The sequence below is a fragment of the Rhinolophus hipposideros genome, assembly GCF_964194185.1.
Source record: "Rhinolophus hipposideros genome assembly, chromosome: 9".
NCBI classification, from domain to species: domain Eukaryota; kingdom Metazoa; phylum Chordata; class Mammalia; order Chiroptera; family Rhinolophidae; genus Rhinolophus; species Rhinolophus hipposideros.
The window spans coordinates 75,850,968-75,923,056 of record NC_138055.1 but is presented as its reverse complement, the minus strand read 5'-3'; positions in this window follow the sequence as shown (position 1 = coordinate 75,923,056).

Below are 72,089 nucleotides of genomic sequence, written 5' to 3'. Positions count from 1 at the left end.
GTTTACTGAACAGGGTATTTTTAATTCTTATTCTATTTTATTTCCATATCATCATGGCAGGTAGTATTTAATATGCATTGATGTTTCTTGTAAAAGAAAAATGCAGATGATTTATTACATCCTTCTGGTTCCTTCATTTTTCCTCCTAAACTTTGGTTTTGGCAGATAGCATGAGGATTTAACAATTATTGAACAAAAACTTAAGTTCAGAAAGGAAATGAGTCCTTTGGTAATAAATAGTGAATGTTATATCTAATTTTACGTTTTTACTTATATTATAGAGTTACATACCATCTTAAACATTTCCTGAAAAGGCAAGACCCTGAGAACTGAAGCAACCTCAGGGTTACAACCTTGTAGGCATATAAAACTCATATCCAGAAACAATTTCATTATTTCCCATCACAAATTATATTTCCTTTTAGTTATTATTTTACCACCATGGGTGTCCTCTTGACCAATCATAACACATGGTGATTATTCTTGACTTTGCTCTCTCCTTCACTTCTTACATCCAAATCTTGTCCAATGTCTGTCTATTCTGTTGACTATCTCTTGAATCTTTTATTATTAACCTATTCCTACTGATAGCACTTTCCAACAACTTGCTCACTAATTTAATTTCTGTTTTTAATCTTGATTCTGTTTGCTGTTCTTCACATTGCAGAGCGATACTTCTAACATGAAAATCTGAGCGGGTTCTTCCTTTGCTCGATTCAATGGCTCTTAGTTGCTTTTATGATATAATCTAAAATTACATGATAAATACAACAGAACAGCTGCCGATACATTCAATTTTACTTTTCCTATCACCCAGATTCCCTGGTTTCTATTGGTTCTCTATGGTTTCAGAGATATTGATTTCATCTAGGCTCCAGGGATTGAGCAGGATACCTGGGCAAGACCAGTCCGTCTATTCCAATACCTAGCTGTCATGTGACCTAAATTGACCTGACCAAAATGAATCTCGTATTTTTCTGTAAGTAGGACTCACCTTCCTTTTTTATTTATTTTTTTAATTTTTTCCCCTCCTGTGCTGGGTATGTAGGGGAAACAATAAGTAGATTTGGTAACTGCTGATAGTCACTTTGAGAATATCAATGCAGGTATTGGGGTGCCAAGAATGAAATCAGTGATGAGGAATTGGACCTGAGAAAAAGAAAGAATAAACTGAGTCCTAGTCCAACTGTTTGTACATCCAGCTCAGGATTTAGAGGTGATTTTTTTCTGTTGTTTCGTGCTGAAAGCATCTGCTGAAGAAATGTTAACTGATACCTCTCCCGCTCAATTTAAACTCTATAATAGAATTTCTTTTGGATCATTCTTTCTCTCATCTCTGGACCAATGCACATACAGTTCTCCCATGTTGAATAGCTTTCTCTCTTTTCTGCCCATCTCTCAAAAACTTGGCTAATCTCCAAACATCATTTAGGTCTGAGTTTTGATTTCGGAAAGACTTCCCTCAATTTCAGTGTTGGTACGTCTGCTTTGTTCTCCTCTCTCACAGTATTTGTGATATTGGTTCCTGTAATTATCTGCTTATCTGTTCCTTCAGTAAAATATAAGTTCTGTTATGATAGGAAACATGCCTATATTGTGTATTACTGCATCTTCGGCACCTAGCTCAGTGCATGGCATGATAGCCATTCATTTACTCGGTAAATATTTATAAAGTACTTATATGGACCTGGGACTCTTCTAAGATCTTGGTGTTAAATAGTGTATACTACAGAGAGAGTCCTCCTCTTATGTAAGGCATATTCTAGTGGGTGGACATGGGCAATACAGCAGTAAAACAATAAATATGTAATGGGTTATGTGGTGATAACTACTATGAAGAGGAATAAATCAAGGGAAAAGCAGAGTAAATGAATGAATAAACTACAAGAAGTTGGGCTTTTGTTTTCTGTCTATAATGTTACAGACTTTGAGAAACTTAATCGTTCTCTGATTTAAATTGTTTCTAACAATCACTTTTCTAAAGAAAATGCTTTATCTTTTGAATTAAATGTCCAGCAGTTGGAAGAACATTGTTTAACCATCACCTGCCAACATTTCTCTTAAACCTCCCTCCACTCTATGTTTTTAATGCAATAATATTATAAAGTAATATTTCTAAGAATCTGTTAACCACCTTAGACTTTTATTCATTGCGTTTGAATAGTTCAGATTACTATTAAAGTATAGGTTATTATAACTTAAAATAATAAAGCCTAGAGAAAATTTATGAATATTTAAATTCCTCAATCATATCTTTGAACAAGTTGTCAGTTTAAAATTGCCTTTAAAATGATTTCTCAAAGTCAATTTTTCATTTTCTTTCCAGAATCATGAATTATAAATTATAGTATAGAAGTACCTGTGAGACAAGACTGTAAAAGAGGTAGTTCATAACATCTTTGAATTGGTTTTAAATTACCCTAATTTCAGTTTTTGTGTCCTGATATAATTTTCATTGAAACTAAGTAATATACTATAATAAAGGAAAGAGGTTTTTGTTGTTATTTTTGTGACTACTAACTGACCCTTTAAAAAGATACAAAAACATTCATTTCTTCTTCAAATTATAGTTATTTGGAAATATAAATTTCTAGTCTGGCAGCAACATTTTGCTTCTTGTATATGTGTGTCTTTTAAAATTGATACACATATTTATGAATTTTTTAGTTTTCTTTAGAAGGTCCACTTTCCTTTGCAATCCTAACAAAAGTATCTAACATAGGTGCCATAATTTCCTTTATCATTGTCATGCAGGGTGTCAGGTGGGGTCTCTGGTCCCGCTCCCCACATAAGAATGCAGGACATGGCGAGGCCAAAAAGGAACACCCATGGAGCCATAGATAGGGAAGTCATACCACTATAGTCTTGCTGGCGGCTGGGTTGGAGACACAGGAAGCAGGAGACACAGGAAGCAGGAGCCACACTATCTGCAACCTGCAGTCCACTTGTCTCTGCCAACAAACCTCACTTGCTAGCTGCAATCCGCTGTGCTAACTGCAATACACTCTTGCTAGCTCAGCCACCATCTTTTTGTTAGCCCCTATTTGCTGCTAGCATAGCCACGACAGTTATATTAGTGGCCAACGGCTCACTGGTTACAGCTGACGGCCACCTAGCCACAGCTGATGGCCATGCAATCACAGTTGATGGCCATTTACTATGCGAGTGAGCAACCTTCTACGTGAAGGCGAGAGCCTGGAAACTGTATTCCTGCCTCTGACCCCACAGTCATGTCACATAAAAAACAGTAGAACAAGTGTATTTAATTAATAAATATTTAGATGCCTATTATATGTCAGTCATTGTATACTCATTACTCTCAATTATTTGAACCAGAATATAAATATAACATTTGTGGGGACAGAGCCAGGAGCGCAGTTTCCAGGCTCTCGCCCTCACGTGGAAAGGTGCTCACTGGGGTAGTAAATGGCCATCACCTGTGATTGGATGGCCACCCTGTGTCTAGTTGGCCGTCAGCTGTAACCAGTGAGCCATTGGCCACTAATATAACTGCTGTTGTTACGCTAGCAGCAAATGGGGGCTAGCAAGAAGATGGTGGCTGAGCTAGCAAGCACGGATTGCAGAGAGGCGTGGAATATAGTGGTATGGCTTCCCTATCTTTGGCTCCGTGGGTGTTCCTTTTTGGCCTCATCATGTCCTGTGTTCTTATGTGGGGAGCGGGACCAGAGACCCCGCATGAGTCCCTGCATGATAACATCATGCAGCTAAAACATTTTATAACCAGAATTCAAGCATGGGTCTGCTTGACTCCAATGACTGATTTTATATTATACAAAGCTGCTAAATAAAAACATCAAAGACTTAAGTCCACATGTGGGGATGCTATTTTTGGAACTTCTTTTAAAATGTTTGGATAATCCATTCTAAAGGTAGAAAAATATCTGTATTGACAGATTTGTTGTAAGGATAAAATGAAAAAGCAAGTGCAAACAAAGCTTTCACACGCAGTATAAGACCTGGTATGATATTTATAGGTCTTGTGGTGGTTGCTCAGTATTTGTTCATAAATAAAGGTGCTGAACAGAAGTGGATTTTATCCTTTTATTTGCAAAATACACATTACTTTAATAATCTGCATGCTTCTATAAGACATCCTGGATTTAAAGCTTTTTTCTATACATCTATCTGACATGCACTTATATCTTGCTTTGAGAATCTATTCTAGAAAAATCTCTCTCTATATATATATACATATATACATATATATGTATATATGTATATATATATATATGTATGTATATATAAAATTTATGAGAGGAAAATAATCTTCAAGTTATACTGTGTAGGATGTTACCACTGCACATTGTCTAAAGTACAAGAATGTAGATAAAGCAGTTATAAATTGCTGGAAACATGTATGTTAATGTCAGTTTTGGTTATTTTATTTTATATGCTGATTTGTTTTAGAAGTGTATATCATCTTGTGACTGCTGAATGTTAGCTGAGGCATTACCAGTGTGCATTTTTAAGAGTGATTTGCTTCAATTAATACCAAAATGAATTTGCAGTTGGTTGCTTTCAACTGAATGTGTTTTTGGTGTACTTTTGTCCTATGGCTTTACTAATGCCAGTTCTCAAGGCAGCCATACCTACTGACAAAGCTTAGTAACTTATGTTTATAGCTAGCTAAGTAAGTGAACAACTGAATATTCTACATGACGATTGGTTTCTCACAGGGAAATGAGGAATCAAGTAAAAATCATGAAATTGTGTTTTGTCATTGGCCCTCAGTGCTCACTTGTATAATTTTGATGAGCCACAGTTTAGATCTTCAATATCCTTGTAGGTTATAGAAAAATGTTTTTAAAATTATGTTTGAAATTATTTTGAGTTCCATGATATAGAAGACCAGGAATTCATTTTACATTATTTTCTACACATAATGAGTTAAGACTAGATCCTGTGCAATGGGTTGATTAAAGGCTTATAACATGGGAGCCAGCTAATTCATAGAAAAATTAGCTGATGGCAAGGTTCACACTTGTGGCCATTCAAGAAATGGGGAAATGTGACAAAAAGGAAACTACATAGAGGTAGGATTGTGCTGGCTCTATATTTATTAGATCTTTAATAAATATATGATGAATCAATAAATAAGTTAAGGAATAAATAAATAAATTAATTAATTAATAAATTAATTAATGAGCTAAGGAAGCTGGAAAGGCAATTATGTACCAGTCATTCAGGTTGTGATAAAGGCTTTTGAATTTTAGCTTAACAGAGTTACAGAACAACTAAGAGGTCTTAAAGAGAATGAGATGAGATTTGGATTATAGAAAAACTATCTGACGGCAAATGGATTAAACTGGAGGCATGAAGACTGATCAGATGGATGATCTAGGCAAGAGATGCTGGTTTGATAATACAAATGTTAGAGTGGGAAGCACTTCTGAACAGCTGGCATATAAATTAGGAAGGCGTTTGTCTGCACGTAGTAGAAAACCCAATTTGCAGTGTAAATGCCTAGTTTATTTTTTTCACTAACACACTGTGGGGACAGAGCCAGGAGTGCAGTTCCCAGGCTCTCGGCCTCACATGGAAAGGTGCTGGCTCAGGTAGTAAATGGCCATCAACTTGATTGGATGGCCATCAGCTGTGGCTAGTTGGCCGTCAGCTGTCACCAGTGAGCCATTGGCCACTAATATAACTGCCATGGCTACGCTAGCAACAAATGGGGGCTAGCAAGAAGATGGTGCCTGAGCTAGCAAGAGCGGATTGCAACTAGCAAGTGAGGTTGGTTGGCAGAGAAGTGGACAGCAGGTTGCAGGTCATGTGCCTCCTGCTTCCTGTGTCTCCAACCCAGCCACCAGCAAGAATATAGTGGTATGACTCCTCTATCTATGGCTTCGTGGGTGTTCCTTTTTGGCCTCACCATGTCCTGTGTTCTTATGTGGGGAGTGGGAGCAGAGACCCGCGTGACTCCCTGCATGACAAGACTCCTGAAAGTAGATGATAGCTGGAGTTGGTTCAGGAACTCAGTGATGTAAGGCCCTGTGTCTCTGTAGTTTTTTGGGAAGTATCATTCTTGTTCTTTCTTAAACACAAAATGATGCAGGGTAATAAATGAAGGGAAAAGGGGAAAGGCTAGGTATATATGTCCTTTGTTTATCATGAAAGGAAAAGCTTCCCCAGAAACACCTTTAGTAGATTGTTTTCAGTCTTTTTGGCCAGAGCCAGATCCCATAGCATCTTCAGGGGAGATTGGGAAATCAGAAAAATATTGTCACGATTGATGAGCTGATGCATCACTAGGGTGCTAAATTGCTTCCATAAATAAAATCCTGATCAACTCCCCTGGTTCTCAAGCCGTCAGACTGACTGAATCAACACCACAGGCTTTCCTGGTCCTCCAGGTTGCAGATGGCAAATCGTGGGATTTCTTGGCCTTCACAATTATGACTTTGGATTCAGACTGGGACTCATACCATTGGTTCCTCTGGTTCTCGGCCCTTTGGGTTTGGACTAGAACCATACTACCAGCTTTCCTGGACCCTACAGCTTATAGACAGCAGATCATAGGATGTCTCAGCCTCCATAATCATGATGGTACCTTTAAGAACACACCATCCATGCTGAGAAAAAATCCTGAGCCATAGGAAGGTCATAGCAGCCACCGCAGTTGAGAGTCCTAGGTGAGCTCACAGTGTCAACTACCAGCCACTTGACGGAGCCATTCTGAATGTTTGCCAGAGTAAAGCCTTCATGTTACTACAGCCTCACCTGACATAGTGTTACAACTGCAGGAGACTCTCCAAGAGAGAATCATCCAGCTGATCCCTGTCAAAACACTGAACCATGACAGATAGTTATAACTTTTTGTTTTAATCTATTAAGTTTGGGGATATATTGTTATATAGCAACAGTTACTTAAATTAAAGATGTATCAGTCAGGGTCCAGCAGGACATGGAGACCACAATAGCAAGTTGAACAGAGAAAATATAATATAAATATCTTTAACTAATAAAAGGGATTAATTGCCAAAAAGTAAACATAAACTCAAAGGAAAAAAAAATAAAATCCTGATTCTGTTAGCAGTGGAGATGAGGAATAGTGGTGTCTGCAAAGAACTGACGGCGTCTTCTACAGTTACTCATTGTGACCCAAGTGGCACAGTGAAATAGGTAGTTGTGACTCTCTCTACTTAGGTGTAAATATGCTGCTTGATTTGGTGCATTCAAGTCTGCGATTGTCTATGATAGCCTTAATTAAGTGAATATGTAACATAAAGGTGTATGAAAATTCAATTAAAAAGCAAAGTTTCTCATACGATGTAATTTTCCTTATCTTCTATTTTTATTTATAACCTCCACAAATACAACCTTCACCAATCAGAGCATCTCTCCCTTTAGCCAGACTGCTATAGAGCTTTTTTTTTTTCCCCATGGTGATAAAATGTGTAATTTTCATTTCAGTGAGAAGAAATTGAAATACAGGCTTACTGACCTGCATTTAAAATTTTTCATTATCCAGACATTTCATTATTTTATACTTGTTTTCATTAGACAGTTGATTTTTTTCTTGTAGCAGTACTTCCTCAATAGCAATGAGATGATATGATTGTGCAGCCTTGCACAATCTGCTTCAGTTCTTTGGCAACTACTGCTGAAAAGGACATTAGCTCCAGGGAACCTTCATCAAGCCTGAGGAGCTGGGCCATCTGCATGTTACTCAACGATTTTTGTACAGTCAGTGAAAACAAAAGATCTCCTATGTATTTTTAATTCATTTAAGTTGAATACCATGTACATTTAAGTGTTATCAATTTAGCAATTGAATTACAGTAATCAAGCTCTTTGTCTGTTGATGTGAAGGTATTATGCTATTTGCTAAGATGTGTAGAAAACACCTTGCTTCCTGCTACTGTGCAATAAATACTACTTAATTTATCTTTAAGGGAAAATTGAATGTCTTAAGCAGTTTTGATATGCAGTAATTTCTTGGATGGAAACTACAAAATATGCATCTAAATATATGCACAAAATATGCACAAACTACAAAATATGCACAAAAGAAAAGCCAACTATTTTAGTTGAAGTGATTAAATTTATACCATGTTTTCTATTATGTTTTCTGTTTTCATATTTTATACTTAAATATACATTTTTACTGTTATGTACTATAAATATCTAAAATGTGAATAGTTATGTCCTATTCCTTAATGTGCTTACATGTTAACTTTAAAGGCTAAGTGAAAATATCCCACTCATTTGAACAACAAACAAAACAATTAACAATGTAATCTTAGGGGTGGCCAGTTGGCTCAGTTGGTTGAAGCCTGTTGTTGGTAGCACCAAAGTTGCCTGTCCTCCCCAACCCCCCCTCCCCCCCCACATGGGCCACTGTGAGCTGCGCCCTCCTTAAAAATAAAAACAAAACAAAAAAAAAACAATGTAATCTTAGGGTCATTGAAATTTAGATTACAGAGTTGGTTGGAGAGATGGACTTCTTAAACATACTCTTTGTGCAGATAAGGAAAAACTCAGCTCATTGAATTACCTGTTCAAGATATCGCAGCTTACTAGGGACAATTAGTACTAGGATCACAGGCTCCCAATAGTGTTTTCTAATGTTCCCAAATTTCTCTTCCTAAATATCCAGATATAGTCATTTCTCAAGCCAGGAAGTCCTTCTATGGTAACCAAACATTAGATCCATGAAATGGGTCTTTTATCTACCAAAGAGCCCCTTAGGTAGTTACTCTTTGAATCTCAGTTTGTAGAAGGATAGAATCTGTGGGAGGTTGGGAGCTAGTTGCCTGGAAGTCATTTCAAGTTTTTGTTTCATTCATGTAATAGATATATAGAGAGTATTTGTCAAGTGCCATGTACTATTTGAGGAACTGGGGACATAATATTATACAAAACAGAATTCTTGTTTTCATGGCACTTACATTTACAGAAGGCAAGTAAGGATTAAGCAGACAAAGGAATAAAGAAAAAATGTATTTACCTGAAAATGTCCATTCTCAGCACCTTGCTACAATGAAATTTTCTAGTTCTGAGAAATCCTACACATTCTTTGAAGTCGATGAAAAATCTCTTATAATTTAGCTTTTAAAATGTTTATAAAAATTTCTTTAGTGAGGGGATTATTTAGCCTTCTTCCAACATTGCACACTAGAAAATCATGTGCTTTGAAATAAAACACACCTGGGTTCCAATCTGCATTCAAGCGTTTATCATATTTGTAACTTAACTTCCATAAGCCTGCTTCCTCACCTGTAAAATAGACCTAACACTATGCCTAGCACAAAGATACTCAATAAATGCTTTTTTTCCTTTATTCCCATTGGGACAGGTTAGTTAGCATGCTGTTAGGTAAAGAGGGAGGGCCCTGGTGAAATAAAGAAAAGGCAGCCATACCCTGAAACTCCAGGTTCTGGAATGTCTCCTTCACTCCAGGAAAAGATATGAGAATGCACCTTGAGGTTAATAAATTATCTCATAAATCTCTTTTGGCTGGACAAAGGAGTAGATCTGATAGATAGGGATCGGGTTCGTTCATACCTTTAGGGTGGGCAAATAGGACAAACCTGATAGACGAATTCCATTAGAAGGAACCATCCTCCTTTCCCAAGCAGGCAAGGTAAGGTATACAAGTAAGAACTTTTGCCTCAATCACTGGTCGGGACCCCCACTTGTTCTGAGAGCTGCGACTATTTACTCTTTACTTTTAATAAACTGTCCTCTTTTACAACTCCTTGCCTCTCCTTGGTCTGTGTTTCCATTCTTTGGTTTCATGAGTCATGATCCGGGCACAAAGAAAATATTCTACATCACTGTCATTCTTAGGGTTAGATCTACATGGGGAAGATAGATGTGGTCTGGGAGAGGCCTGAATAAGTCTTCTAAGGAATCTCTATCCAGAATCTAATTCTGTTTGAAGTATAAAGTGAGTAGTTACTAAGAGTTAGTATGATAGCAGTATCTTGATATTTAGTCCTCTAACTGGGGACCAAACTGCGTCTTCAGTAGTCCCTGCCACCATTTTTATGGGTGATAAGACCAGTAAGTCCATGAGCATTCAACCCTTTGTTTGTGTCTTTTGCCATTTGTCTGATGGTTAAAAGTAGTGCTGTGTGGGACAAAATGCTGATGCATTAGGCATTTATTAAGTCTACAGGTGGTTTTGATAGTAGCACGATGAGTAAGGAAAGTGAATTCAAAAGCAGAATGAGTTTCTATTTCCATGAGGATATTTTACTGCCTTGTTCATGATGGAAGAGATCCAATGTAGTCAATATGCCATCATCTAGCTGGCTAGATGGATTTCCTTGAAGCATGGTAATATAGTAGAGTTAGTGACCACCTCTGAACAATGGGGTGACAGTGGTGGTGAATAAATTAATGTTTATGAAGACAATGCCCATGCATATTAGGTGTCCATGCCACCTTGGTCACTCACCTTGTTTATGAGCCCATTGAGTGAATACTAGGTTGCTGGGAAGGAGGTTCACCTCAATCCACATTGGGTAAACACGTACGTCAGGTTATTAATGCTCTACTTCACGGTAGAAGTGTTTTGTTGAGTATTTCTTCCCTAATGTTCTTAGTCACAAGTCTTTAATCTTGATTCTTACAAGTCCCTGATCATTAGCCAGTATTCATTAGCCGCAGCCCAATAATTGGTACAGCTCTTTACTTCAGGCCATATATAAAGTATGAGATATACGGTTAACGTTCTGCCTGCTGAAAGGATTGCCTTTAGTCCCTGTCCTTCAGAATCGTTCAGAACGTGGTGAACCTAGTCCACTTTTGGACCTGTGTCTGGGATTTAGACTACTCCATCTCTCTAGTTGTCTCTGTTGTACGGTTTTGGTTATATTTTCTTTATGGCAAATTTTAGTAGCTAATAGTATATGATTCCTCTCAGCGTTTTTCTTTAAAAATAGTACTGCCAATCTTTGCATATTTCTTCTTCTATGTGAACTTTTACATTAATTTAGGCAAACTGGATCATTTTATTCTGTAACTCATCAGTTACTCAAAGTATATTTTAAAACTTTTAATAAGATTGTGTATATATTTGGCCTGGTTTTTGAGATCCACCATAATAGGACTTCACGCCAACTGTTTAACTTGGCCTCAATGATCTGTCAGATTCTTTTCCTTAGAGTCACCCACACAGCCATTTTTATGAATAACAGCAATAAAATACTGTAGTCTTGCTATGTGTTAGTTGCCAAGTAGTTAACAGAATTGGTCAAAATATACTTCCCTTTTTTTGTAGACATTTGCAATATAATGCACAAATAACAAAGGTACAAGCTAGTCTGTAATAGATGCTGCATCATAAAGGTGTCAATGAAGTGTAAATGCAGCCTTCCCATTCTGTATCTATCACTTTCCCAATGTTTACTCATCTTCAAAGCCCAGATCAAAGTCATTTTCTACAAGAGATCTTCTCTCATGACCATAATTCTTGGTCATCTCATGTACTCCACTATTCCATAATATTAACTATATTACTCAGACTGAATGAATTTCTACTTTGCGCTAGATATTGTAGTATGTGCTTCAAAAAATTTATTCCCCAAATTTTACATAGGAAGGTATATTACTATTATTCTCATTTTTATTGCTGAGGGAAGAAAGGGTCAAAGAATTTCCTTCCTCCAAAATTATGTAATTAGTAAAAGGTGGAATTAAAATATGATCCTAGATTTGTTTGATTTCAAACTTTTCCATCATATTTCCTCTTCACTCAGATTAATACTAATTTATATGCCATATTTTTAAGCTTCTCATTCAGGCATTATATTATTTCCTCAATGACCATTTGACACTAAAATTCTGTCAACCTGTTGATGCATATATTCAGCATCTTAAACAATATTTTTTTTACATATTTAACAAATTTCGTGGTCCATTTCTTTCTTAAAACAAAATCTTCCCTTTTACCTGGAGAATTTGCCAGTATATACTTTTTTATTTTATCACTAGCAGATCCCATAAAGTAGTAACTTTAGGAAGTGATTCATAGATGTTCTAGCTTAAAATGTACCAATAATCACATTTTGACTGGCTATATATAACACTTAATCGTATCTAAAATACCAATTTTCTTCATTGTTTATTTAGTGTCTATTTCTTTACTGCATATTTTTCAGTCTCTCTGTTAGAATGGAGGTACTGTAATAAAAAAGTGGGGGAGAGATGGGGGCACACAGGCAGGAAACCTATTATAGCTTTCGGTATTCCTGGAGAATGTGACACCTAAACAGAGATCTCATGGGTGAGGATTAATTAAACAAAACGGGAAGAGTATTTCAAACAATAAAAAAAAATAGTGTTAGAAGCTCAGGGATTTAGAAGAACATGGAGAATTACTGAACCATAGAATACATGTGCTGGTATAAAGTGGGACTTGGGAGTGTGTGATAGGAAATGGAGAGAGAAAAGATCTGAGTTATGTGTAGAGGAATGGTTATACAGCTTTTGAAAAGTTCAGGGTCTGTCTTGAAGTCAGTAGGCAACCATGAGGAGACTTCAAATTAGAGTGTAGTGCTCAGAATTGGATAGTAGAAAGATTATTTTATGCTAGCGGCACATTGGAGAATGCATTGTGCTGGAGAAGGTGATGAGATTAGAACCAGAGAAATCAGTTAAGCGGTCAAATAGGTACAAGAGGTGGAACTGGGAAGACTTGGTGATTGATGAATGCAGAGATTCAGGAGGGCAGCAGATTAAAAACAGTGGACCAGCCATGTACAATCTGAAGCTACAATTTTTTGAAGAAAATATTAAAGCATAATGGATGCAAAGATGATTATAATTGTAGGTGTTATTTCTTGATAAGTTATAATAGAAATTATATATTTTATAAACAGTTTAAAAATAATTTCAAGGACAGCACATCAAATGTTAAAGTGGCCTTCAGATATGATCGACATATCAAACAGCCATAGGCTGTTCTGAAGTGGTACAATTTGTTCCATTCCTAGGAACTAATTTACAAACGATGTTTACAAACAATATTTAGCCAAAAATTATCAGGAAAATGGGGTCCTTCATTACACACAGTGGGCTGGCTAGTTCAAACCTAATTAACTATTTATGTTAACATTTACTTGACAGCGTATAATGTGATATTTTTAATATACATGCATTTCACTGCTATTATATTTTTCTTACTGCTATAAACATTAGTACTACCAAGAAATCCCTTTATGTTATTATTATTCATTTCCTTATTGCTACCAAACCTTGAATCATTCCAAATTATCGCATTAACATTTCCCCTCAGATTCTTCTGTATCCCTATAAATGAAATGTGCAAGATGAAAATTAAACTAAAATTAGACATAATCAAAACATGATTTCACCATAACTCACTACATATTCTCTAATGAGTGGAAATCTTTTGTCTTGTTATACACTAATGTCCTAAGAAGGAAAGTAAATTGCACAGAAAAATTGCCAATAAAAAAGAGGAAATAAATGAACTAATTGCAATAGGAGGAGAAATGATTACTCTATGAATATTTCTATGTGGCTTAATTGCAGTGCACTCTTATGATACCAATATTATTCAGTTATTTAGTCCAAGTTACTGTCATTTGAAGTAATGCTTATTCTACGGAATAATTGAAGGCAAACACCAGTGGTAGATAACACTAATTAGATTTTTTGTATCATATTGGTGGAATAAATTTGGTTTTGGTGTATTTATATTCTACCTATGTTCAAGTGTATGTGGATGTTTCATTTTATAAAACACTTTCATATTCTTCATCTTTCTCGATCCTCCCAATAATTCTGTTAGAGAGTCATTTTAATCCACTTTTTATATAAGAGAAAATTGAGACATAATGAGGTTAAGTGACTTTTGTGACAACACCACATTGGTAAATATTTGAGCTGGCACTCAAACTTCAATGTTCTGAATCTAAATCGTGTCCTTTTTCCTGTATCACAGGATCATGCTAGAAAAAAACCATGATGAGTTTTAGCGTCTCATTTTCAATTTCACTAACATTTATTGTGTGTTAATTAAGTGATTCACGCTAATTGATCAAAGTGCTGAAGCTGATAAGCAGGATCTCTTCTTAGGTATAGGAACTTCAAACTGGTGGAATATTCCAACTATTACATTTAAAGTTACCTCTTGTTAAATGAAGAGGACATATCTTTTTAGGTGGTTTGAGAGAGGAACTACAAGTAGTTTTTCACAAATAAGGAGAAATAAATCCATATTTTTAACTGGCTTCTATGTAATAGTTAGGGGAAAGGCTTATTTTTGAAGTAGAAGTGGAACTTACTTTTTTTTTTGTCCTCCATACACAATCTTAAAAGAAGTAATGATTTCAGAACTACTTTTTTTTTATTTATTTTATTTTTTTTTATTGGAGGTCAATGTTAAATCTAAATTTCTTACATTAAAATTTTTTCACCTTTATATATGTTTGAGGCTTGGGTGAGTTTAGGTAATCTTTTCAATGATAGGAAATGATTTATTAGGGATTCATTAGGAATGAAGTGATTGTCAATAGAGCAAATAATGCTCTCAGCTTGTGGCAAGTTGATTATTATGTTAATAAACTATAAGTAAAAATCCTCAGTGGTAAGTGGTCAAATACAAATTATAATGCTGTGAATGAAATTATCTTGAGGAATGTGAATATTTTAATATGCTTGAAATTTTTATTCATAGCATTTTTTCCCTGGTTACTTCTGTTCATAGCCAGAGAGAGACAGAGAGAGAGAGAGAGAGGAAGGGAGAGAGAGTTCTAGTAGCTTCCTGATCTTTGGGAGATTAGTTTTTAGTTATTGTTATTGCTACAGAGATTCTGCTAGAACTGATTAAAGCTTAAGGGATACTGAAGACCTTACTTTCTGTAGAAATAAGCATGAGGTCCCTGAAGCATAAAGAAGCTGTAAGAAACTACCATATAAATTCCAAATTATTGAACTAAGGCAGGAAACTGTTATTTTATATGCTGAGTAGATCCACTGTATGTAATAAGGAATTTTTAAAGAATGCATCCTGTAAGTTTCATATTTCCCCGAAAATAAGACCTAACCAGAAAATAAGCCCTAGCATGATTTTTCAGGATGACATTCCCTGAACATAAGCTGTGGGGACAGAGCCCCAGAGAGCAGTTTCCAGGCTCTTGGCCTCACATGGAGGGGTGCTGGCTCCGGTAGTAAAAGGCCATCAACATCAGCTGTGGCTAGTTGGCCGTCAGCTGTAACCAGTGAGCCATTGGCCACTAATGTAACTGCCTTGGCTACGCTAGCAAAAGATGAGGGGCTAGCAAGAAGATGGTGGCTGAGCTAGCAAGCGGCGGAGTATGGATTGCAGATTGCAGAGAAGCAGATTGCTAGCAAGTGAGATTGTTTGGCAGAGACAAATGGATGGCGGGTTGCGGGTAGTGTGGCTCCTGCTTCCTGTGTCTCCAACCAAGCCGCCAGCAAGACTATAGTGGTATGACTCTATACCTGGGTATTCCTTTTTTGGCCTCACCATATCCTGTGTTCTTATGTGGGGAGTGGGACTAGAGAACCTGCCTGACACCTTGCATGACATAAGCCCTAATGAGTCTTTTGGAGCAAACCTTAATATATGACCTGGTCTTATTTGGAGGGAAACGTGGTACCAGTGTGTGTAGTCACCTTTAAATACCCACACATGGCCTGTGTTAGGCTGATAGAAGATTTGGAAGCATTACAAATGGGGAAAAAGTGATCTTGTGTTGCTGATGGTAGCTGAGTATAGTGCCTGAGTTTGGGCACTAAGGGGACTATGTTTGAGGGGATAGTGATAGATTAATCTTAATTATCTTTATTACTTTTGTAAAAAATAATCCACAGAAGTAGAGGGACTTTTGATCCAAGGTTCATAGTGCAATTTTGTTGTGAATACTGTACAATTGAACAATTATGTCAAGTTACAGAATTTAGAGACTTCAGAGGTCCCTAGTCTCAAGGAAGACGTCAGAAAAATGGCTAAAAAGTCCTTTCCATTGCGTTTATGAGTTACCTCTATCCTAAGCAAATGTGAGGAAAACTAAGGTTTTGTGTCGACTAACTAACAGAACATTTACTGGAAATATGGTTTTAAACTTACGTGAGAGACGTATTGAGGTCAAGTTTATGTTCCACTGTTTCATGACTCTGATGAAAAACAACTTTCTGTTATCTTTGCATTTTTATATAAATAATAAAATATAATGCTGATTATTAGACCTGAAAATAAATTAATATATTTATACTAATACTCTAAAAAAAAGTGTTCTAATGCAACTGTTATATTGATTAATTAAAGCTACAAAAGTATAGCTACAAAAATATATGGTTTTCAAATGAACATAATTTATAAAATTATCAAGCACTCTAGCATACCTAAAATTGATTTTAAGTAATTTTAAGTGAGGAATGCATGGGTTTTAGAATTAGATAGCTCTGTTTTTAATTGTACATCTCTTGCTTAAGAGAGTTATGACATCGAGCAATAAGAACTCCCAAGCAAGAGATGCCAGAGGGTGAGAGAGTCCAGAGTATTTTCGTAGGATTCTATTAGCTTGGTGCAAAAGTAATTGCGTTGTTTGCAATTATTTTTAACCTTTTAATCCACAATTACTTTTGCGCCAGCCTAGTAAGATATTATGAAATGAGCAGAGAACCCCAAACTTACAAACTGAATTTTATAGCCTGATTACAAAATTGTAGTGTATTTTACGTGCATATTTTTAAACAAATAATATAGGGAAAATTAAGTACGGATTTTCTGAAGCATAAACTGTAAGAAACTACATACAAGAATTATGATTCTATTTATAATCTCATATGGAGGTACTCTCAGAATTCTAATTTTGAGACCCTTTGTCAGTATGAGTTCCTGGCTAAGGAGATCCTCTTGTTCCTTCTGACTATTCTATTTCCTTCAATACCTAAATGATATTAGAGTAGCTGTGAGGACTAAATACAATTTTTCAAAAATAGATACTAAATGCTTATTATTTTGTTTTTTTTTCCTTTTCTCTGCTTCTGAGGGAAAGCATCTGTAATTTTTGGATAAAATGCAATTATGGGATCATGGAATTCAAGATGGATTACCTCCTCACCCCTATTTTTAGAGACTCAAGTTACCACTTCTGTGCTGCTTGAGTAAAAGAACACACTAAGGGCTTCCAATCTTTTTTGATAGTGACTCACTTGGTCAAATACACACACACACACACACACACACACACACACACACAAACACAAACACACACACACCACACACACGGATTACATGTATCTCTTATTACCAGAATCTAGTCCATTTCTGAAAACATGTTTAATATAAAATTTTTAATATAACAAGAACCTTAGTGTTTATTATTTTTAAAAGTATTATGATTTCTCAATCAATATAAAAATCTCCCCCCATTTTGTCAAATGTTAAAACAAGTAACTCAAATGAATATAAAAAAACTCTACTAAGTGTTTATGTATAATATAAAATATTTGAAAGTCCAATTAAGTAATTATTTAACATGTAATGACCTTATCTATAGGTATATTCTGGGGGAAAGCTCAGTAATACTATGTAGTATTAGTATTATGTAGTATTAGGTACAAATTACATTATCCTCTTTTACCGCAAGGGATATGCCACGTAAGGTGATGAAATGAACAATTCATGATGTAGTATTTTGAAGATTCATAATGAAGACAAATACATTTAGCAAAATAAAAATTTTAAAAGACTATTTTAAAATGCTAGGTACTTGTCAATTGAAGGAAGGTAGGATTTGGTGGTTAGAGTGTGAAGACACTGTTCCTGCTGAGGGATGAGCAAGGGTGAGGTAGTGACGGAGCGAGTAAAAGAGTAAATGCCCTAGTTTCATCTCCGACCAAATTTGAAGATCTGGTGGTCCTTTTTTCATCGTGCGTCTCAACATTGTTTAAGAAAAATGACTGCCTACACATCATCCATCATCTGAAGCCTGAGACAAAGCAATGTGATGGAAAAAAAAAATCTTTGTGAGACCCTTTGCTTGCTCAATACAGGTCCCGATAAACTGAGACTATATTTATAATTCCATTTTTGAAAATAAGCTTTCAATTTCTGTCATGGTCGTTCTCACTTGCAATGAAAATGACTATTTTTATAACATACATATATACGTGTATATATATACACATATATACATGTATATATATGCATATATGTATATATACACACACACACATTCAGTAAATCTCAAAGGAGAAAAAAATATATATATTTTTCTCCTTTGAGATTTACTGAATCTTATTTAGATCCACAGGAAAATTGAGTTGACTGAATGCCTGAGTACCAAGCATGAAAATTTGCTTTGCCATGTTATCATCTTATGAAAGGTTTACTACAAATCCATTGGGACAAATTCCTCCTGTCAAATTACATGAGAGACACTTCACATATAACCTTCAAATTATACAGATTTGAACATTTGTTAAGTCATTTGATCCATCCAGTATTTCCTTTGAAACATAACTCTATCATTTCACCAAATCAATTCGCTCTTCTATTTCCCCCTTCCTCAGATTTTTAATATTAATATGTTCAACACGTTCGGTTGTATGAACATGATGCTCAGTGGCATTATATGTTAATTGTGGCCATTTTCCCACTGCACACGATGTTCTCTAGTTATTGCAAAAAGATTATATTGTACTCTGGTAACGTGGTAAATCTTTCTAGAACCAAACACGTTTCCAAAATTTTTGTTTATTTTCTTATTTCTAGGTATGTCCAAGTTTACAGCTTTTATGTGCTTTCCTCTATCTCTTGGTTTACAACTTTTAACTTTTCATCTAACACATGAGCTTCTCTGTGGCTTTTAATTTAATTATGTTATTCAAAACCATTTACCTTTTTTTTTAATTTTTTTTATTTATTTACCATTTACCATTTTTGAAGATATCTTTTACTTAATAATTTAGGAAAGATTATAGTGATAAAACACAGTATATTTAAATGACAGAAGTACAAAACATGATCTGTTTAGAAAAAATGGTGAGATATGATGCCAAGTTCATTTTACATTTTCTCCTCAGACTCACAGGCAATTGATGTTTTGGTTAGCACATGCATGTAGATTAATTATAGTGCCTTTTGCTTTGGATCCAGAATTTTGCATACACATTATTGCACTCCATTGAAGCATATATTCAGATAAAGAAACTTCAGCTAGAGAGAATGCAGCCAACTGGATTATTGTTTCAACTCTTCACTCACTTTCCAGTAATTAGATTACACATTCCTACCTTTTACTATGTAACTTTGCAGTGCTGAAAAGACTGTCCTTTCCCATCCCTTGGCTCTGGGTTCAGCAAGTGACTTGCTTTGGCCAGATATTAGGAGATATAATGTAATTAGAAGCATGAAAAATATATGTGCGATTACACCTCCTCTCCTGTGCCTCAAACGCGGTCCAGGGAAGAATGTGCCAAGCCAGCACTCTGGTCCCAGCGGGAGGGTGACAGATACATGGAGCAGAGGCAACTGAGCCAGACTGACCCCAGATCAGCCAATCCCCACCCTTTCCAATGAATGAACCTCGTTGAGACCAGTGGAGGCATTCAGTGAAGCCTAGACTAAACTAGACAAATTCCAGCCAACCCACCAACTTGTGAGCTAAATGATTTTTTCTTTTTTTATTGAGTAATACTTGATATGTACAGTACATTAGTTTCAAGTGTACAACATAATAGTTCAGTATTTGTATATATTGCAAAATGGTCATCACCACAATAAATCTAGTTAACAGTGTTACCATACATAGTTAGAGATTTTGTTTTTCTTGTGAGGAGGACTTTTAAGATCTATTCTCTTAGCAACTTTCAAATATGCAGTACAGTATTATTAACCTTAGTCACCATACTGTATGTTACATTTGCATAAATTATTTATATTAAAACTGGAAGTTTGTACCTTTTGACCCCCTTCACCTATTCTTCCCGCCACGTACCTCACCCTCTCTGGCAACCATCAATCTTTTCTTTGTTATCTATGAGTTTGTTTTTACTTTTAATTCCATATATAAGTGAGATCATATGGAATTTGTCTTTCTCTGTCAGAATTATTTCACTTAGCATCATACCCTCAAGGTCCATTCAGTTGTTGCCAATGGCAAGACTTCATTCTTTTTTATTGCTGAATATATATATATATGGGTGCTCACCCGTGCACCCCAACTCCCAGCTATATACATAAAGGATATATATATATATATATATATATATATATATATATATATATATATATATGCTGAATACACACACATACATATATATGTGTGTGTATATATATATACAGACACACACACACACACATACACCCACCACCTCTTCTTTATTCATTCATCTATTGGTGGACACTTAGGTTTTTCCCATATCTTTGCTGTTGTAAATAATGCTGCAATAAACATAGGGGGTGCAGATGCCTTTTTAAGTTAGTGTTTTTGTTGGATAAATACCAGGAAGAAGAATTGCTAGATCATATGTTAGTTCTATTTTTAATTTTTTTGAGGAAACTATATGCTATTTTCTATAGTGACTACACCAATTTACATTCCCACCAACACTGTACAAGCATTCCTTTTTCTTCATTTTCTCACCAACACTTGTTATTTCTTGTCTTTTGATAATGATTATTCTAACAGGTGTGAAATGATATCTCACTGTGGTTTTGCTTTGCATTTCCCTGATGATTAGTGATGTTGAACATCTTTTCAAGTGTCTGTGGGCCATCTGTGTCTTCTTTAGGAAAAAGTCTATTCATATCCTTTGCCTATTTTTAAATCAATCATATTGTTTGTTTTTGCCATTGGGTTGTATGTATACATTTTGGGTATTAGCCCCTTTTAAGATACATGATTTGCAATGTATTTCCTCCCATTCAGTAGGTTGCTTTTACATTTTGTTGATGTTTTCCTTTGTTGTGCAGAAGCTTTTTACTTTGATGTGTGTATCCCACTTGTTTATTTCTACTCTTGTTGCCTTTGCTTTTGGAGTCGATCCAAAAAATCACCACCAAGACTGATGTCAAGGATCTTATTGCCTATGTTTTCTTCTAGGAGTTTTATGGTGTTAGGTCTTACATTTAAGTCTTTAATCTATTTTGAGTTAATCATTGTGTATGGTGTAAGATAGTAGTCTTGATTCACTTTTATTTTTATTTATTTATTTTTTTGCGTATGGCTGTCCAGTTTTCCCAGTACCATTTATTGAATAAACCTTCCATTCCCCATTGTATATTCTTGCCTCCTTTGTCATAAATTAATTAACCATATGTGTGGGTTTACTTCTGGGCTCCTTATTCTGTTCCACTGATCTATGTGTCCATTTTTATGTCAGTATCATACTGTTTTGATTACTATGACTTTGCAATATAGTTTGAAATCAGGGAGTGTGATGCATCCAGCTTTGCTTTTCTTTCTCAAGATTGCTTTGGCTGCTCAGGGTCTTTAGTGGTTCCATAAAAATTTTAGGATTGTTTGTTCTCTTTCTGAATAAATGAATTTTATTGTATGCTACTGAGATTTAGTTTTCCTTTTTCTTTTAAACAAATAATTGTTGTGGCCATAGTTAACTGTTACAAAGGAATACTTATATAAATAACTGAAATATAAGAGTCACAAAACAACTTTTTTTGAGTACCAGCTTGCCCTCTGATTTTTAATAACTACATTATTCTATTTGTCTCTCTCTTTTGTTTTTATTTTATTATTTAAAAGTGATAGTTGTCCTCAACTAGAATATATTACAGGACCACTAGTGGATCACCATCTAAATACCTTTCTCATTTTATTATTTCAGTTCTCCTGGACTCGTTTTATATACCTCGTAACATCTTGCGTTCTGCCCTTAAACGTAAGATACTCAATCTGGAGATCCTGTTACTCTCAAGCAAACACACAATACAGGCAAAGCCAAGCTCGCAGTTTGACTGATTCAGCTATAAAGATACATGAGCTGCTTAGAGATTTAGACAGTTTATCACCTACATAGGCAATAAAAAGAAGATTAAGCCAAAGGTGTCAGGTCCCTGTGATTCTTGTTCCACAAGAATAAGAATGATATTGAAACAAAAGAAGCCAGTTGATTACAGTGAGCTCTGTTGGACAGGACATTGCTGAGGAACCAAATACAGCCTGTAGCTAAGTGGGTTTATATTCTGACACTATTCTGAGGGGGGTGGGATTGAAAGTCCCATACCTCATTAGATCCCAGGCCTAGTGAGAAAGTGTGTTTGGACAGCCTCCCAGGGGAGAAAATAGGGCAAGTAGGAGCTGGCCTCATTGCAACTCCTTACATACAGCCCATTCTCTCCTGCTTCAAGATTCAAATAAGCTGTGATTCAAATCTCTGCCTATATGGATATGTGCAAGCATGGTGGAGTAATTCTCCTATAGGAAAAAACCTTATCTGTTTTAGTGGTAACAAGTGCTCAGAGTTCACAGGCTTTATAGAAGTGTGACATGCCTTCAAGAGTCTACGCAAAAATAGTAATAGCCTGCTTTACTTATCCCAAATGGCTGTGTTATCCCAAATGGCTGCACAATAAATATATCAGCATCCTTCTTATAAGTGCACTTAATAACTGATTTTATTTTATTGCTCTGATCAAATAATGGTTTTCTCTCCAGTGATTAGCATTATGCGGACTCTGGTGATTAAAGAGTCACTTAAAACTGTTTTGGAAGGAAGACTAATTTTATCGTTGACTTCTGAGTGCAATATGAACTTAGCTTGCACAGACCATCAGGTTTCTTATGTAACACCAATAATTTTCATCCAGAAGCAATTGTTCAGAGATTTTAACATTTAAAGATTTCATTTGATATTATTATTTTATTATTGCTATGCTAGAGAAAGATACTGATTAAATAAATAAGTTTGGAATTTGTATTTCAAATAGTATTGTCAGATTTGAGTTTAATGCCCAAACCTTTCAGAAGATGTAAAATAGTATTACATTAGGGCAGTGAAAATACTCTGTATGATGCTACTTATAAAGATAGGTAAAGTCATTATGCATTTTTTCTGGATCCATAGACTATACAACACTGAGAGGGAACTCTAACAGCAAACTACAGACTTTGGGTGATTACAATGTATCAATGTAAGTTCCTCAATTGTAGCAAATGAACCACTCTGATATTGATAATGCTGGAGGCTACTGTGTGGGGATGGGGTATATGGGAAATCTCTGTACCTTCCTCTTAAATTTGTGTTAACCTAAAATTGCTCTAAAAAATAATCTTAAAAAATGCAAATTAATTATTATAGCTCAACCATTCTGTTGAACTTGCTAAAAAAAATATTTCATACTAAATTTTGTTTCCTTGCAAGTAAGGAAAAATATGAATTATACCATTAAATTTTCTATACAATCAGGAAACAGTATCTTTTTCCAGCATTGGCATAATCATGAAATTACTGCAATAATTTTATTAAATTTTTCATGAACAAACATGTGTTCATTGTTCTGACAGAGGCAAAACAATTAATTTTACATAGTTTCTGCAAAATGTTTTGGCTAGAGAATTTATCAAAAATAGCAATTTATATCTTTAAAGTTACTTTTGTAGGTCCTAGGTAAAAGTGAAAATATCCCCAAATATTAGTGGTAATTGTAATCATTTAAAATAGCTATTCTTTGCACGACAAGGTTAAAATTAGATGACTGATGCAAAGATGTTAAAAATAAAAGAGGAAAAACTGTGTCCTTTTAATATACATGGTCGACAGTTTCAACACTATATAAAAATAAGGCGATTTCACATCTTTCCTAGAAATTGCACTGGAAAAACTGCTAGTTTTTGTTTTCTTTCTCCTCGGAATAAATCTGTACTCATCATTTAAGGATCCTCTGTCTCCTTGAGCCACAGCTTTCCATTACAACCTGTGATGTGTCACTTCTATTTGTACCAAACATTTTTTGACTTGTTGACGTCAGAGATAAAAATGGTACCTGGATCCCAATATATTTCAGGTTTGGAAGGCTATATATTTTAAAATAATCTAGAACAGAGAGTACTCCTTTGGCAAAGGGCACTGGTGTTAATCTTGCACTGGTAGGTCATCAATAAACAGGGTGTTTTCCTGCCCTGCCCCAGGGGGAAGTACTGTTAATGCCAGAGTTAAAAAGCTCCCTTAACATTCATGCATAATTCACCATGTGTCTTCTGATTTCTAAAGACTGCCTATCGTAGCAAAAGAAAAAAAAAATCATTGAAACAGAAAATACATGTAATGAGGCAAAATAAATTGCTCTATCTGGGAAAAGGAAACATTTTTTGTATATGTTTTTATTGAAATGCTATCAGAACCATGTACTATTAGGTTGGTGCAAAAGTAATTGTGGTTTAAAAGGTTAAACATTATTGCAAAAACCTCAATTCCTTTTGCTCCAACCTAATAAAAATTCCTAATGCAAAATACAATGAAAATTGTCTCTTTCCATTGTATATCCACAACACCTTCTTCCTCAGAGGTGGTCACCATGAACAGATTGTTGTATCTTGGCTGAAATAATATTCTGGGTGTTTGCCAACACACACACACACACACACACACACACACACACACACACAAACAAACATACCTTGAAAAAAAATTTTAACTCATAATCTATGGAGGTATAAATATAAGTAGAACCAGTGGACATATTTCCAAAGGATATTTTGAAAATAGTTTACTTTCAGTGGCTAATTTCTCCTTAGAGTCAATTTATTGAGAATAATTCAACATTGCCTATAAGTCATTTTAATAGTTTACTAGATTCCTATAGGGGACACATTATTCAAATAAGATATTATTAACTTGAATAAGAACAATAATGAATAAAATTGAGTGCTCACTGATTACCAGACACTCTGCTAAGCGATTTACACGTATTAACTTATTTAACATTACAACAAAAGCCTACTAATTTTATCCCATTTTGTAAATGAAGAAACTGAATTACAGAAAAATAAGTGAACTGTTAAAACTTATACAACATAATAACAGCAAAAAGGTTGAGTTTGAATCCAGATAGTCTGACTCATGTTCTTACATATTTTGCTATATTAGCTATTAATATTTAATGAGAACTAATTTTTTGTTCTTAATCTGAAAATATTGTCTGCAACCATATCATATAGCTTTTAAAGAAGATTCATATTGTCATAATGTTTTCTTTATTTTTTTCTACGTGTTTTCCTAACACAAATGACAAAGAAGGCTTTTTATTCTCATCATAATGTATGCTTTAGGGATTACTTCCCATAATCTATATTGCGGTCATTCCTAACTCTTTCCAATAGAACTCTCAGAAATTATTTCCTGGGACTCTTATGACAGCACATCGTGCTGAATTCATCTTATATATCTGACATTCTGGCTTCAAGCTTCTGGCTTCATGCAGATCCATCTGGAAATTGATTTACTGTCTCTCTTGGCATTGTGTGCCTCGGTTGTGTGACACTTGGGTAGCTACTGGGTTCTTCTTCCTGGCTTCTCTTACCTTCTCTGTCACTCACATCAAATGAAAAATATCCTTTTGTGATTTGTTAAGTCTTCTGGAATCAAACCACTTTTTAAAGGCGTAATCATTATTTTACCATAAAAGTCCTCATCAATGAGGAAGGGTTGACCTACATTATCTTCTTCAACCGTGACATTCTGCTAACAGTGCCTGAGTGCAGCTGTGCATGACCAAAATACTTCCGTATACAGTTTCCCGTTTTCCTTACATAGCAGAAACTAAACCATTTTGCTGAAAAGAACAATAACTAAAATTTTGAAGGATTTCGGGGGAAGGTTTCAGCTTCTTTCTTAAATGACATTAAGTTCTTATCACTACAACTAGGTATTTATTTTAAGTCCTATATCTCAAGTTATGAAACTATTATATTATGTCTGATGAAGAATGACTCTGATAAAAAAAAAGAAAATGGGGATGCAGAGTAAGGGAGATATTTCTAAAAATATTCTGAGAATATTTGCCTGGAAGCCTGATGTAGTTCTTCTCACATGACTAAGAATACTCTATGTATTACATTTTACATTCAATTTTATACAAGGGAAGATTTTCATCCCTTGAGAACGATGAGCTAGAGGGGTAGGCCTCCTTGGTGCCAATTTCTAGATTTTTCAGAGGCTGCAAATCATGAGACAGTGACAAATTTGTTAGGGACTAGAATTTTTCACTGCTTAGTTGAATTGAGTCTTTCTACTTCTCAAAGATTTATATATGTATATTGGTTTTTGAAAAAATTAGTTGTTGTTTAGCTTGTTTATTTTATTATAATTTTGTTGTGGTCATTAGGGCTATTCACAAATACTTCATTTTTCTCACTTCGTTGCTTTGGCTGACACATTATATACAGATGTAACATATATAACTTCCAGCTGTTATCACGTGCCCTATGGTAGAGACTCTATCAGCCTGTGTCCTTGAGTGACCTTCATGAACAGCGTCTCTGCTGACCTGAGTTGTATATGTAGTGTGAGGGAGAAATAAGCCTTTGTTATCTTAATGCACTGAGATTTGGGGAGTGTTTGTTACCACAGCGTAATCTGTTGAGTCTTGCCTATCCTAAAATACAGTATTTCTATCTGCTGAATATGCTCTGATCGATCCTGAATGATACGTAATTTGTCAAAAGTCCATCAAAATGTCTTATTTGAGCACATTAATTTTATTATTCCAATCATCATGTATTTTTATATCATTAAATTATCTTCATAATTCTCATTCTTTTTGTACTCCAAGGAGAAAACCTACCTGGTTCTCCATGCCACCAGTTTTTCTCCTTCAGATCACATGCGTATTTTCTCTGACTTTATCGTCTTAGTTATCATACTTTCATACAACCTTAGCAATTAATATTAAGGAGAGCCTCCACTAACCATAAGTTTGACTCTTAAAATGAATGAGTATCTTTCATGTATTGGCACAGCTGATACCTGCTGACATCACTGCTTATAATAAAAGGTATATCAATCTTTTGAGAAACTGCCCTGATTTCATGTACTACAAGAGTTTTTCCCTCCCTCCACTTATAACATGGATGGATCACTTTCTGTTTCATTTCAATTGGCAATACTGCCTCTATAAACATATTATTTTGAGGACTGATGCCACAAAATCCTAGAGTTTTATTTAACACATTTATAAATAAGGTTCAGAAATATCGTAACTAAGTTGACCCTATGTTTAACAACAAAGCTTTAAATTAAGATGAATAATGGGGACCACAAATTTTACACCAATCATAGTCTTCATTAGAATATTGTAAATAGCATTCATTTCTCAAGAATTTTATCTCCTTTTAGTCAGTCACTCTCCTGTGACATAATTTGAGCACTTAAAATATTCAAAATATTCTTGTAGATAATATTTCTACCATCTTATATTCTCTGGCTTTGGCCCCCTCTCCTCCACTGATCTTGTCCTCCATCCTATCTCAGCCATGCATTTCATGGGGATACCCTAAAGACCCTGTCCTTACCATAATTATAACCACTACAAATTTCAATTTCACACATCCCACACTCTAACCACATCTTTCTCCTCTTTTTTTCTTTTTTAAATTTTACCTTGTGTATCCAGACCTCAAGTATCCTTCTATCTAACCAGTACCTTCACTCCATTCATATGGCCATTAATTTACTGTTTATCACACTCCTCATGTCTTTTATTTCCACTCAGCTTAAAATCATGTTCTCTGATTTTCAATCCATGTGTATACTTTCTACTCCCTTTTTTATGCTTTATTTTACTCCCTTAGCAAAATATAAATCTTGTTTAATTGAATTATGTCTTATACCAGGCTTCTATCATGCAACACAAGACTGGAAAAAAAGAAAACACAGCTCTGCTAACTTGTCTCTCTTTCAATTCATGAGTTTGAATCACAGATGGATCCTTCATTCTGCTCAGCAATCAGAGTCTGTATCCCTAATCATTTCATATTTCATCTCTTCTAGATGACTATTTTCTTTCCTCCTCAAGCTCTCAATACTTCTTCCTCTTCACCTTACTTCTTACTTCATTGAGAAATTGTAGCAGTCATAAGCAAACTTTCACAGAAAGCCACTACTACATCCAACCACCTACCCATATGTGCACATTCATAGTCTAATTTTCTATGTTGAGGTGTATGAATTCATAGTGTTTCTGTTTGGAGACAAACACTCCATTCATGCACTAGATCCATTTCCTATCATCTACTTAATGTCGTTGTTCCAGGAATCCTCCCCTCTCCAACATAGTTTTTTATTTACTTGCTACTGGATCATTATACAAATGTATTGTTGTTTCTTCTGTCTGAAAGTATTTCTTTACCCATTAGCTCCAATGCTGTTTTTCAAAAAAAAAAACATACAAATGCCAATAGATACATGAAAAGGTGCTCAACATCACTAATCATCAGGAAAATCCAAGTCGAACCGCAATGAGATATGACCTCAAACATATTAGGATGGTTATTATCAAAAAGACAAGAGATAGCAAATGTTGGAAAGAATGTGGAAAAAAGAGAATCTTTGTGCACTGTTGATGGGAATGTACATTGGTGCTGCCACTATGGAAAACAGTATGGAGGTTCCTCAAAAAATTAAAAATAGAACTAACTTATGATCTAGCAATTCCACTTCTGGGTATATATATCCAAAGGAAACAAAATCACTATCTTGAAGAGATATCTATACTCCCATGTTATTGCAACATTATTCACAATAGCCAAGGTATGCAAACAACTTAAATGTCTTTCAACAGATGCATGGATAAAGAAAACCTTGTATATATTCACAATGAAATATTATTCAGCCTTAAAGAAGAAGGAAATCCTGCCAACTGTGACAACATGGATGAACTTGGAGGATATTATGCTAAGTAAAATAAGCCAAACATAGAAATGCAAATGCTATATAGTATCATAGTATCATTTATATGTGGAATCTACACAAACACCACCCCCCCCCCAGGGGAAAACTACTTCAAACTCATAGAAACAGACTAGAATGTTGGCTACTAGGGTCTGGGACAGGGGGTGGAAGAAATGAGGAGGTGTTGGTCAAAGGTTACAAACTTTCAGTTGTAAGACGAATAGGTTCTGAAGATCTAACATACTGCAAGGTGACTATAGTTAATAACACTGTATTTTATTCTTGAATTTGCTGAGGATAGATCGTAGGTGTTCTCACACTACACAGACACACACACATAAACTAATCTGTGACGTAATGGATGTGTTAATGAACTTGATTATGGTCATCATTTCACAATGTATATGTATATCAAATCATCATGCTGCACACTTTAGCATATGAGAATATGCTATATCTCAGGTTTAGCAACACACAAATTGTCGTGTCCAGCGCAACACGGGCAGTGAGGGTGTGAGAAGGAACAGCTTTGGGTTAAGTTTTTAAGAAAAAAACGTACAGAGACTTAATGCAGTTAAATCTCAGAAGGCCAGGGGTCTCACAGTTCTGAAAGACCAGAACAAAGCCGCCTGGAGGTTTTTATTGATAAGTATACAAGGGAGTAGCAGTGTTTCTGGCACGGTCTGTGAGACTCAATTATCACATTATAGAAACAACCCAAACCAATTATGTTGATCTTCAAACAGCTGAAGCAGAAAGTCCTTGAGGTGAGGTATGCAACTCTTTTAAGGGACATATATGTTGAAATTGTTTCACAGAGCTGAGCAGAGAGAGTTTAATCTTATCACTCTCAAGACTTTTCTCCTAATTAGGCGAGAAGGGAAAGCCAGAGTCAGCAGCCGCTTTTCTCAGGCAGGGGCAAGGGAAGACAAGGCCCCTTCCCAAATCTTTCTAAAGCAGCTCACTGGGGGTCTCCATGGGGTTCCGCCTGGCTTGAGTTTTCCCCCTTCTCTCCCCCCCCCCCCCCCCCGCCCCCGTGGGGACTCTTACTTGTCTTTGGCCTCAAACCCTCTTTTGGAGACTAAATAGAGAGAAATTTTCAGTCCCAGAGATGCACAGTCTCACAGACTTGTCTTTCCTTAAAACAAGACAAGGGGGGACAGTCTGCTAGGCTGCTGTGTGACAACAACATATTGTATCTTCTATTTGTTTTCTTAAGTGGTATACAGTTTTCTTATGAAAAATTAATTTTTATACCTTGATTTCATATTAAAAAACTAGTTACCATTTTATAATTGAAAAACAATGTTGCAAATTTTCCTGATAAAAACTATATTCTTCAAAGAATTTGTCAAGACACTATAAACAGAGTTTATTCCAATTGTTGTTTCTGTCCTCACATGTCCTTTATAGAAAAAGGACAGAATGGTGTAATGTAATCCAAATTGATTAGTAGATTTGTTCAAGAATTTTGTTAAATATGAAAAGGAAGTTTATCTTAAGAAGTATTATAAATAGCACACATTATTCTATAGGGAGGAAATACCTCATTTAAGTCATATGCTTGCTTATTCTATAAATAAGTCTAAGATATATTTGGCCAGTTCAAAATAGAGTTCTACTAACTTGCAAACTGAAAGTGGAAGTTGTAAGAAAATGACAGAATGGACAATTTTTGTTTCATAATATTAATGGCAGATTATTGCAATATTTATTTGTTTTTTTGCTTGTTTTTCTGTGGATTATATTTTACATATTTTGGATGTGTTTTTTACAACATGTAATTTATAAAAATGGTACCACACTTATAGTAATCTTTGCTTCTAGTTAATAGAGGTACATGAGGTCTGACAATTAAGTTCGCAAACTCATCCTAGAAACAAGTGCTACATCCCTCATTGCTGAATATCACTTTGGTCACCTTTGAAGTACTCCCCGTGGGAAGCTGTGCACTGACACCAGCGCCTAGTCCACCCCTCAAAGCAATTTTGGAACTCCTTTTCTGGAATAGCGATCAGAGCTGCCATCATATTACCCTTGATGTCCTGAATGTCATCACAATGTCTTCCTTTCAATATTTCCTTTATCTTTGGGTAAAGAAAGAAGTCATTGGGGGCCAGATCAGATGAGTAGGGAGGGTGTTCCAATACACTTATTTGTTTACTGGCTATAAAGTCCCTCACAGACTGTGCCATGTGAGCTGATGCATTGTCATGATGCAAGAATCATGAATTGTTGGCCAAAAGTTCAAGACGTTTTCGTCTAACCTTTTCATGTAGACTTTTCATCACTTCCAAATAGTAAACTTGTTAACCATTTGTCCAGTTGGTACAAATTCATAATGAATAATCCCTCTAATATCAAAAAGGCTAGCAACATCGTTGCAACAAGTTTACGAACTTAATTGTCAGACCTTGTATTTACCTAGAAAATGCTCTAATTTTGTTAAATTTTATTGTTACAATTTATAAAATTGCAAATTATTTTATATAGATTTATGTAAATTATGGTATGCTTAAAATATTTTGAGCACTATTTGAAATTGTTTTTATAGTCAATTTTATAAGAAACAAACTGAAACTTGAAACTGAACTATGATTCACTCCATGTCATTGGTTTTTTACAATTTTATATATATTAGCAAAACCACGTAGAATATATCTATCTATCTATCTATCTGTCTGTCTGTCTGTCTGTCTGTCTATCTATCTATCTATCTATCTATCTATCTATCTATCTATCTATCTATCATCATCTATCTATATATAATATGTCTGTAGGTATATAGATATGTATATATACATACAATCGTCTAGCAAATCTTTATGACTCAATTCATTGTAAGCACCATCAGACTTCTTCAATAACCACATTCAGTTTTATTTGTGATTTTGATTTTTCCCCCTGGAGAAATAAACAAGATGAGAAGGTGAAGCCATAAAACCTTAAAAATTGAAATACAATAGCTACTTTAGGTGAGTTTTCTCTTCAAAAATAATCATTGGTGACTGTATTTATGATATATTTAAAATATTTTAGAGCACCCTTTTGAATAATTGTTTTTAAGAGTCAAGTTTATGAGTAGAACAATAATTACCTTATTGTCAGACCTCATATATAATTAAAATGTACTTGAAATCTTATTTTTAGAGTCAAAACAGCACTATTAAATATTAGTCTTGTTACCTTGGGCTCATATCCATTTGAATGAAGATAAGTCCAAACACCAAAAAAAAAACCCCAAAAAGTTTATTGAATTAAAGTTCCCATCAAATTCTACCAATCTGTGCTATACATTGCCTTAGGAGAATAATGGGGAAAACTTATTAAGGAACAGAATTACACACATGAAAATTACCTGTCATTATTATAACTATAGCCCAGATCAGAATCCTCTCATCAGTTATACCATTTTAATGGTTCTTGTCAACCTACCATTGGTCTATAATACATGAATTAGCTACTGGCATTTTATATTGATTTCTATTGTCTAGGAAGAAAGTAAAATATTTCAATGATGCCAGTGCTCCTAAACTGAAGTTATTTTTCTGACAACTGGACAATATTCATCTGGTTTATTTAGAAAACCAATTAAAGTAAGATATCAAATCAATTACAAATCTCTTTATGTGGTAGTAAAGTCAATGCCCTGAATTCTCTCTTTCATTTTTTCACATATTTTAGTTTTATTTCCATGAGAGTACTCCAACAGAGTGTGCTGCTTTTATTTTCTCTCCTCCCCTAGGTTCACTGGATCTGGTAAGCAGGTAGTAGGGAGTACCCAAATGATTAGTAAAACAAAAATGCCAGAGAATGAGAGATAAACTTCATAAAACTTAGAAGCCTGCCATATGTCTGTTGATCCTAGGGGCTCAGAGGTCTGCAGCAGCTCAGGGCACTTCCTTAAAGAAAAGGACAAATTTCTAAATCTTACACAACTCACCCCTGAACAAAGAGGCAGAACACGTGCAGAACCCATCAGGATTTGGGTGAGAATGAAGGCTGCATTTCAGTGTGCTGCTCTGACTCCACACTGACAAATTCATAAGCTTCAGGTGAAATTCAGCAGGTGAGTCACCTGCAGAAAGTGTATGTTATACCCACTATCCTGCCCCATGGGCCGTGACTCAAAAGGTCCAAAAATCATTAACTATCTGTAGCAGACATTAACTCGTTTAGAAAAGTTTTGTATCTAGCATTTGTGTAACTGTGTAAGTTAGCTTTTTTTTTTTACAAGGCATAAATAGTAAAGTGTTGGGCAAATATGCAATAGAAAGAATAAAACTGGAAATGGATTTGCTTTTTTTTTTTTTTTATAAAATGAGCTTGATATGAAGCATAAAAGACAGACCAATAAATAAAATCCATAACTTCCAATTAGTTAATTACCTCAGAGGGTCACTAAGCAAATGGTTGAATATTAATCAATTTTAAGTAAAAACTTTGTCATTTACAAGTCTTTTTGCAGTACATGTTAATCAATAGTTGAAAAACTCTTTGTGACATAGATTTTGAATATCAACAACTTTTCCTATACTTTTCTCATGCTCCTGCATTCTTTTTGTTGTAAATTTCATTGTGAGCTGGGAAGGTAGTATGATATAATAGTTAAGAACTTGACTTTTCAGTTAACCTATATGTACATATATATTCAAATGTTAACCATGCCACTTCTAAATTTTATGGCCTTTATTTAGTAGGTTGTTTAAGACCTCTGAACCTAAATTTCCCCCCATATAAAGTAGAGATTATAATGGTACTGGATTAGAGGTTGGTATAAGGTTTAAATGAAATAGAACATATAAAGTCCTGAGAAAGGCTTCATAAATACTTAAATATTAAGTATTAATGTTCGGGAAACTGCATATCAGCTTCTTCAACTATAAAATAACAATTTCTTTATAGCCTTAAAATGGTAGATTTCTTTATTTTTAGGTCATATCTACGGAAATGCAAGGGGGTGATTTATTCAATTACTTAGTGAACAGACAAAAGAACCACTGCATAATCAAGGTTTATGAACAAATTGTAAGCACCAGGTGCATATTAATGAACTACTGAATAATTACTAGTTTTTTATAAACTATAAGAATTCAATCTTATTAAACCCCTGTTTAAAAGCACTTATTTATGCCACAGATAAAGTTATATTGTATGCTAAATTCTCTTTGCTCCCAGCTACTTCATCTTTTTTTTTCAAATTATATTTTTTCTTCTCCCCCTGGTATTAAGGATTTTGCCCTTAGAACAGATAATGTATACAATTAGCAACTCAATTTAGGTTAAAATGTTTTCATCTTGTGTTTGGTGACAGGAAAGACACAACTTTTTCTAAATATCTTCATTCTCTTCTTCATAATACTGTCAAAATAAATATTTGTTAAAGGTGGAAATATTAATGGAAATATGGGTCCATTTCTCTTTCAATACAAGAGCAGAAAATAACAACAAAAACTTTTTGACATTTTTATTTACAAAGGGACTTAACACAGAAAATATCTGGGTACTTCTTTTCTCAGTTTAGAGATCACACACAGAGTTATATTAATAGTATTTGCTTCATTTCACTCCATGTCTTGAATTGATAGGATAAGCTATTTGGGAAAGCTTTTGGTTTCAAAATAACACTGTGGAATTTTTCAACCAAAATGAATATCTCTAAAAATGTGTTCACGATGAATGAAATGTTGTGCCTTTAATTATGACCTCCACAGTTCCCAACTATTTCTCACTGTGGAGTACAAAGTAGTTATCACAAAATGAACTTGCATCATGATTTCCATTGTTTTCTTCCAATTGTGGACTGATTTCTCCTATTTGGATTTCACTGTGTGACCTGAAAATGGCTCATTGAGTGTGATACATCTCTCAGTACTTCTTCCAGTAATTGTTTGCTAAAGGATGTGACTTACATGTTAAATGCTGAAGAGTTCGTGTAGTATAGAAGACATCAGTAATGAACCCAAGAATAAAATGCATGGTATACAATGAAATATTGATAATCTTCAAGACATGTAACCCTGTGACTAGAAATTTCCATTGAAACTCTTATAAGTAAAAATCACTTTATGGTCACAGACATTCATAATTATAACATTGTTAAAAAATTGTTATCAAACTATGTAAAAATTAATGTTTATTAATGATGAAACAGCATCACAAATATGCTGTTGGAAAATCAATGTTACCTGAAACAGGAAAGAGATGACTTCTGACCCCTTCTCTGCAACTCTTCCGCTACTCTTAAATTTAGACCAGATCTCACAAACTTGAATGCCTGAGGGAATTGCGCTGTTAGTATTTCTTTTTGTTTTTACTACTCAAACTTTGTCACTTTTATTTATTTATTTTTTAAATAATTGTTTTATTTTGATTAAAGTTGACATACAATATTATATTAGTTTCAGGTGTACAACATAGTAATTAGATATTTATGTAAACTTATAAAGTGATCAGCCCGATATCTACTACTCATCTGACACCATACATAGATATTACAACATTATTGACTATATTCCTTATGCTGTACTTTATATCCCCGATTTTGTAACTGACTGTTTGTACTTCTTAATTAATTTCTCCTTGCCACCTGCACCTGAATGCCCAACCTTCCTCAAAGCTGGCAACAATCAAAATGTTCTCTATATCTCTGAGTTTGTTTCTGTTTTGTTTGTTTTGTTCTTTAGATTCCACATATAAGTGAAATCATATGGCATTTGTTTTTCTCTGTCTGACTTACTTCACTCAGCTCAATACTCTCTAGGTCCACCCATGATGTTGCAGATGGCAAGATTTCATTTTTTTTTTTTACGGCTGAGTAATATTTAATTGCATTTATGTTTCACTTACTCTTCATCCATTCATCCATCGATGGACACCCAGGCTGCCTCCACATCTTCACAATTGTAAACACTGCTGCAATGAACATACGAATGTACAAGTCCCCTCGAAGTAGTGTTTTGGGTTTCTTCAAATAAATACCCAGAAGTGGGATTACTGGGTCCTTTGTTTTCTCTTGTGATAGCATTTGTTTTAAAGTCTATTTTGTCTGACATAAGAATTGCTACCCCAGCTTTTTATCTATTTTCCATTTTCATGAAATATCTTTTCCTCCTCTTTATTTAAGCCTGTATGTGTCTTTTGATCTGAAATGAATCTCTTGTAGGCAGTATATGTAAGGGTCTTGTTTTCTTATCCATTCAGCCACCCAAATGCTCCATTTTGATCGGGACATTTAATCTATTTACATTTAAAGTAATTGTTGATAGTTGACATACAATATTATTCTACTTCAGCTTCAGTTGTACAGTGCATTGATCATGCATTTACAGTCAATGATGTGATCCCCTTGATAAATCCAATGCCCATCTGGTAGCTTATGACCCAGCAATTCCACTCCTAGGTACCTTATGTTCTAAATTGTTGATTCAATCCTCTGCTTCATCTAATCTACTGTTAATTTCTTTTAACATTTTCTTAATTTCAGTTATTGTATTCTTTATTTCAGACTGATTCTTCTTTTGTGTTTTTATCTCCTTTTTTATGTTTTCTATTTCTTTGTCGAAATTCTCCCTGAGATCATTGAGCAGCCTTAAAACCAGTGTTTTTAACTCTGCAAATGGTATATTGCTTGTTTCCATTTTGTTCAGTTCTTTTTCTGGCGCTTTGTTCTGTTCTTTTATTTGGGACATGTTTCTTTGTCTCCCCATTTTGGATACCTCTCTGTTTCTTTCTATGTATTAGGTGGCGCTGCTATGTCTCTTAGTCTTAGTAGACTGGCCTTATGTAGTAGGTGTCCTAGGGGGCCCAGTGGTGCAGTCTCCTTGGTCACCAGAGCCAGGTCCTCCAAGTGTGTCCCTTGTGTGAGTTGTGTGTGCCCTCCTGTGGTAGTTGATCCTGCGGTTGCTGTTTGCATGTCAGTGGGAGGGATTGACCCTCATGTTGATTGTGAGTACAGGTGGAGGAGCTGTTGTGCAGGGGCTAACACTATAGAGCAGGTTTTGCTTTAGCAGGGCTCTGGTTCCTGCTCAGTCTGCCCTTTGGGCATGTCATCCTTGGAGGTGGTTGGTTGAGGCTCAGCTAGGTCCAAATCTGGCCCCTAGGCGTGTCAACCTCAGGGCTTACTGGGAATGGACCCACTGCAGGCCAATTTCAGCTGCAGCCTGTGCCCTGCCCAGGGCTACCTGGCATGAGCTACAAATCAATCTAAAGACTGATTTCTAAAGATTGACACACAGGCTTGGAGGTCCTCAAGAGGCCAAGCTGTGAAACAAGGCTGGATGTTGCTAGTGCCAGTCTTAGGGCTGCTAAGCCAGAGGTATGGGACACACCAAAGCGAAATGCTTCTTGTTTGGATTTTGTGAACCTTGAGAAATTTTAGGAAAGTCTGCAGCATGAGCCAAGACAGGCCATATGTATGGAAAAGGCACTGGAAGCGGCTTGAGTGTGCTCAAAAGTTGGGTATCATGAGGTCTCAGGGAATACCAGGGCAGGGTGAATGGTGTTAGCCAGGTTAATGGAGACTCAGATATGGCTGCCACCTGCATCTGCACATCGGGAGGTTGCAGGGCTTAACAATGAAACAATGGATCCTGCCAGTTCTTCTGACTAGAAGAAAGCTACCCCTGCAGCATTTTCCCTAAAGTCAGACTATTCAGGTACCTCCTGTATGTTCCTGCTGCTTTTTGAGCTGCTGCCCCCACACTGGAGTTCAGAGCCAGTGAGTTTGTCATGGAGTAATTCTGTGCATGGTCCCTTTAAGAGCAGCACCTGTGACTCTAGCATTCCTCCATCTCATTCAGCCACAATCTCCACTGGTTTTCACAGACGTTGTGGGAACTTCTCAGTACTGTAACCCTGGGCTGGTGAACCTAGTGTGTGGCTGGGACCCCTTGCTTCTCAAGGGGGACCTCCACAACCACCATAATCCCTCCCAAGTTTTAACCACCACACATGGGTGTGGTACCAGCCTGTTTCATGTCTCTAACCCTCTACCAGGCTGAAGGTGTCTTCTTCTGTATGTCCTTAGTTGTAGGGCTTTGGTTCAGCTAGACTTCAGGTGATTCTCAGTGATGGTTGTTCTGTAGTTTAGTTGTAATTTTAATGTCGTTGTGTGAGGAGGCAAGCACAGTGTTTACCGACTCCGTCATCTTGACTGGAAATCAACATTTCTTTCATAAGTGTAATGAAATAAAAGTATCAGACAATACATGTGTTAATGAATCCCATGCTTAGTATCTACCTAATTTCACTGCTGCTTATAACAAACAGCCCACACACATCACATCTTGGTTTAGACTAATTTTCACAACTTGATTTAGTCCATGTCTTCATTTTGTTTATAGTATGTACTGTCTCTGCCTTCCATCTCTATTAACTCAAGTATACCCTACACACCACTATACTAGTCTTCTAAATATCTAAACCAATTACATAATTTTCCTGTTTAAAGTGCACTTCACCTTCCCTTTGTTACTTGACGCAAACATTTAATTTTCCAATACCTTCTTCTACCCTTTCCCTCATGGCAGCAGCCCATGCTCAGGACACACTGAATGTCTCACTGAGCCCTTTCACTCCCTCAAGATTTTTCTTGACCAACACCTATCCTTTAATATCCCTCATTTTCCCAAATTTACATAGTCTGAATCTTTCCTTCAAAATCAGCTGTTTTCATTAGGACTTTGGTTCTACTTATACAATTTCTCACACTGTATTGCAGTGTTCAGTGTATGTCTATATTTCTGGTAGTTGACTTTCAGGACAAAGAAAAAACTTTGTTCATGTTTGCAGCAAAACCTAACAGTATCTCGTATTCAAGAGGTTTTCAGTTAATGTGTGTGTGTGTGTCTGTGTAGAAATAAATGAATGAATAATCTAGCAGTGAGGTAAAATTAAAATTCTAATATGTATACATCAAAGCACAGTAAATGTTTCCTATAATTTTTCATGTAGTTAAGATTGCTTTCATGAAATATAAGAATATAGATACAAGCAATAAATGCGGTGAGAACTTCCAGTGGAGCTGTGTCCTCTATTTTTATATTAACTGAGATTATTTTGTACACAATCCAGGTATCTACCATTGTTTCTTAGCCTTGACTTAAGTGCCTTCCATTTCTGCAGGTTTTTTTATGATTTGCTATTTTTCTATAGAGTTTTCACCTGCTTTTCATTCAACCAACATAACTGCCTTTGAAATCTGCATGTTTTAAAAGTAGCTGAGACTGTTTAGCTGTCTGCTTCTGAGAAGACAGAATTTTCTATGATATCCTGCACTGGCTGTCAATGAGACCTCAAAAGACAAAACAGAAAAGGCACAGTGAACTTCCATTTGGTGCATTAATGTGTGTGTGTGTGTGTGTGTGTGTGTGTGTGTGTGTGTGTAAATAGTGTGGGTTAAAGTTAGTGATTTGAAAATTCAATGTGGTGTTCTGAGACATATATTGTTATCTATGCCTTCATAAAATCTCTATTCTTCTTTAGTTGACTGAGACTATTGCTATTACCTGTCTTTGTGGTGATTCTGTTCTATTATTGTACTCTTAATTATATTGCCATTTGAATTGATTTTAAAGGTTAATGAAAGAGGATTGTCATTGTCTACTTTTTTGAATAAAATCAATGATATAAATCTATGGTATTGCATAAAGCTTTCTTTTTCTTAGATTTTGGTATTTTTATGATCTCCTTAAAAACATTACTCACATTTTTATTAAAATCACACTTTTTAAATAAGAAATGTTTGCATTTCTCACTGCTGAATTACTTTAATATTTCTCCGTCTTTTTCCATTTCTTTGGTATACTGTAAAGTTCTAGAACTGTTCTTTGTGATTATCTGTGTTCCCCAGAGAGTTCAGGTTATGAATTGAAGCTTTAGTGTTAGGTCCAGTTTGAAATAACCCTGGTTCCAATGATCTCTATCTTCATTAAGGTAATTAAACTTTCTAAGCTGTAGAAAAAATGGGGATAGTACTAGGATGCATGTCATAGTGTTGGGAAGGTTAAATATCATAATGCATGCAGAAAAGATTGCAAAGTATCTAGGACATAATAAGCAATCAATGTCAGTTGTTGGGATAATGATGATGATATAGATGATGATGAGGATGCTATTTTCTCAGTGTCTATTTAAACTGGAACACCTTCATAATCCAGTTTCCACCTGTGTCACTTCACACTATAATAATCGCTTCTGTTAAAGAACAAAAATTCTCTTAAGCAGATTTGAAAATGCAATTGGCTTTATTGAATGATTCATGAAGCATGTAGCATCTCATCTAGTAAAGAGAGACGTGCTCTGAGAACCTGTACAGCATAGAAGGCTTTTATAAGCAGAAAATGGGTGAAAAAACAAAGTGGTTAGAAAAAAAAAAGACAGGATTGTTTTAGGCAAGGTTACTTTCCCTTAGGGGAAGGCAGGGTTCTTATCAGGCACATCATCTCAGCTTCCTTTGTAGGGGTCTGGGGTGGAGAAGATCCATGTGACAGATTACCTCATTGGTGCTAACCAGAAAATTCAAGACTAACGGATTAAGATTACATTCCTGAAGAAGATTGAAGCTGCCATTAGGTCAGGTATTAAGTTTGGGTTTGGTGTCATAGGTATTAGCGCAAGTGACTCCATTTTGGGCCTGTGGTTTCCTCTTTAACTCCGCCTATATGCCTATATGGATAACCATTTATTACATCACTCAATACGATTTACAGTGTACCAGGCACTGTTCTATTGGATGGAGACACAGCAGTATATAAACAAAAAATCCCAGTGTTTTTGAAGTTTACATTTGAGTTGAGGGGCAATAGATAATATACTAATAAAAAGTGAATTATGTTGAACTTCAGGTGATAAGTGCCATGGAGAAAAATAAAGCAGGAATAGAGCATAGATAACTGGGAAGTAATGGTGAAGTTTTAAATCGGGCGGTCATGAAGCTTCTGCAAATAAGGTGGTATTTGAACAAAGAGAAAAAATTGTACCAATTTTCTAGGAAAGAGCGTTTCAGGAACTGAGCAACTGCTTACTAAGTGAGAGATCAGAAGAGGGATCAGGTTGTGGCTAGAGATCAATTCCACTGTGATGTAGGCCATTACTATACTTTGCTTTTCTTCAAGTCCGTGGAGGTTTTGAGCCCTTGATAATCATACTCTTTACAGGTTAGGTTTGCTGTGTGTGTCTGTTCACAGTAACAGTGGGACCAGGGAGCAATAGAGGCACCCGAGTGGGTCACTTGATTTCCACAGATTCTTTCCTACTCTCACCGTGTGAAAGCAGCTCTACCTCTTGCTGATCAGAGTCAGTACCCAGGGAGGATGGTGACTCCTTTTCTCGCCAGTTGGTCACTTGACACAAGAAGTCTAAAGCTCTGACAGCAACTGTAATTTATAATTCATTAGGCCCCTTGTGGAGTCACTTGTGCTAATACCTATGACACCAAACCCAAACTTAATACCTGACCTAGAGGCAGATTCAATCTTCTTCAGGAATGTAATCTTAATCAGTTAGTCTTGAAGTTTCTGGTTAGCACCAATGAGGTAATCTGTCACATGGGTCCTCTCCACCCCAGACTCCTACAAAGGAAGCAGAGGTGATGTCCCTGATAAGAACTCTGACAAAAGTGTGCCTTCTCTGTGTACTGAGATCTCCAGCATGCACAAGCCCAGAGTGATGAGACCAGGAAGGAAAAAAATCGTCCAGTGTGTAATTGGAAGGGATGAAAAATAGAATAACGTGCTTCCTGGAAGGATCCATCTATCTTTCCTATGAGGATACAGTATTATACTGTGGTCTCTGATTTAAGGAACGCATTGTCCTGAAGAATAATGCATTATCTTTTCAGAGGGCTTCCTTCAGTTACACCTTTAGAAGACTGTTGCAGCATTGTATGAGACTAGCAGCTTCTGGATGGTGTGGGACAAGATTTGAGCAGTGGATTCTACGGTCATGGGCTCACTCTCACATCTTCTTTACTGTGAAGTGAGTTTCCTGGCCAGATACTGTGCTGGGTGGAATTCCAAGCATATGAACTAGATATTCCATAAGCCCCTTGATAGTAGTGTTGGCTGAGGCTCTGCGGAAAAGAAAAGCAAACCCAGCCCACAATAAATATTCCCTATGGGCTCAAACCACTGGCCCTTCTAGGATGGAAGGGAACTGATGTAGCCAATTTACAACCAACTAGCATAGGGAATAATGCCGTCTTGGGAGCTCAGTATTGATGTCTGTTTTGACAAGTTAGACGAATAGAGGCATTAACTGGGAGGTAGATTTGCCTTGAGAGGTGGAATCCATATGTACTTTCCATGCCTGCTGCAGTGGCCTCTGTAGTTCAATTGGGCTTGATCCCAGACGTGTCATTTCCGTCTTGTGATGGACTGCTGCTAGGCATATGTAACTTTATGACTTGGCAGGTCTGAAGAAGCCAAGTATTAATGAATAGTTCTGGACACATACTCCTAGGAGTCCCATTGGTCAAACATTTCCTTTCTACCAGTTTCCAATAAAATACCTAGACTTACTTCTCAAAAGGCATAGATTATCTCCTCTGGACACATGGTATTTCTCCAGTGGCTTGCGTCTGATCCTTCCACCAGAACTGCATCTTTTCCTATTACTGATACATCCACCACTGTAATGTCTGCCAGATCACATGATGCAAGCTGTAGAGCTTATACTGCACCAAGGACTGGACCTACTATAGCATCCTTTCATGCATTAGGCCCTACTCAGTGCTGGTAGCCTTATGTTTCACCCAGTATCTGTGCCAGAGCAAAATTCCTAGCTGTGGAATATGTTGGCTCAAGGACCTAAAAAAGCCTGTAAACACTGCTTCATTCATTCTAGAGGATGACTTGGCCTCCTCCTTTTCTATTCTTTTTCCTGTTTGCCTTTGTTGTTGTTGTTTTACACCTTTGTTAGATGCTCATCTATTTTGCTCCTAGGGACATCATGGTCTATTAATTGTCTTCAAAACTTTCTGCAGGTCAAGTCACCTTGTCTGCTCCCCTGACCTTACTTGTAGTTACAGTAATTATTGCCTCTTGGCTTTTGGCAATTAAGTGCTACTTCTAGCATTTATTTACTTTTTGTTTTTGAGGCCCCCATCATCCCATGAATGTTAATGACAGCAGCTCACTAATTTCCTGTTCTACCATCTTCCCTGGACTACAGAGGAGATCCAAGAAACTTCTTACTGATGGCACTCCTCTCCCCACATATTCCTGAAGGACTTGGTAAATGGTGTGTTCTCTGAACCTTCTCGTGGACCATAATCCTCTGCTGGGCCTTTTGCCCTTTCACAATATATCTATTCCAGCATTCCCACTTCTCTCAGACTCTTGATTCCTTCCTCAGTCATCTGCCAGGGTTACTCAGGCATTTCTACGTCACTTAGAATTGGGTATCACTTTATTTCCAGGCTTCTAAGAACCACTCCAGCAACAACTTTGCTCCATCTGATGATGTCCTTGGTAGAGTATTAAATCCCACGTCCCAAGAAAATGCCTTACTTCCTCAAGTCGATGAATTCTTGCTTATTCAGTCTTCCATTCTGGCACTCTTGATCAAGCATACTTACAATCCAACCCTAGGAAGACTCTCTTGGCTCCTGCTGGTAAACACCCACTAATTCTTGCAATTCCTATTGTATACAGTCTCTATCCTTCCTTATCAGATTGAGCACATCCCCACCTGGCTTATGTTGGGATTAAACACTAATTGTCAGCTCGGTGACCAGGAGAGGAGGTGGAAAGATGCTTCACGAGAGAGAGGCTCCTGCAGCACATTCCGGCACAGTTAGGTACTAACTCTTACCAGGGAAGTATGAGCCACCTCTCTGGGAGACCAGAGAGTTTGGGCAGTTCAGAAGTATCCATTCAGTATCTTTGAAGCACGTTTTAGCACCCTGAGTTTTTTCTACCAGGCCCTGAACTTTGTATAACAGACTTGCCTTGACTGAGCATTCAGATATCTCTGGAGCTTTGTGAAGCCAACAGTCCTCAACCCGATACTTGACTGTCACAGAGACTGTGTAGTGCTAACACTTAGCTGTTACTGCTTGTTAATAGCCTTCAGTCTCTTATTATCTTTCTGTAGGACATCAGTGTAATATAATAATACTCAGACAACTCCACTGTCTTTGCAGGCGCCCCCGCTCCTGCCAAATTTTAAAATGCTTGCATTATTTCATCTGCCAAGACACTCCTCTCCATTAGGACCAATTTATTTTTTACTTTTTTATTTTTTTCATGTCACTACAGGTAAAATTGTTACAAATTACACTGTCACTTTGTGCCAGGGACTGCCCATGTCTCATTTACCAACCGGAAGGACATTCTCTTCACATTTAGGGTTGTGGTGAGCCAGTTCCATATCCATACCTTACTGCCTGCTTTGTCAGATCACTTTACTTCCAACACCAGGCCTATCAGTCAAGGTCTAACAGGAAGTAGACATTATGATGGGCTAAATTAGGCAAGGATTTTGTTAGAAGAAATGCTTCTGTGACAGAAAGTGGGAGGGAGCTGAAGAAACCTGGGGGAGGCAAGTCTGACCCTTAGTAAAGAAAGGTAGCATATTAGTCTGCTCTGCAATCTTAGAAGGTGCAGCAAAATCATCCGAGAATCCTGGAGCCTGTTTTAGACTCTTCGCATGCTCAGCCAATGGCTGGGAGCGGCCAATAAGATGAAAGTATGGTGGAACAGCTGATACCTTTGGCCAGTCTAGCTCCCTAGAATTGGAGGTCTGTGGGGTAGGTCCTCATGGCCGCCACATTAAATTAATAAAATTACACATTAATTCAGGGGGTAAAAAGTGGTGAGTTATAAACTTACATAACTATAGGGATGAGGCAGGTAATACAGTAAATGACAAAGTAGGAAGCCTGACTACTGGAAAGAAAGACTGCTCAAACTTGAAGATAACTTGGCCTCTTTTAGAATAACAACAATGTTTAGTGCTAACTGTGAAGGAATGATTGTTGATTGAAAAAATTGGAGTCTAAGATTACTAGATCGTCTGATTTTTTTTGATAAGCCAGAAATGTGTTTATATGCCATATGAATTTTGCATACTGAAAAGTAATTTTCAAACACCTATTGAGCTAATGTAATAGAAGGTATCAACCTGTTGATTTTGGTTTAAAGACTATGAATTTTGCTCCTCCATTTAACTATCTTAATAGATAACCTATTCCTTTCACCCTCCATTTTGTTTACATACCATAGGAAGAATGCTATACCCCAGATACCTCATTCTGCACTCTCAAATGTAAGAGGAGATACCACCATCCACCTTTCCTATTTCTTTGTGCCCCCTAGTACGTGCTTGAATTCCTGGCATTGCTGTACAAAGGCAACAGCTTATGATAGCCTGTGGAGGAAAATCTTGCCCCCTTATACTGTGCCAATATCATGGTTACTACCAAGAATGCCTCTAACCTCTTCTATTAGTTTCCATTTATACACTTTTTGGAGTTTTCTCTATCTTTTGACCATATTTTCCCAAGACCTATTGTTCTCACTGTATATCTGTCATCGTTTCAGCTCAAACTAATTGTCACATTTACACTATTACACTCTTTTCTTTAAACAAAATATTTTCCGTATTTTGTAAGTTGCCAGCTTTTTTCATATTTTGTAGATAGGAAAACCAAAAATTAAAAAAATTCTGGGAATTTTTCCCCTTGAGATAGATTCTCAGTGTTAAGATTTTTCTAAAATAAGCATGAGCTAAAAGTTGAAATTAGAACATGAGTACTTTTCCCCAGTGAAATGTACATTGTTTCATCTGAATCTTAAAGAAGTCTTTGATGCAGAAACTATATATATGAAAATGTATATTTTGTTGCTGTTTTTTGGTTCAGGACCTCTTCTGTGAGTGAAATGCAGTTGACCAAAGCAGCCTTAGTGCATTTTTCTGTGCTCTGTTTCTGAGCCATGACTTTCTCAGCGACAAATAATAGAAACTGAAGATTTTGTAGGGTATCCGATGGACCATTGTCTCATTAGGGAGACCACCTCAGGGATGATGTAGATGCCTGATCACTGCACTGTACACCTGAAGCTGAAGCTGAACAATAATGAATGTCAACTACAATTTTATATATATATATATATATATATATATATATATATATATATATATATATACACACATATATATGTATATTTACAAGAAGTGAAGTACAGCATTAAGAATAGAGACAGTAGAAATGTAATGGCTATATGTGATGTCACAGAGGTAGTTGTTTTTGGGGGGGTTGTCACTGTATGAGGGATATCAATGATAAATGTCTAACTATTACATTGTTTTGTGCACCTGAAACTAATTTTTAAAATGTTAAAAAAAAGAAAGAAAGAAAAGAAAAAAATAGGAAAAAAAAAAAAACGTAGTGAAGTAAATTTTCTCTCCTGTACCCCCTCCACACTCCTACCATCCACCATTTCTCCCTCAGAATTGATTCCATTCAATAAATATATTATCATGTCACCTTTCTTCGCTTAACTGTCCATCTGAGTAAAGAGCATTTATAGATTGGGGTCTGATCATGAACATTATTTTCAACCTCTTGCAACTTCAATGTAAGTGATTTCATTGTTTATTGTCAATGCTATAAGCAGTTTAAGATACAAAATAAGAAATGTTATTGTAGTATGTGTACATATGGAAGACTCGTTCATCCATTTCCATATAAAAACAATGCCATGAAACTTACATTTCCCATGAGTGTTATTGAGGAAGTCATTCAGTGCATTAAAGAGGGTCTTTTGTGAAGGTCCCTGGATAAATATTGATCTGATCTCAGAACCACAAAGAGTTAATATTTTTCTTAGGAAACTAGCTGTTTTTATCTTAAGACACTGAGAATATAACTGAATAAATGCCATTCTTGTGGAAAGCTTGGAGCAGATTTGTGAACCTTCTAAAAGGTTAATGGCATTTATTTTGTGTTAAGCTCATGCTGGCTCAATTTTACTTCCCTATCCTTATTTTCTCCAGCTTGTTTTTCTTCTACTTTTAGAATTTAATCTTACCTTGTTCTGTGGCATATGTCTTTTATTATATACCATCTTATTATAAAAGTCCTTTCTGGACCAAAGTGGCTGATAAATAAATTATGTATAAAGTCTACACTCTTCCACTAACAAGTTCCTAATTACTTTGAATGACACATCTCACACTTAAATATCATGTAAGATTTTACAGAAGCCTTTAGCTTGTTTGAGTCAAAGACATATTATCACAGGTGTGATTAATTTTAGAATTGTTTCCTGAGTACATGATGATATTTATTGAAAGTACATTGCAGAACAAATGCGTGGCGTGAAATTAGGTTCTGTCTACCAGTAGAAACCTTGTGAAGTGCGGCTGCAGATGCTGACATTCTTCAATCTTTGTTTCTTACCAGCGTCAGAGTAGTCCTGTGAGATGTGACTTCCTGAAAGAATAATCTGGTGTTTTAAACCTAGACATTTCTAAAGTAGAGAATAATTTGCTGCTCCTCCATCCAGATAGGGGTTAAGAGAAGAACAACATGAGCAAGCCAGTGTTCCATTAAACTTCTGAGGCTTGAACTCTTACTTAGATCAATAATTTCTCCTAAGAAAACTCAGACATCTACTGCAATTGATGTTGTCTCCACAATATTTTCTTTTGCGTGTAATATAGTGATTGTTGCTTCCTCCTATTTTTTCTCTGAAAACGCTGTTGTTTCATATTTATACACATCTTTATGTGGATAAATATATTCTTGCCATTTCATGTATTATAATTTAAAATACTGTTCATGTAATTTACATTTAGTCAGACTGCTAAAGTGTTAAATTGTTATGGAGAAATTCACTCTTTCAAAGTGGTGGATATCACATCTTCGTTTCCTAGAACCCTCCAAATCTCCCCACTAAATTTAGAACCCAAATTGTATTATGTCTTATAATTCTTCCCTAGTCTGATATCTGACTAACTCCTCTGTCCTTAATTCCTACTACTCTCCCTTTTATTTTTGTTTGTGGGGTCCAGTAATATGGGTCTTCTTTTTATTCTTTATTAGCCAATATTGGTTCTCTCTCAAGCATGTGTACGTGCTCCACTTTTTCATGGAAATTTCCCCTAGAATCTTCAAATGTCTGGCTCTTTCTTTCAATTTTGACTTAAGTACACCTCTTAAGAGAGAGGATTGTTATGAACAATAGTGTGTAATGTCTATAATAGGCTACTTCCCTGTACTCCCACCCAATCACCCCATCACATCATTCTTCTGTTTATTTTATACAGATTGCACTAATAGTTTATTTATTAGTTTACTTATTTAATGTTGTTTTCTATTGGGTAATTGTAAGCTCCTTGACAGAGTAAGCCAGTTGGTCTCTTGATTGCCTAGCTCCTGTTTTCTGTGAGAGAACCTGGTACACAGTAGGCTCTCAATCAACACTTATTGCTATTTTTATGAGTAAAATAAAAATAAAAATGATGCAAGGTATTAGCAAACAATGCTGGGTGACTGCTTTACTCTCAGTTGTGCTTTACCAAGTTGGTGAACAAACATCTTGGGAATGCCTCCTGCTACTCTCCGGCAGCTGGTTGAGAACTGGGAATGCTAAAAATTTCTTCATTCATTGACAGTGCTTTTTGGTTTGTTCCAGGCAAAAATTGGTATTTGTGTAATATTTGTATTAGTTTTAGAAGACTCAAATATATGGCTGATAGGCATTCTGTAAAACTTACATTTTAATTTGGCAAATCTCAACAATTACACTTGAAAACACTGTGTAATTTCTAATTGAATCTCTTAATTGAAAATTATATATGTTTTGCTTCTCTGTATTATTTTAAAATTAGTTTCAAAATCCTGAAACTTAGAATTACCCAATGTGATTATATATATCAGAAAATCATTAGAATAAAATGCCTTCCAAATGCCATATTATTCTGTCTTTATTCCTGTTTTACCACATCTTTGATGGTAAAACTATTTTATGATTTAACTTTATATTTGATAGAGAGTTGTAAAAAACTATGATAAGAAAATAATATTAATTGAGTTCATAACTTGTGTGAGGTGCTTTTCTAAGCACATTAATGTATTATCTCATTTAGTCCAGAACAAACTTCTGTGACAGTGCTAAGTATGATTAGCTTCATTTTACAAATGAGATTGAGGCAAAATCTCAGACATTAGTGGGGAACTAGGCTTTGAATCCAGGTAATCTGATAAATGGCCTTCGTGGTTTTCAGAAGGGAGTGGAAGGGCATTTTCTTGCCTCTCAGCAGAGGAGCTGGTGGACACCGCTGTACTTGGTGTTTGCCTGGATCATAGTCTAGGCAGACTGTGAAGTCTTTTGCTCTGGGATGTCCCCTAGGATCTTCCTTCCCCTCTGCCCAGAATTATCCTGCCCATACTGTCTTTAGATATGCCTTTCTAACCTCTAAACACATCTATTTTGTTTGCTTTTTTGATTACAGAAATATTTGCTCATGCCAGACAATTTTGTAAAGAATAAAAATGTATTTATAAGGTAATTAAATGGGTTATTATATGTAAAGCATTTAGAACAGTGACTGATTCATAGTAAATTAAATGCTCTATGAATTAAAAAAAATGTATTTATAAAAACAGAAAAATTCCCTATAATCTTTAAATCATTCATAATTGTTCCTTTTCTTCCAGTGTCTTATTATGTCTTCCTTTTACAAGTAGACACTTTGTGCTCACATATCTTTTTTGTGTTGTTTCAGGTCTTCTCAGAAGCAGATACCAAGATGGAACTAGACACGCAAGAGATTTACTGAGGGAAACGCCTGTTTTGGAACAAAGGGGAGAGAGCTAGAGAGGACCAGGAGAATCTTCAGATCATAATGCAGGTTTGATCCCAGTAAAGGTGAGCAAGTAGGAAAAAAGACTTGGGTAGGAAGAGTTTCGATCTGTATGGCAGTTCCAAAAGTTTCACTGTGGTAGTGGTCAGAGACATAGTACTTGGGGCTGTCCGTCAATTGTGCCCTGTATAGCTAATGATCAAGGTTACCAGGATCCATCCATCGTGTAGTACACATCTATTTCTCCATGCACATTCCAGAAGCAGTGCCTCGTGGTTCTTGTGGGTCTCTAAACCTGAGGAGAAATAGAAATGAGGGAGGTTATTAGTATGAACAGCAGCCTGTTTCTCTCCTCCTCTGCCATCCATTCTAAACACCCCTAACCTTCAGCTATCACTTTATCAGGTCTTAGTGGCTTACCTGATTGTGGGACTTAAATCTTCACTTTTGAGGAGGATGATCCCTTGATAATTATACCCTCCTCAGGCTAGAGTCGCTGCATCTGTTCACAGTTACAGTGGGGCCAGAGAATACAAGTGGCACCAAGTGGATCACTGGGGACCCATATGTGTTCTTCCCTATCTCCATTGTGTAAAAACAACCCTGCTTCCTCCTGATAGCAAGTCAATTATCTCTGCCACAGCTGTGACTTCTCTTATTACCTACTGAGTACTAGACACAAGAAATCCAAAATTCCCTGGTGGTAGGCATAACTTGTAGACCACTGATATCCTTCTGTGTCCCCTGGCAAGAAAATGACCCCTTTGTGGACCAGATCATCCAACGCCGGAGATCCCAGCGTTGATTTAGATAGGAATAAAAATTTTCCAGTTAGTCTTCAGGAGTGACAGTAAGAATGACAGTCAGATAGGCCACTCAATGTTCTCACCCTTTGGATCCCAGACCCATGTAATTTTTCTATTGGGGACACGGCATTACAATAGAGTTCTCTGATTTTATGCATACACAACATCATGAAGGATGTCACCCCATCTTCTCTGAATATTGCCTTCACGCTGGAGCTTCAGCTGTGCCTTTAAAAGGCCAGCCCATTGTTCTATGAGGCTGTCTGTTTCTGAATGATAAGATGCGTGTTATAACCAGTGAATCCCATAGACATGGGTCCACTCCCATACTTCCTTGTCAAGAAGTAGGTCTGCTGATTAGAAGCCATGTTGTAAGATTCATTGCCTAAAGATCCATTCTGTAAGCCTCAGGATAGTGGTGGCAAATGGGTCTCAGAAGGCAGGAAAGGACAACCCGTACACCATGTCTATCCCTATGGGGATGAACCACAGCTGATCTTACATGGGAAGAGCCCAATATAGTTGATTTTCTAAGTGACCAGTTGGTTGCCTGAAGAATAGCACCACATTGCTGTTATAGACTAAATCGTGCCCCCTAAATTTTTACGTTAAAGTCTTAATCCTCATTGTGACTGTATTTGAAGGCAGGGTCTTTAAGGGGGTAATTGGGGTTAAATAAGCTCATAAGTGGGGGACCCTATTCCAATAGGACTGGTGTGATAAGCAGAGCTCTCTTTGTTCATGCGCAGACAGAGAACAAGGCCAGGTGAGGACACAGAGAAAAGGTGACATCTGCAACCCCAGGAGAGAGGCTTCACCAGAAGTCAGTCATGCTGGCACCTGCATTTTGGACTTCCAGCTGTCAGAACAGTAAGAAACTAAATTTCTGTTGTTTAAACCCCCAGTCTGTGGTACTGTGCTGTGGCAGCCAGAGTGGATTAATATGGTTGGTGACAAGATGGAGATTCAAAGACGCCGTACCTGGGTGTATGAGTCTATTATACTCTTCACAGCAGATCTGATAGAGTGGAACATTTTCAAGGCTTCCACACTGTATTATCTTCTTATTCATTAGGCTGGCAACTCTGGAGGAGTTGGAATTGTTTTAAATATGAGTTAACTATAAAATTATAATAAAAAAACATTCTCCACTCAATTCTTATTAAGCTCCTGATTATTTAACAGTACTAAGAAAGAGCTGATTAATATAATATCTGATTAATATAATACCTCAGTCATTAGACCTTGAAGTAAATTGTGGAAGATTAAATTAATATGGTATTTCTGCAAGCAGGTATCTTTTGCCTTTCATTCCAAAGGGCATTTTGTTGAGATTGCCAAAGCTAGAAAATGGAATTGTCTTGAATATCTTTTTATGGTTCATTTATTAAATGTTCAGTATGAATAAATGTGAATCTGATATTTTTTAAATCTCAAAAATATTAAAAAAATGATTTTCTACTTATTTGGAGTTGATATCTATGAACCAGTAGATACATTCCTAAATGATTCAGCAAATTTTATTTTGTATCTACTCTTTGTTTACTCTAGTAGGTGGTGGAATAAAAGAATGAAAAAGACAGGCATTAGTTCCACCCTTAATGTGATTATAGATTAATGGCTTCCTTGTCAGAACTTCACTTAGGGTGTCAAGGTGAGACATTTGTTACATCTTTTGAGGCAGCTTTCGAGGCCTGTGTATCTGCTTTAATTCCATCACAGTGTGAACACTCAAGAGGAATAGCATAATGAGAGGAAACATTGCCCAGGGTATCTGTCATTTTATTCAGTTGATATACATTGTGAAGATAAATCTTATTAATAAGTAAAGCAAGGAGGAACATTGTCATACTCTATATAGCTAGCTTGAAGTACAGTCATAAAAGCAAACAAAGGAAAACCCCATTCGTGCAACAAATCCAGTTCAAACCAAATTTGTGGCCAAAGAAATGGGACCATGGGTAAATTTTCTAATTGTTTCATATTATTGTTCTCTCAAGTTATATGTTATAAACCCTTTCTATAATGTGTTTTAATGTAGGAAGATGTTTGTAAAACAATGCATAATTCCCAGTAATCAAATTCTTTTATTCATCACTTACCAAAGGTATTTTATTATTATTTTTTTATTTATTTATTAGTTTCAGGTGTACAAGACAAGGTAATACTTAGACGTTCATCATTTATATCCCTCACACTGTGAACCCCCCTCCCCCCATCCACTATCCCTCCGATCTCACACTGAACCATCACATTATATATATAAAATTATAGTTGGCATTCATTAATGTTTAGCTTCTGGTGTACAATGCCATGATCAGGTATCCACAGTATCCCTGAGGTGGTCTCCCAAATAGGACGCATGTCCGTCGGATACCCAACAAAATCTTTACAACATTATTGAATACCTTCCCCAAATTAATTTTCAAAAAAACCCTGAGGCCATCTTGTGGTTACCAGCTGCTTCCAAATCCCTTCACCTTTCCCCTTATCCCCAACCCCCCCCACACACCCATCTAACAACTCTCGGTTTTTCCACCAAAGGTATTTTAATCTTTGAAGGTATCACTATTATTTTTGCATTCACTAAAATCTTTTTGCTGTAAACCACTAGTGCATTGTGTGTGTGTGTGTGTGTGTGTTCATTGTTGGGTATAACCTCTACATTGCTCCCTGTATCATCTTGTTCCTCGTTTTACACTATACACATTCTAGGGTTTCTGCTAAACTACTGTTCTGTATTAAATTGCTAATTCTCACAAGGAAATGTCTTTTCTTTCCCTAAATAGATTTAATATAGTCACACAAAGGTTTATTCTCAAGACCTTTAGCAATATCCAATAAATATGTGCAAGAAAGAACATGCATTATTTTTCATATCATCAAACTCAAGGACAGTATCACTGGCACAACTTTATGGTACTGTATAAAATTAAATGCATGTAACTCTTTTGTCAGAGTTACCTAGAAGCACATTGTATTTTTAAAATGTTTCCAAGAGCCACAGTAAATTTATAGAAGTAGAATTGAACCAAGTAGAATATTTTATGAATATAGTTTACATTAAAATACTTTTTAAAAACATATCCTGAGATGTGGTCGTATATTTGCTTCTGGGTGAAATAGAAAAAAGTCTACTCATAATTAGTTGTATTTGCTAAAACACTAATAATTGTCATCTTTTCTCACATGACTTGGTTGCTAGACTACATACTTGATGTATAATCTATGAAGGTGTGAATACTTCCTTAGAACTCTGACAGGGCGTTATTTATGTTAATTATTCCTTCATATAATTTATGTTCAATTTTGAATGCGATTCCAGTGGCAAAAAAGTTTATGAATAAAAATAATCTTTGCTATACATTTTGTTTTCTGGGTGAAGGAATATTTGGGTCTGAAAAGAGTAAAAGCACAGGAATGCCCTGTGTTAGGGAATGCATGACTAGGGCAAGCTGCACTATTCAAAAGTGTGCTGCTTTTGTCTTTTTGAATAATATTTTTTAAAAAGCCCTATTCTTTTTTTGTTTATTGATCTTTTTGCTCTTGTTCTAATCTTATTATTTTATTATTTATTCCCTAAGCACTACTTCAATTGGTTTATATTTTGTATAAAGTACCCTATTAACTAGTACCGAGATGGCTGTTGTAAAACGCAATCTGTGTGTGGCTTTAACATAATTAGAGAAACATGTAATTATGTAATGAGAGTTCCAGTTGGTTTTATTTCATTTGGTCAGGCAGTGATCCACATCTCAAAGATGCCGGAAGCATAAACCATTTCGGGAACAGCGATAATACTGCCTGAGCGTTATATTCAAGATGATATGTGGCAACTTATATTTGTTCTACAGAATTCTCTAAAATGGCAGTTCAACAAATCAGCAGATGAAATAACCTCAAAGACCACACGCATTTGTATTATATCAATAAGCTAGATATTTTTTGTGTGGAGTGTTCTGCTTCTTTGAAATCATTTCAAGTAGGCTCAAACTTCCAAACATGACCTTTGGAAACCTAAGCCCATTCTCTGCCATTGTGTGACTACACCGCTTCTGTGATTTTGGTTCATCTGTCGTGGGATGGGACTTAAGCTTTTACACAGGCTATTTTACCCCATACAACCCAGCAGTGACACTTATATCCATTAGGGAAAATCTACAAAAAAAATCATTCTTAACTGAAGTAGTCCTATCAAATGCCGACTGGGAAGCGTATGATGGGGTGGTGAAGTTGAGAAAGGGGAGACTGTACATCGAAACAACAGAAGTAACTAGAAAATAGTAATTTCTATTGGGTACTGTTTACAGATATTGCTGCCACATTCTCTGGTTCTTCTGACTCTCTTGTTACCCATTCCTTGTCTTCGTACAATTCCCTCTAAAGAACAAGACAAATTTCTTCTTTTGTCTTTTATAAAAAAGTTTATTCACAATTCATGGTACCTTGCTTTCTCCTGATACTTATGACCATAGGATTCAACCTCTATAGAAAGTAGCTTAGCAGGATAATTAGGCGAAGACATTTCCTTTCTAATGTTTTCGTTTGTGTCTTTTGTGAATGAAATATGATGTGAATGAAGCAGAAATGGCTCACCTGTAAGAGCTGAGGGACTGACATTCCCTAGGTAGGAGTGCAGGGGGTGTTTTGCTGTCGGTGGTCGACTTCGCTCCTCACAGAGTGATGGCTCTATCAGTCACTGAGTTCACTCTGTGGTAGAGCTACCCCTGTAAAAGCAAAGCAATATGTTCATGGGAAAGTAATTCACAGGCCTCTTCCTTTGGCTGCAAAGGAGCAGACTTTACATGGAAAGTGAGTCTTCTGTTTTTAAGAATTGACAAGTATATTCCCAGCCTTTGAAGTATTAGTGAAAAGCTATATTTATGAAGCAATAAATTTCTGGAGTTTTAGTGTTCTATGCTCATAATCAAATTAAATTAATTATGTAATGATTTCTAAATTGGAGCATATGAGGTCAGACAATTAACTTCGTGGACTCATCCTAGAAAAAGTGCTACTTATCTCATTGCTGAATATCACTACGGTCACCTTCAAAGTACTCCCCTTGGGAAGCTATGCACCAATACCAGCACCTAGTCCACCCTTCAAAGCAATTTTGGAACTCTTTTTCTGGAATGGCCATCAGAGCTGTCATCGTATTACCCTTGATGTCCTGTATGTCATCCAAATGTCTTCCTTTCAATATTTCCTTTATCTTTGATTAAAGAAAGAAGTCCCTGGGGGCCCAATCAAGTGAGTAGGGAGGGTGTTCCAATACAGTTATTTGTTTATTGGCTAAAAACATCCTCTGGTGCATGGTTGTGATGCAAGAACCAGGAATTGTTGGCGAAAAGTTCAGGTCATCTAACTTTTTCACACAGTCTTTTCAGCACTTCCAAATAGTAAACTTGGTTAACCGTTTGTCCAGTTGGTACAAATTCATAAAGAATAATCCCTCTGATATAAAAAAAAGGTTAGCAACATCGTTGCAACAAGTTCATGAACTTAATTTTACGTTATCAAGTTAGGTAATAGCTTCTTGTCTTCAAATTTTCCAGAAATTATATCTGTAAAATGCCCTATTTCCAGAGCAGAGTCATTGATCCAGAACATTTGAATTGTTGTCTGTTTAGAAGTATTTCAATAATTATAACAAAGAAACAAAAATAATTAGAAAAATTATATGTATTGTCAGGCTAACAAGGCCAATGCAGAATTGAAATATTTTTAAAAATTATCCAAATTTGGTTGAGGTTTTGCTATCTTTTTCACACTCAATCCATCTACTTTCTCTGAATACACATACTTACACATGCATATAATTCATTTTTGAAGGAGAATATTGAAAATACTCATTTTCAAAGTGATATGGACAGAGTATATAAAAATATCGGAAAGATTACCATAGACTTTATATGCTCATGTCTACATATTAAGAATTGTTTTACACTGTTGCTTAGCAACTGTCTGGTCATTTAATTCAAAAGCAACTTCTAAGTTAAAAAGCTTTTTGTGAAAAACAATCCAATAACCTGATTTTTTCATGTATAGGAAAAATGCAGAGAAGGGTATGCATAAATAGATTATAGTATTAAGTGATGAAAAATAACATTTTGACTACATCATTTGTTGTGATCTTTACTTCAGTCCTTTTGTATAATACATTAATAATGATGAAGTCAATTATTATTCTCTCTGTTCAGTTGTTAATGTGACATCTAATTTACATCCAAAAGGTTAAGTGTATATGGAGAGCCTGATCTTTTACAAAAAACTTGATGAAAATGTGGTCCTTTGTTTTCTGTTTTTGTGTTGTCTTAAGAAGAGATTAAGTAGGGACTTAATATTTAAAACACACAAATACATATTATAAATATAACACTTATGCATCGATTATAGAAACTTGTTACATTCTGCCTGGTATTAAGAATTTTGTACATATTTTATCTTCCACACTAGTCTCTGTGTTTCTTAAAATCAGAACCCTTATTCATCTTTGAGTTCCTATAATCTTTATCTTGTATATAACAAGCACCTATACATATGTGTCAGGTTGAATACTTTAATGATAGTAACAATCACAACACTGATGACACTTTTGAGCAGTTATTTATGTGTTGTGTACTATATACCATGTACTCTACTTTGATTGTGGAAACAATTATAGTTATTTTTTTCTGTTTATATCAAGGACAGAGGAGAAGAGAATCTTAAATGATAACTGTAAGGGTTGGGAAACACTGAAATAGGTGACCTAGGATTTGCAGTCTTCCATATTGTGATGAATAAGGTAAACTGAAATACTTATGGTATTAAGTATTGACGGGTTTAACAATTGTTTTCCGCAAACTTAGATCTCAAGACACACCAGGAACAATTGGTTATATCTTAGTGTCGTGGAGACCTGATGATTTAGCTGGTGCAGCATCCATTGTCTCTTCTGGTAACAACATCCTGTTTTTTTTTTTTTTTTTTTTTTGGTGCATCTCTTCTCATCTATTCTCAGGATAACCCCATCCTCCAACCCCAGGCATGGGAACATAATCTGGCCTAGTCTAGGACAATGGCCAACATTTAGCCTTTCCTTCAGTAATCAATTGAGCAATGAACACATGACCCAAACAAAGGAATCAATTGGTAGCACTAGGTGTTTTGTTGCAACTGAGGAAATAGGCTGGCGTGATCTTCACTGGGAGTCCTAGACTAGTTGGATTTAAGTCTAGAGCTGCTGCAGTCACTATTTAGCAGTGTCCCCTTTGAGAATGACACTAATGAAGAAGAAGCAGTGCCAAGCAAATATCATAGAGTAACTGTTCCAGATGATACCCACCGATGGATGCTAAAACCATTGGGGAAAGTTTAAGGAAAAGCACGATATTAGCATAATCTCAGAGTGTCTCCTCCAAGTTATTTATCAATTACAAAGGGAGAAATGGTAACTGTACAATAGACAAACCTGGCAAAACAAACAAACACAAAACAAATAAACAAACAAACAAAAAACCTTAACCAAGTGATCAAGGTTAACATTACCAGAAATAAGATATATTGGCATTGTGTTCCCTCAATATCACGCACTTAAGAGAGAAAAGAGAATCATTATTTCTGTGGTATTTCTTGCCAAAAGTGCATAAACTAAATCTAATTATCAGACAATAAGAAAAACCGTCCAACTCAAATGGAGACACATCTACAAAATTAGTGACCAGCACTCATCTAAAGTATCAAGATAATGAAAGTAAGGAAACACTGTGTGGAATTGTTCCAAATTGAAAGAGACTAAAGAGATGGAATAACTTAATGTAATGTGGTAGCCTGGATTATATCTTGGAAAAGAAAACAAAAGACTTTAGGGGAGAAAATCCCGATAAAACTCAAAATCTGTAGTTTAATTAATATTTAATACTGTACCAACATAAATTCCCTGGTTTTGAACACTGTATTATGGCTATCTAAGTTTTTAACATTAGGAGAAACTGAGTGAGAATATGTGGGAACTCTTCATAGTATTCTTCCAAATTTCTGTAAAAAGTTAAAAAGAAGAAATTGAGTCAACAGATTAAGAACAATAGATTCTTGTCAACTTTATATATGAGTATTTCTATCTACCTATATTTGAACACAGGCCTTCCACTAGGATTTTCAAGTACATGAGTTGAAAAATTCCTTAATCATTTTAGTTGGGTTTCTCTCACTTCCAAGCAAAAAATATGTGGCAAATATATATTTATTCTCTTTGCCAGGGGGTTTACCATGCCCTGTCTAGAAAATACCTTGTGACCAATGAGGTATTTCACATAAGGAATTTTCCAGATAACATCTATACTCAAGGCAATATATAGTATATTTTTCATTTTAATAATTTTGCAAGAATGCATTTACAGAATATACTTTTCACTGTCATGTCTTTGTTGTGGAGTGTATGATAGGTGATTTTTCATTATTTTGATGATTTTGAGTCATCATTTTGAACAGAAATCATCTTATATCATGGAATGTATTGGTATCATGATCAATAGAAGTGTAGAAATATGTTTCTGTGTTAATTGAACTCTGATTATTAAGATTTACTTATTTTGACTATTTCTAAAATTTTATGAGCTCTGCCTTAGCTTATATGGTTTTACATACATTTTTCTTCTGTTAACCTATTTATAGCAGCTTCTCCTTTCTAGCACCTTCTGCTGTATATCTGTTGTTGGAGGACACAGTCTCATTGAAATTAAATCTAAAACAAGAGCCGTACTGTAAATGAGGGTCTCTCATATGATCAAAGTTGATCGATTTGGTGTTATCTGTTTTGGACAAGGGGTTTTTTTTGGTTTTGTTTTCTTCATAATCATAACTGTAGACAATAATACACATGAGTGATTTATTGAATATGTGACCTTCGATTATGATAGTGTGGCTCAATTAGAAGTTAAAGTTTGTAACATATTTTTATTAATAGTTTTCAACATTTTTTGTCTGAATAACTAATCACTACTCCTATTCATCATGATGCATTTCCCAAAAAGGCCTAAGAAAAATGAACTTCGCATCCTGACAAGAACTAAGAGTAACTCCCTTGGGCAGAGTAAATATGTCTCCATGTTCCAGGGCCTGCGATTACTCCATCCTGCTTACAGAGTCATTCATGACATCCTTTCTGTGACAAGTCTTTTGTCCTAGCTGATGTGAATGTAGAGTCATTTTCTTCCCCCTGAATGTATCAATTCCCTACAGCCACCTTTAAAAGCCTATCCCCTTTTGTCTTGGTCTCCTTCAAAATGTGTCTCTTGCACAAGAATTGGCCTTGTAATTAATCTGAGCTGATTATACTTCTTCTCACTGCCCATACGCATCTATTATCCATTCTTCCCCCGCCCCCTGCCCCTTCCTTCAAGTCAGCAGTAGAGCTATACTGTACTGTCATTTCCTTGGCTTGGAATCAATTCTCTTTTCTTGCCAAGTACCATACATACTACAAAGTGTGTCCGATGCAGGAGTAATTTTGTTACCTAAAAGAAATGAACAGCATAGCTTCAGAGCATTCACTATAAATAGCATGGGGTTTCTCAAAGGTCTCCCACTGACTGTTCAGCATACTGATTTTATCTCTATGGATAGTCTTAATGCATTAATTGACATTTTAGTAGTCCTTTCTGGATTTTTTTTCACCATTGTACCAATTAATTTTTCTTGTTATTTGTAGAGAATTGGATCTTAATTATTTGTTTTAGAGCACTTATAGGCAAACACATAAATCTTAAAGAAAGAAAGAAAAAAGGAATCAACAAAAAGATTCAAAATGTTCCACTCTTTCTTATTCTTGTGAACTGTTTGTCCCTCAACCCTCTGAATGGAATATAACTGTGGAGGGATTCTTTCTGCACATTTTGTCAATTGGTAAGCACATTTATTGATCACTGACTATGCTTAGAGTATAGTGTTCAGTAAAAGGGAAATGATGTAATGTAATGGAGAAAACCCTGGGCAGAGAGCCAGGAGAAGTGGGTTTTCATCCCAGCTATGCCAATATATTTCTGTGTGCAAATGTGTAAGTTCAAGTTCATCTTCTGAAAATAGTTAAGCTTGACTATATGAACTTAAATTGCTTTCATCTCTAATGTTTTATGAGTCTAGCATACTGTTCCTGGAGGAATTCACAATTTAATTGATATGCAGAATGAGAAAAGTGGCATTGCCTATAATTTTTATGAGTTTTGTAGTGCAGGGACTACGTTTTATTCTATGTTCCCAAGTCCAAGCATAATCTGAAACACAGATTCCAATTATTTTCTCCACTAAAACACAAATGACAGATTATAGTCAAACATGCAACATACTTAGAGGAACACATAGGATCATGAGCTATTCCATGTCCAAATGTAACCCCTTCTCAGTCATCTTAAAATCCAATGATACTATTAAACTGCTCTTGTTTTTTTTATTTAAACACCTTTATGCAGGTATAATTGATATACATAAACTGTACATATTTAAGATGTGTAGTTTACTGTGTTGGTATACATATACACCTGTAAAATTATCACAGTAAAATGGACATATGTACCTATTTCAACAATTTCTTTATAGTTGTTTATAATTCCTCCTTTCTGCTCCCCCACAATATTTTTCTATCCTACTACTGATGTGGTTTCTATCACTGGAGATTGATTTGAATTTTATAAAATTTTAAACTAATGAAATCAGGAAATGAGAAGATATTTTGGGGGGAGAAAGGGGTCTGGTTTTGATATTTCATAATTATTTTGATATTCACCCATCTTCTTATAGATGTAAACAGGTCATGACTTTTTTTCGAGGGGTCATATTTTATTGTATGAGTATCCCACAATTTGTTAATACATTACCTTGCTGGTGGACATCGTTTTTTCCCCCAAATTTTTGGCTATTACAAAATAAACCTACTGTGAACATTTGTGTACAATGCTTATATGGACATATGCTTTCATTTATTTTGGGTAATACTTAGGAGTACAATGATTAAATCATGCAGGAAGTGTACATTTACCTTTAAAAAAAAATTTGCTGAAATCTTCCGAATTAGTTATACTATTTTATAGTCCTACTAGCAGTGTAGGAGAGTTCCAGGTCTTCCATATCTTCATCACCATCATGATCAGTCATTTTAATTTTAGCCATTGTAATAGATATGATGGTGTATCATTGTGGTTAACTTGCATTTTTTAAATGATTAATGATGCTGAGCATTTTTTTGGTGTATATATGCTAGAGATCTGTGTATCCCTGGTAATGTGTCTGTTAAAATCTTGTGCCCATTTGTTTTTTAAATTGGAATTTTGTTGTTGTTGCTGTTTTCTTATTGCTAAGTCCTAAGAATTCTCTATATATCACAAATATAAATTCTTTATCAGATATACTATTTATAAATATTTTCATTAAGTCTGTTGCTTTTCATTCTCTTTACAGTTTCATGTTCTTTACAATTTCCTTTGAAGAGCAGGAGTTTTAATCTTTGAGCCCTTATTTATTTTAAATTAAATTTATTGTGGTGACATTGGTTAATGACACTATATGAATTTCAGGTATACAACATTATAATACAATATCTGTATACTACATTGTGTGCTCACCACTCAGCCCAGTCTCCTTCTGTCACCATATATTTGACTCTCTTTACCTTCTTTATCCTCACCCCACTCCATTTTGTTATTTGTATCCATGAGTTTGCTTGTTTGTTTGCTTGATGAGTGGATAAAGAAAATGTGGTATAGACAAGAACTGTATGATTTCACTCATATGTGGGATATAAAACAAACAGCAACAATCAAATGCATTTTAAAAATAATAAATGACTTGCATATTATGGCACTTTATTCATATTAGCAAATAATTTGTTTCCCACCTCACAACAAATTATGACACACAGACATGTCTTGACATTGTGGACGAGAATGCTGAGACAAGGGAGTCCTCATTAGTCCAGCCATTTGCAGTATTAAATTTCTTTCTTGTTGCATAATAATTGCTGCTACCCAGTCACTTTATTTTTAAAAATAGCTTAGTATGAAGTTTTTTGTAGATGTAAGCTACAGGTTGGGTGAACTTCATTTGCATATAAATCAAAAGAATGTGTATACAAATAATTCTCTAACTTTATAACTGTGGACTCATTGTTGTATTTTTGTTATTGAAATGGTTAAGCTAATATCCTCAAAGAGGAACTGTGTTATTGGAAAAATACTAGTGTGCTCCTAAGAGGCCTAAGCAATTATTTTTTATATAATGCTTTCGATGCAGCAATTATTATGTTCCTTGCCTTTATCTCTATTACTCACAAAGGGTAGATGCTAATCTCCAAGACAGGATGGTTTATCCCAAAATAACATTCAGCCCCAGACTGCTAAAGACAGAGAAATGACAAGGGTTGTGACATATAGATTCTGCCCATTGTTAGAGGTGGCATCCCTGATTATAATGGGAAGCATGGATTTGGGAAACTGGACTCAATTCCATTATGGCTGATTTATATCTTCAATTTACTACCTCCTCCTGTTTGGTCTTAGAATCTTTAGTATGCACCAATAAAACAAGGGTAATTTATATCCTCTTGTTTAAAATGGAAATATCCTGGGAAGTGTAATATGATATAAAATCTTTCTATTTTATAATTAGAGTTATTGTAGTCAAATTGTTTTTTTCCTACCTACATTAGACTTGCCTATTAAGGTAATGATAAGTTGGATTTGGTGTGAGAGAAGAAGGAAAAGTAATTTTGGAATTATCCATTGAAAACAGGAGGAGGCAAACACAATAGGTTACTGTGTGGTAAGTTATGGGAAAGAACTAAGGACAGATACTAGAAGTCTAACAAAATCTATTCATTATGTCATTCTTTAATATTGGAACTCCCAAATTTTAGCTGAATCAATGATTATCATATACAGGCTACATTCCAAGCTTTCTCCGCAGTTGGTGTAACTGTGTGACTAAGTTCTTGCCAATAATTGGAAATAAAGAATGCCATTTGTAGTCATACCCATAAAAAGAAATATGCTGTGCTCCCTGTCTTCTTCTTATTCCCTGCATGTGGCAGGAGAAAGTACCAGAACAGCACATTTGGACCCAAAGATAGAAGTCATGTGTTTCGGACTAGAGAACTGCCTTTTGTTTTCAGGTTTCTCACCTCTGAAGGGGTAAGGGTTTATGAGAGTGACAATAAATATCTATCTTCTTTAAGTTTCTGTCTTTTAGGATTTGTCTTTCACAGCAGATTAGCTTGTGCTCCAGGTAATAATGTCAAGATTATTAAGGAAGAGAAAAATAGCACACATTTCTAAAGAGGTATAGAAATATTAAGTTTACTACAATGGTTCACATACTTTAGTTTTTCTGAAATTTTATCATGTATAGACAACATTTTTATATACAAAAATTGGACTAATTCCTCAAAATAAACTACACTTTTATAATTGCAGGAATGTTCAAAGGATTCATTTGCCAAATGATTTTTTATATGTAACCTGAGTAAAGTGGGTTTCTTCAGAGGTCAATTTCAAGTCTAATGGATACTCTGCGGAAATGACAATTAAGATATCTGATGTCAAGATTAGGAATTATTGCCTAATTATATTTACAGTGGTTACTTCCTCCCCAACAAATTTGCTGATATATACATATATGCCTACATATATGTACACACATATGAAGGTAATCATGGCTAAAACTGATAACTTAGTCTTTAGGAATTATATAGATCTGCTTTTATTGTACTATTAGGCTCAAGATTTGTACATTTCCTAAAGTCTGAGCATCTTCTGGTTGACTGTGATGGTAGTTTTAAGCCTTAGGTTAGCAAGTGGGAGCTGTAGGTAGTTTTTGACCTTGACGGTATTCAGCAACGACTGTGTTTCTTGAAGTTAATGTTTCCTGTTTTGCAGTTGACTTTTTACCACGCAGCTTGAGGAGGTTGCTTTGAACTTAGCCTTTTATGAGGTCTGGCCACATGAGCTCACGACCTTGCCAGGTTATCACACTTTATGAAGGCTTTATTCACAGCTTGTGGCAGTACTTGTTTAGGTGAGTGACTTTTATGCTGGCAAGTGGCTATTTTTTAAAATCAGAAGGACTACAGCAGAAGCCTTACAAGTAAATGCAGTACTGCCTTCAGCAATCAGGCACAGAGAGGCAAGGATTCACCTACAGAGAAAAAGAAAGTGTACTAGTTTTCTGGGGCTAACACATTTCCATAACCTTAGCTTAAACAACACAAATGTACTATCTTACAGTTTTCACGGTCAGAAGTCTGAGCAAGGGTTTGGCTGGATTTGCTGCTCAGTTCTCATGTGGCCGCAGTCAGAGTATTAGCTGGAGCTACATTCTTATTTGAGGCTTGAAAACGCTCCCAAACTCATTCAGTTTGTTGGTGAAATTCATTTATTTGCAGCTATAAAACTCATGGTAGCTTCTATGCACTTCTAGGCTAACAGTAGAAGGTCTCCCTCACAATTCACCTTATTTTATCTACCATCTATCTGTCTGTCCCTGTTTATCTATCTATCTATCTATCTATCTATCTATCTATCTATCTATCTATCTATCTATCATCTATATCTATTATTGTGTTAAGAACATTTAACAGGAGATCTACAGTATGGCATATTTGGAAGAGCATATTACAGTATTGTTAACTGTAGACACAATGTTGTACAGCAGATCTCTACGATTTATTCATCTTGAATAACTGAAAATTTACACCAATTGAACAGCAACTCCCTATTTACCCTTCCCTTCAGCCCCTTGGCAAATACCATTCTACTCTCTGTTTCTCTGAGCTTAATTATTTTAGATACTCATATAAGTGGCACCATGCAGCATTTATTGTCCTGTGACTGCCTAATTTCACTCAGCATAATGTTCTCCAAGATCATCCACAGTGTTGAATGGTGGCGCAAAAACTGGGTATCCACACACAAGAGAATGAAATTGGAAGCTATCTTATACCACACAGAAAATCAACTCAAAATGGATTAACGACTAAACCATAAAACATGTAACTATAAGAGTCCTAGGAAAGAAAAGAAAAAAAAAAACAGTGTTAAAGCTTGATGACATTGGTCTAGAAAAGTATTTCTTGGCTATAACAACAAAATCAAAGGGAAACAAATGCAAAAATAGACAAATGGGACTACATCAAACTAAAAAGCTTCTGCATAGCAAAGTAAACAATCAACAGAATAGAAAGACAACCTAAAGAATGGAGGAAAATATTTGCAAACCATGTATCTGATCGTAGGTTAATTTCCAAAATGAGTAAGGATCTCCCACAAACCAATAGCAAAAACAAAAAAACCCACCCAAATAACTCAATTACAAAACAGGCAAAGGACTTGAATAAATAGTTCTCCATAGAACACATACAAATGGAAAACAGGTATATGAAAAGTTGCAATACATCACTAATTTTCACGGAAATGCAAATCAAAACCACAGTGGAGATATCAGCTCACACCTGTTACGATGGTTATGAAAAAAAAAGAAAGATAATAAGTCTTGGTAAGTTTGTGGTGGAGAAATTGGAATCCTTGTATGCTATTAGTGGAAATGTAAAATGGTGCAAACACTATGCTAACCATGTGGAAGTTCCCCAGAAAATTAAAAATAGCACTATTATGTGATCCAACAATCCCATCACTGGACAATGTCCAAAAAAATTTCAAACAGGATCTTGAGAATATATCTTTATTCTCATGTTCACTGCAGCTCTATTCACAAGAGCCAAGATATGGAAACAACCTAAATGTCTGTCAACAGACGAATGGATAAAGAAAATCTGGTACATACAAATAATATAATATTATTCAGCTTTTCTTTTAAAAAAGGAAAATCTGCCACTTCATTTTAAAGGACTTAACCTGATTAGGTCAGACTCACTTAGGATAAATTTCCCAATTTAAAGCCAATTGATTAACAATTGTAATTACATCTGTTACATTCCTTCATAGTAACACTTATACTAGTGTTTGAATAACTGGGAGAAGGTGTGTACACCAGGGGCTGGAAATCTTGAGGTAGGAGGAGGGAACATTTTATTTCCATCAATTTTGCCTATCTCAGGAAAATGTTCCTAGATAAACCTCTAGATATTAAGGTGAGAAATAATTTTTCATCTGCTTAAATTGTTAAGATTCTCAGATAAATCTACCAACTGAAGACTAGGTTTTTTTCCACAAAGAGAGTTGAGTTCCACATGATGCTATAAAGTCCTAGTGATATTTTAGATTAAAATTATTTATACCAGTACACAGTGCTAGGTAGACTGCCTCAAAGTCAAGAAAAAATAACCTTCAACCTGCTCTGGAATTGTTAATTATTAAATCTGAATGTGGCTGTATATATCTGAACCTCAATGTGTCATTTTACTCACAGTGAAGGGGTAGATATTATTTGTAATAAAAGGAAATAATTTTCTTATTATAAAGAGAAGAATTCACCTTTTAGGTTTGTAATAGTGGAAAAAATCCACATTACTGCAAGCCTCAAGGCTAAGATGTTGGTATTTCTCATACATAAATATGGCAGAGTAGCCAAAGTCTTAGTAAAGAGAACCAGGAAAAGAGAGAGTCAATAAAAGCCCTCCTGGGATCATAGGCGACTCTCAAGTTTGGAAAGCATTTGCACATGTGTTACTATGCTGAGCCCACTCTGGAATAGTCACAGCAAGATGTGAGGGAGACTTGAAAGCATTTTTCAAGCCCCACACAGATCAACAATGTCTAAAGCTTCACAGTGAAGGGGCTTAAACACAACCTCTGACTGAATATTGACAAAACAATAAGCTACTTTGACCAGTGGTGACTTTTAAGAGGTCAGCTTTTAAAATAATATCACAGTCACCCTGGCTGCCTCAAAGACCATGTGCATGCCCAAGGTTGTATTCTCTCAGGAGTGATCAGAGAGAACCTCCAAGCTACTATACTTGGCTGAACATGGGAAAAAATATTAAATCCCTGAACTCTGATAGCAGTCTCCACATCAATATATTCAATGGTACAAAAAAATCTCATTGGCTAAGGAGGCTTATATACATGTTTAAAGAATGAAAGGAAGGTGTGATGACAATGACTGTCAAATATTAAATATCAATGATCAGATATAAATTATTAAAAAGAATCAAATTAAAATTCTGTGGTTGAAAAATACAATAACTGAAATGAAGTATTCACGAGCGTGGCTCAACAGTAGAACTCAGCTGGCAGAAGAAAAATATTGTGAACCTGAAGATAGAGCAATAGAGATTAAGCAATCTGAAGCAAAGAATAAAGAATTAAGAAAAATTAATAGAGTCTCAGAGAGGTAGAACACCATTAAGTGCACTGACATCCATATAATGGGACTACCAGAAGGAAATGAAAGCAGGTACAGAATGAATACTCAAGGAAATAAAGGCTGAGAACTTCTCAAATTATATGAAAGACATTCATATACACAACCAGAAGCCTCAACAAACTACAAGTGAGAAAAGCACAAATAGCAAAACGCCCAGAACAATCGTAGTCAAAATGTTGAAAGACAAAGAGAAAATCAATCAAAACATCAAACTGACTGCTCGTTGGAAAGTATGAAGGCCAGAAGGCAGTGGAATTAGATATTCAAAGTGCTAAAGCGAAAACTGTCAAAAAACAGAAACTTACGTGTATACCGCGTTTCCTGGAAAATAAGACCTACCCCGAAAATAAGCCCCAGTTAAGATCGTCAGTTAGATGGACACATTTAGTACGTTATGACGATGTTCCAGAAGAAGATGACACGACTGTATTTGAATAAATGTAGATTGTTTTACATGAAAAAATAAGACATCCCCTGAAAATACTCCCTAATGGGTCTTTTGGAGCAAAAATTAATATAAGATCCGGTCTTATTTTCAGGGAAACACGGTACAGCAAAACTATCTCTCAAAAATGATAGTGACATAAAGATAGTCCCAGGTAAACAAAAACTGAGAGATTTTTTTCTGATAGGTCAACCTTAAAAGAAACATTAAAAGAAGTTCTTTAGACTGAAAGTTCGTAATATAGAGAGTAATTCAAAACTATAAAACAAAACAAAACAAAACAAAAAAGTGCCAACAAAGGTAATTATGTGGGTAATTACAAAATATAGTATAATTGAATAGTTTTTCTCCTTCTCTTGACTGATTTGAAAAGCAATTGTGTACCAGAGGGTAAGGGGGGTGGGGGTTGGAGATGAGGGTAAGGGGGATCAAATACATGGTGATGGAAGGAGAACTGACTCTGGGTGGTGAACACACAATGGGATTTATAGATGATGTAATACAGAATTGTACACCTGAAATCTATGTAATTTCACTAACAATTGTCACCCTAATAAATAAATTAAAAAAAGAGCAATTGTGCAACAACTGGTAACACAATGATTGTATTAGAGGGCATATAACAAAGAGAAATGTAATATATTTGACAATAACCACACAGAGGAGGTGGATGGGAGCAAAGCTATGTTGGAGTAAAAAAGTGAGACCAGACAGTACAAAAAAAAAAAAAAAAAAGGAACCATAAAGGATTAATAAGAAAATTCATATAAACAAAATACATATACAGATGTTTATGTTTCTTCAGCTTCTAAAAGATATAAAATTAAATGAAGTAATACTATAATTATAACAATGTATTGTTTGGTTTGTTAAATACATAAATGTAGTATGTATAACAGTAACACCACAAAAATATAGGGAGAAAATGGAACTATATGAACACTAAAGCTTTAAATAAAGATGTAAATGCCTATGTTATAAAAGACATCAATTCGGTATCCTAAACTTCCACCTTAGAAACTAGAAAAATGTAGAGCAAATTAAACCCAAAGCAAGGAGAAGGAGGAAATAATAAATATCAAAGTGGAAATAAATGAAATAGAAAACAAAAAACAGTAGAACAAATAAAACCAAAATTTGAAAATATCGATAATGACAAACTTTTAGTGAGACTAACCAAGAATAAAAGAAAATTTAAATTAATAAAATCATGGACATAAAAGAGGACATTACTTTTGACCTTACAGAAATTAGGAGTGTTATAAATATCACGAATGACAACATATCAACAGATAAAATGAACTGATTTTTAGAAAGACAAGAAACAGAATTTGACATAAGAAGACAAAAAGTTCTAAATAGGCCTATAACAAGTAAAAAGATTGAATTTACGATTTTAGAATTTCCCCAAATAAAATTCCAGGCCCAGATAGTTTCACTAGTGAATTCCACCAAAGATCCAAATAAAAATAATTATAAATTCTTTACAAAATCTTTCAAAAATTATGTAAGTTGGAAACACTTTCAACTCATTCGATCAGTCTAATATTACACTGATACCAAAATTTGGCAAAATATCATAAGAAAATTATATACAAATACCCCTTATGAATATATTTTCAAAATGAATCAACAAAATTCTAGCAACACAAATCCAACAATATAATAAGAGGATTATACATCATGACTAAGGATTTATTTCAGGAATGCAAAGTTGACTGTACATCCAAATATTAATTTAGGTAATATATCACATAATAAAATAAAAGAAATACATAATAATCTGAAAAACATTAGACATAATTTAACTGCATTTTGTTCTGAAAACGCTCAACCAAGTAGGAATAAAAAGGGAACTTCCACAACCAGATAAAAAGCATCTAGAAAAACTCCCAGTTAAAGTAATACTTTATGACAAAGAATAAATATTTTCACCCACCATCAGAAACTAGACAAGGATGTCCACCTTTGCCCCTTAAAAAAAATTCCTTTTAATATTGTACTGAAGGTTACAGTACAGTTAGGCAAGAAAGAAAGACATCTAAATTGGAAATTTGAATAAAAGGCAGCAAATTAGAAAAGAAGTAAAACTATTCTATTTGCAGATTTCATGGTCCTGTACATAGAAAATTCTAAAAAATATATTAAAATTTTGTTAAAACTAATAAATGAATTTAGCTAGGCTGCTGGATACAAGATCAATTTTTTAAAAAATCAATTCTGTAAGTTAGCAGTGAACATTATGTAAATGAAATTAAGAAAATGTTTTTATTTATAACAGCTTAATAAGGACAAAATGCTTAATTATAAATTTAACACAAGCATGGAGGACTTGTACCATGAAAAATACAAAACATTGCTGATATTTAAAAGACTTAAATGAATAGAAAGCTTCCTATTTTCACAGATTGGTACATTTAATATAGTTGAGATGGCAGTACTCTCCAAATTATCTACGGATTCAATGCAATCCTTATCAAAATCCTTGCTGACTTTTTGGAAGAAATTCACAAGTTGATGTCACAGTTTATGAGAAAATGCATGAGGCCCAGAATAGCCAAATGATCTCAAAAAGAACAAAGTTGGAAAGCTTATACTTTCTGATTTCAACCCTTACTGCAAACTACAGTAACCAAGTTATGCCAGTGGTATTGACATAATTACAAACATATGGTTAATTTATTTTGTCCAGTGTGTCAAGAAAATTAAATGATGAACAAAAAAGTCATTTCAACAAATGCTATTGTGAAAATTTGATGACTACATGCAAACAAAGTATGACCCTTACCTGAAATCATATGCAAAAAAACACAAAACTACAATGCAACACAACATAATACAGTAAAATTAAATTAACTCAAATTGATAATATATGTAAAACTATACGTAAATAGTTTACGTAAATATACTAAAACTATTAAACTCTTAAAGAAGACAGGAGTCAACCGTAAGAATCATAGGTTAAGTAATGGTTTCTTACGTATCAGAAGCACAAACAATAAAAGAAAAAAATACATTGGGCAACATTATTTAAAAGTGTTGTGCTTCAAATGATATCAATAAAATAAAATCCACTGGATAGGAAAATATATTTGTAAATCACATATCCAATAATGGTTGTATATCCAGATAAAGAAGTCTCACTATTCAGTAATAAAAGACAAATATCAAAATTGAACGAGAGCCAAGATTTTTAATAGACATTTTCTCCAAGAAAGATATACTTATTACCAATAAAAGATATACTTATTACCCATGAAAAGATGTTCAACATCATTAATGAAAATCAAATCGAAATCATAACATACCAATTTACATTCATTTGGTAGGCTATACTAAAAAAGACAGATAATAAGTTTGGTGAGGATGTGGAGAAATTGGGACTCTAATACATTGCTGGTGAAAATGTATAATGGTGCAGCCCCTCTGAAAAACAGTTTGGTAGTTCCTCAAAGTTTAAATATAGTGTAACCATAAGACCTGCAATTCCACTTCTGGATATATGCCCAAATGAAATGAAAATATATGTTCACACAAAACCATGTATATATATATATATATATATATATATATATATATATATATATATATATATATATACACATACATACATATATATATATATATATATATATATATATGTTCATAACAGCATTATTGATAATAACCCAAGAGTGGAAACAATCTAAATTTCCATCAACTGCTAAACAGAAATAAAATTTGGTCTATATGATGGACTATCATTCAACAATTAAAAAAATATATATATATATATTAGGTACTGATATATG